This window comes from Rosa chinensis, chromosome 1, assembly GCF_002994745.2.
Source record: "Rosa chinensis cultivar Old Blush chromosome 1, RchiOBHm-V2, whole genome shotgun sequence".
Taxonomy (NCBI): Eukaryota; Viridiplantae; Streptophyta; class Magnoliopsida; order Rosales; family Rosaceae; genus Rosa; species Rosa chinensis.
Genome location: NC_037088.1, coordinates 57,819,476 through 57,891,356, shown reverse-complemented (window position 1 = coordinate 57,891,356; position 71,881 = coordinate 57,819,476). Strand labels below are relative to the sequence as shown.

The 71,881-nt window shown below is 43.2% G+C and overlaps 3 protein-coding genes and 2 pseudogenes across 4 annotated transcripts; 3 read left to right on the top strand and 2 right to left on the bottom strand.

The window, feature by feature from the left end:
* The window catches only part of LOC112170663, a 1,214-nt pseudogene extending 1,130 nt beyond the window's left edge, over positions 1-84 (top strand).
* Positions 85-17,097: 17,013 nt separating this feature from the next.
* LOC112170652 lies at positions 17,098-17,538 on the top strand. Its single transcript, XM_024307990.1, has one exon. The coding sequence runs from the start codon at positions 17,098-17,100 to the stop codon at positions 17,536-17,538; it is 441 nt and encodes a 146-aa protein (XP_024163758.1).
* A 15,324-nt stretch (positions 17,539-32,862) lies between these two features.
* Positions 32,863-33,896, bottom strand: LOC121049361. Its single transcript, XM_040506241.1, has 2 exons — positions 33,383-33,896; positions 32,863-33,205 (listed from the first exon to the last, which is right to left on the bottom strand). The coding sequence occupies exons 1-2, from the start codon at positions 33,747-33,749 to the stop codon at positions 32,928-32,930; spliced, it is 645 nt and encodes a 214-aa protein (XP_040362175.1). The 5' UTR covers positions 33,750-33,896; the 3' UTR covers positions 32,863-32,927.
* A 52-nt stretch (positions 33,897-33,948) lies between these two features.
* Positions 33,949-37,509, bottom strand: LOC112188426 (receptor-like protein 6). Of its 2 annotated transcripts, XM_040506193.1 has the most exons (3): positions 37,148-37,509; positions 34,985-36,992; positions 33,949-34,822 (listed from the first exon to the last, which is right to left on the bottom strand). In XM_040506193.1, the coding sequence occupies exons 1-3, from the start codon at positions 37,220-37,222 to the stop codon at positions 34,224-34,226; spliced, it is 2,682 nt and encodes an 893-aa protein (XP_040362127.1). In that variant the 5' UTR covers positions 37,223-37,509; the 3' UTR covers positions 33,949-34,223. The 2 variants fall into 2 exon arrangements, with proteins under 2 accessions (XP_040362127.1, XP_024183316.1); XM_024327548.2 differs by having other exon boundaries at positions 33,949-36,992.
* Positions 37,510-47,849: 10,340 nt separating this feature from the next.
* LOC112170642 lies at positions 47,850-50,945 on the top strand (annotated as a pseudogene).
* Positions 50,946-71,881: the final 20,936 nt, after the last annotated feature.

Below are 71,881 nucleotides of genomic sequence, written 5' to 3'. Positions count from 1 at the left end.
ATGGCAATAATATTTTGAGTGCAGAAATTTTGTGAATAAATGTTTTATTCTGAAAAAATTAAGGATTTATTCTGTAAATATTCTTATATTATGGGCTTTATCACATGCCCATTTAAAGTCCTTGCCATATTTACAAAATTAAATCCTGATTGCGAGAGAATCTCTACAAAAAAACATTTTGGGAGAATCTCTAAGAAATTAAATCAAGATTCCAAGGGAATCTCTACAAGTTTAGAGTTCTACAAGCTACCTCCGTTAAAGCAAAGCATTGCGACAAGCTAAAATGGAAAATCCGTCAAAGTCAAGGCGACCAGAAAAAGAGAAAAAAAAAAAATCAAACTTCAAGTCACACCTCCAACACATGATAATATGTTTACGGCGCACCTTGAAGTGGGGGCATTTGTAGACACCAAAAATTTAATGAAAATAAATCCATTAAATAAGTCGGTCACCACTTGAAATTATGACTGAACAGATTAAGTCAGCATGTGGGTCCCGCAAATTGTTCACGTGACTTGTGAGTCAGCAGAATCACGCAGACTCAGAGAATGACACTTGGCAACACATGAAAGGCCCGACGGCAATAAATGAATTTGCTCCGGCTAAATCAACTGATATTAAAGCGGATCAATCAAATTAAATCAATTGATTCCGAGTCAAATCAAGTATTAAATCTCGTCTGCTGATTAGATATCAATTTATTTAAATTGATCAAGACGACAATCAGTCATCCAATTAATTGGCTAAATTTCTTAATAATCATAATTAAATCGGTTAACCAAAACGGATTGATTTAATTGTGATATTAACGAAATACAATTAAAATCAGCCATCAAATTAATTGGTTAATTCCTTAATAGTCGTGATTAAATCAGTTAATTAAGACTGATTGATTTGATTACGTAATTAACGAAAATACAATTAATTACGTGTCATAAAGGCATTCCAAATTGAGAGAGACGCCGACACTATAAATACCCCTTCTCAAATCAAAAGGAAGACTTCGGCTGGAGAGAAAAATCACTCCCAAAGTTCTTAAGTCTTCAAGCGCGTGAAGAGCCTTCAAGCTGCCAAATAGCCGGTTCATCACCAACCTCAAGTCAAAGCACTCGTCACGTGTCAACCCTCGTGGCCATCATACGACTCAAGATCAAGCGTCAATCGCCCTTGAGCCAAGTACACCATCGAGGATGACGACAGACAGAGGGACGCAAGCAGACGGAAGAAACCTCTCCAAAGCTCAGAAGTCTCTCAAGCTCGTGAAGAACCATCAAGCTGCCAAATAGCCGGTCTCTTCACCTCGCCGACTTCAGACAAGCAAGGGAAATCACCCACAAGCTCGGAAGTCGTCAAACACGCGGAGGATCAACAAGCACCAAACACGTGTGCTGATTCATCCACCATCAAAAGCCATACTTGCCACGTGACACCGCTCGTGGTTCAAATCTGATCAAGTTCAAGCCTCTACAGCCCTTGATCATCCGTCGTCTTCAAGTCGTCAACAAAGCAAAACTTCTGCCAAAGTTCTTCATCAAGCTCGTGGAGAATCAACAAGCACCAAACACACGTGCTGGTTCATCCCCTACCAAAGCCGAAGAACGCTCACCACGTGACACCACTCGTGGCCCTAAATCTGATCAATATCAAGCTTCTACAGCCCTTGGTCAATTGTCTTCCTCAAATCATCAACATAGCAAGAAGCTCAAACTACAACCGCTCGATTCAAAATCAAGTGATCGCCACCCTTGGATCAAATCAACGTCAGAGATCGAATCAGAGGAGAATTTTGTGAAAGAGCATCTACAGAGATTGTAACCCGCATTTAAATTAATAAAATTATTATTTTGTACACGTGTCTGTATCTTGTTTGCTTTCAGATTTTCGTGTTTACAGTATCGTATTATTATTCGATGTCATGGACATGTTTTAATTCCGAACTTTATTATTTTTCAGTATGTTTCCTGGAGAGTTGGAATGCCTTGTTGATAGTGGTACCACTCATACTATATTGCGACATAGGCAACTATTTTTATGGCTGGTGCCTAGTCGATCTTCTGTGACTATGATGGCTGGACCATAACAGTTGATTCATGGTCGAGGACCAGCTCAATTTATGTTGCCAAATGACACAAGTATTAATGTTACCGAAGCTCTATATGCTCCTAGGGCTGGAATAACCCTATTGAGTTTTAAAGATATAAGAGCCAATGGTTTTCATGTGGAAACACATTGTGAGAATGGACAAGAATTCCTTTGCATCACCTCTAATGACTACGGACATAAACGAATATTAGAGAAACTTATGTGTCACTCTAGTGGGTTGTATGCAACCACTATTCGAATTATTGAATCCAACCATGTCATGAGAGATGACTTATGAGATTCTGACACATATAGGCTTTGGCATGACCGTTTGGGACATCCAGGTCGTGATATGATGATCCGTATATTAAAGACTTCACACGGACATCCATTTTTCAAAACGAAAAGAAGTCAGAACCGAAATTCAGTCCAAGGTAGGGCTAGCACCGCCTACCCCCTGCAGCCCAAAAGTGGTATTGACGCCACTAATGCCTTTTTTTGTCCATTTTTCTACTTCTAAAGTCAATTGTGACTTTGTGGCTCAACCAGATTCTTCCCTGGTTGCTTCTAAAGCCCATCTTTCGTTTTACAAAGCCTGCTCTTTAGCAAAATTAGGATCGAGACCATCCTATGCAAAGGACACTAAGGAAAATATTCCATTCTTGCAAAGAATCCAAGGTGATATTTGTGGACCTATTCAACCAACTTGCGGACCATTTAGATATTTTATGGTGTTGGTTAATGCATCGATACACTGGTCATGTTAATGCTCAAAGTCCGGCGGTAGCCGATCTTTCGTTTAACGCGGGTCCGGTGGGCGGACCGCTACTCTGAGGACTTGATGGCTTTCGCTAGCTGTCACACGAGAGACAGGGCGTCAGAGGGAGACCGCGTTGGGCGGCCTTCACTTCTCCGATGCCTAAGTCAGTCAATGCATATAGGCAGCATAACAATAAATGAGTAGTAAATGCGTAGTTAATGAGGAGAGAGGAGATAACCTTTTATAGGTGAGGAGAAGGTTGATCTTCTTCTTGTTTTCGATGTGGGACTGATGTGCTTCGATTCCCAGCGTCTGGAGCTTCTGATGCTATCTTGACGCTGCGCATGGCGGTGCATCAGCGGTGATTTGGGGGCGATCCGGGGCTTAGGCGGTAGCCCGCCTGGCTGTGTTTCCGTAGGTCACTCCTTTGGTGGGAGTTGGTACCTCTGGCGGTACAATGAGCGTGGCTTGTTATAGCTAATTATGCTTGCAAATGCACATGTAGGTACAAGTCCCCCAAGTCCCCAGTCAAGGAGGGAAATCTTGGTTGGGGAGTTGATCGGCGGTGTGAAACGTTACCTCCGCTAGACTTGCAAAAGCATAATTAGCGTCAGTGCGTTGTCAACCATGGATTTTCTGAGCGAACGCTTTATACCCTTTGGGGCGGGCCCCTGCTAGGCCCGCCAAGGAGTCCCCCACTCCCTAGCCAAGACGGACCTCCTGATGGTCGGCAAATTGTTTGTTGAGGGGGAGCTGCACGGACCAGATGGTGTTGGGTAGCGAGCCCAATCTTTAGTAACCAAGTGACGGGGGTCAACGTACCTGATCAGGGCTGTCGTAGACTGTTGACAAGTCCCCGTGTCCCGTAGGGACGATTTGAACGTAACGCCGCGTGGCGGTCGTTGTTAGAGTGAGGCGTAGCCTCAGGATTCGCCTCTGGCGGATATCCCCCCGCTGGTTGTAGCAGGAAGTAGCGTCGCGTAGATGTGCCTGGCGGTATTTTATTGAGCGGGGTTGCGCTCAGCAAAGTACGCGGTTTGTAAGATGGAAAGGGAGTTCTGCCAGCGGTGTTGCGTGTAGCGGAGGCTGCCTTTCTTGCAAGTTGACGAGTGGAAGTTCTGTTAGCGGAGACTTTGTCGCTTGGACAATGGCAAGGGAGAAGTTCCTCTAGTGGGGTCTCGCCCAGCGGAGACTTCGTCACTTGGAAGGTGACAAGTGGGAAGTTCCGCTAGCGAAGTTTTCGCTCAGCGAAGACTTCGTCACTTGGAAGGTGACAAGTGAGAAGTTCTGCTAGCGAAGTTTCGCTCAGCGGAGACTTCGTCACTTGGAAGGTGACAAGTGGGAAGTTCCGCTAGCGAAGTTTCGCTCAGCGGAGACTTCGTCACTTGGAAGGTGACAAGTGAGAAGTTCCGTTAGCGAAGTTTCGCTCAGCGGAGACTTCGTCACTTGGAAGGTGACAAGTGGGAAGTTCCGCTAGCGAAGTTTCGCTCAGCGGAGACTTCGTCACTTGGAAGGTGACAAGTGAGAAGTTCCGCTAGCGAAGACTTCGTCACTTGGAAGGTGACAAGGGAGAAGTTCCACTAGCGGGGTTTCGCTCAGCGGAGACTTCGTCACTTGGAAGGTGACAAGGGAGAAGTTCCGCTAGCGGGATTTCGCTTGGCGGAGACTTCTGACGATTGGCGATTTCTTCCCAAGTGGTTACTTCCATTAGACGCTTCGTCTGATGGTGGTCGACACGTGGCTAACTTATAGAGGGTTAGCGTGTGGAGTCGTGTCTCCTCAGCCTAGCCGTCTCCTTGCCATTAATGCGAGTAATTACGGATTTTGTAACCGAGGCGTCGCCTCGGTTAATCCGGAGAGTAAGTGGAGAAGAGGAACACGTGTACGGCTGGTACGTGATGTCGTTTTTCAGTGGACGGCTTAGAATTGTTTGACGTTGACATAAAAGGGGGGGAACTTAGCGAGATTTGACACTTTGCTAAAGCTTCAAACTCTACTCGTCGTCTTCAAGCTCTGTTCGTCTGAGATTCGAGAAGAAGGCTGCGGGGATTTCGTGGAGTTATCTCACCTGGAAGGACGATGATCTCCTGCATCGAAGACAAGTGTTCACGATCTCACCAGAGATTTCATCTTTGAGGTTGGTATCCTGAACCTCATCCCTGTTTAATTGGATCTTTGCTATGGCCAGTTTCTGGGTTTTGGGTTTCTTTTTTGTGTGATATGTTCTTCCCCGATGTGTTCTGAGGGTGTAAAGTGAGTCTTGGGGATGGGTTATGGTGTCTGACAGAGAGTTAGGGCTTAGGGATTTGCTAGATGGTCGAATTTGGGTTGAGTGTGTGTTTGTTCTTGTTTTGGCATTTTTTGGGTGACTCTTCTTGATGTTCTTTGGTATAACTGATATAGGGATAGGTTAGATCTTGTGTGAACTGATTGATTTGGGTTTTAGGGTTTGGGATGGCTAACGTCGTAGAGATTTCAAGCAGTGAGGACTCCGGGTCTGACATGTCGTTCAGCGCGGCGGATAGAATTTTTATTAACTCGTTGCGTCCGTCTGCCTGTACAGGAACCTCACTGCCAGAACCGCTAGAGGTTGAGCCGCTACAAACCATACCCTGGGAAGTAGCTATGGGTCGTGCTTCGCGTCCAGAGAGTTCTAGGGCAGGGGAGGCTGCCGCTGGCCAAAATATGCCTGATGAGCGGTTAGCAAGTAACAGTGCTGCCAATGGTTCCACTGACAGGGGACAGGTGGCAGGGGAGGATGCTGAGTCAGCGTGGGTCCTCCAGGACGGCACCCCTGTTGATGAGGCGGGAGGGCGGATGACTGTTGTCGCCGTCAACCGGGTGAAGCGGATGTTCCGGTTGCCAGGCGTGGTGAAGCTGCGTCCGCCGACAGTGGACGAGAAGGCCTCGATTATTCCAGCGGGGTTTGCCGCCGTGCACGAGGCGATATTCCGCCAGGGAGTGACATTCCCGCTGGTGCCAAACCTTCAAATCTTGGTGTGCGAGTTTGGCCTTGCTTTTGGGCAAATCTGCCCCAACATGTGGTGGTTGATGCTGGCGCTGAACTCGCTATGGCGGCTGTCCGGTTGCGAGGGACCAACTGTGGTGGAGGTGCTACACTTCTACGAACTGGTGTATGTGAAGCGCCAAGGTTGCAGAGGGAAGGTAAACTTGAGTTGCCGCCAGGGAGCGCCTAAGCTGATCGAGAACCTGAGAGATTCCATGTCTTACTGGCGGGGTACCTTCTGTGTTGCCACGGCGGGGTGGGAATACCAAGCGGGGTCCAACGAGGGGGAACAGACGTTTAGGATTAAGTCGGAGTTTCAGCCTATCCGAGGTTGTTTGTCGGTCTCCGCTGAACATAACTGGCAATTTTTTATATATATAGCCTTGTACTCTGTATTGACAATTACACTTTTTGTGCAGCGGGGTTGCGTTATAACCTGACTCGTTAAGAAGAGTGTCGCGTGGCACGTATCAGAGGTTGCTGGCGGAATCGCAACTTGATGGACTTTCGTCTCCTTACTGGCTGGGAGTTGTTGGTTGATCAACGACTGACTCGTGCCGTTGGTAAGCAATCTCCGCCACACCGTAACTTTGATCAGATTGTCTCAGGCTGACTGGTTTGTTGTTTTTTTGTAGAAACTCAGCCAGGTAACAAAGCGAGCCGTGACGCTTTTGCCAAAGCCAAGGACTATGCCGAGAACGATAATTTTTTGGAGACTATGTACGCTTCCGGGCAGGCGGCTCAGCAGACGGTTGTGAACCCGGAAACGTTGGCGCTAAGCCCGTCCGAGGTTCCTGTGGTGCTACCCATGCCGCACCACTCCCATCTTGGTGGTGACGGCCTGCCCGTCGTTCAGGCGGGGGATGGTGTGGGCGGAAATAAGGGTCCTGCTGCAACCTCACCACAGAAAGAGAAAATGGCTGCTGTTCGGCGTGGGCCACAGAAGGAGAAAATGGTGCAGCCGGCGGGGTATGCCACCGTCGCAGGGTTGGAGCAGCCGTCGAAGGGGTTAAGGCCTGCTCCTTCTGGGAACATAAGGGTGCTTCAGCGGAAGTGCCGACAAAATGACTCCGCTGATGAGGAAGAAGGGGACGATGTGGAGACCATCGAGGCCCGCCAGCAGAAGAAGGCTCGACAAGCTCCGCCCAAGGCGCCAGTGGCTGTTGAGGGAGAGGTGCCCGTGAGCGATCTGGATTCATTCGCCGCGTACGCAGAGTTTATGACTGACAATGAGAAGGAATTTCTTTACCATCTTTGCGAGCTGCTAGGGTTTGGCGGCTTAGCGGGGATTTCGCGCCCAACCGTCATTGACCAGTCGCCCTTCAGCTCGGCGTTCGTTCATCTGTCGGTTGGACTGTACGAAATGTTCGTGGCAGGGTCTAAGCAGCCTCGAGTTGAGCGGGAGCTCAGGGAGGAGATCGAGGGTCTCCAGAGAGAGCTGGGGGAGGCCAAGGGCAGGCTGGCAGACGTGGAACGGCGCCTGACCAAGGCGGATTGTGATGCCACGGATGCTCGCGGCAAGTTGGCAGTGGCCATCCAGCGGGACGTGGAGCGGAATGATCATGTCTCCAAGCTGGGATCGGGTGGCCGCCAGGGAGAAGAAGAATGAGATCCTGCAGCGGGCGTTTGCCGCTAGACTGGCCGAGGTGAAGTGGCTGGAGGGTGAAGTTGCTCGCCTGGGGGCCGAGGGAAACCTTGCGGGGGCTGCCGCAGTGGAGGCATTCAAGAAGTCGGCAGACTATAAGAAAGCGCTGACTGAGGCCGCGAAGGCCGGTGCAGTCGCCAATGTGGAGATGCTGACACAGAAAGGCACTATCGACTGGGTGAAGGCGTCCCAGCCTACCGTGCCGGCAGCTCAGAATGCCCGCCGGCGAAGGGTGCGGTCCTTGCCCAAACTGAAGGTGCTCGCTCGGGGAGCAGAGAGAGTGGCCCACGCCCGGCGGATGACTCCCAGCGGACTCCTCCTCCTACCCAGTCGGAGGTGTCCCGTGCTGGGTTCTTGGCGAACCATACTCGGGCGGATGGTACAATAGAGACTCCAAGTCCCACTGCCCGAGGGTCTGACCAAACAAGCCGCCTACATCCGCCGCCGCATGCTGAAGGTGGAGATGCTGATGGCAGCCGAGCCAACCCTTGAAAGATGAAGTTTTTTTTTGTTGCCGCTGAGGTGTAATTTTTTGATGTAATGAACTCTTTTGGGTGGGAAGTCCCAGCCCTATATATATGAAATTTCAAAATTTGGTGTTTGTCATGATATGTCTGTACCGCTAGAGTTTTGACTAAGAGTTTTACTTTTGCCAATCAATGAAACATTAAAGGAATTAAGATTGGCCCAAGTGCACAATGTAGTGGACGTGGTCCGCTGACTATTGCTGGTGTTGCCAGTTGCCCCCAGTGCTAGCCTTGGTAACAATGGTTTGAATAATTCCTCGTTTCATTGATAGCTGACTGATCAGCGTTTACAAAAGCGGGGTAGTACCTATTGGGTAGCTTCCCTTAGCTAAATATTGAACAAAAATTTAGCTAAGTCAAGATGCTCTTGGGTAGCGGTATGACTATTTGTAGTAATACCGAAGGTGTTCGGTATTCCAAGGGTGGGTCGTTGTGACCCCATCCTTGTCCATTAAGTAGAAGGTGCCTGGGCTAACGACTTCTACAATTTTGTATGGACCTTCCCAAGTTGGGCGGAGTTTTGTTGGCGGTGGAATGACTTCCTTCATTACCCAGTCGCCCAGTTGGAGGTTCCGGGCTTTGACCCTAGCGTTGTAGAAACGCGATACCCGCTGCTTGTTTTGTAGGTTGTGCAGATGGGCCTTGTGTCGTTTTTCCTCTAGGAGGTCCTTGTCAAGGTTGACGTCGTCGCTGTTGGTCTCTGGGCAGTAGCCTTCTACCCTAGCGGTAGGTTGAGTTACGTCCATAGGCAGGACGGTCTCAGTTCCGAACATCATACAAAAAGGAGTTTCACCAGTGGCGGAAGTTGGGGTCGTTCTGATGGCCCATAGAACTTCCGGGAGCTTCTCCACCCATAAACTCTTGGCTTTGTCGAGTTTCTTTTTTAGCAGCTTCTTGATTATCTTGTTTGCTGCTTCGACCTGGCCGTTGGTTTGGGGGTAAGCGACAGATGCAAAACGCATCTTGGTACCCAGGTTGGGGTGAAAGAGATGAGTTCCTTGTTATTGAACTGTGTGCCGTTGTCTGTGATGATTGTATGCGGGACACTATAGCGGCAGTAGATGTTCTTCCAGAGGAAGTGAATTACCTTGGCGGTAGTTATTGCAGTCAGGGGCTCCGCCTCTATCCACTTGCTGTTGTAGTCGATAGCAACAATGATGTATTTGAATTGGCCTTTGGCGGTTTGGAATTTTCCCATCAAGTCCAGGCCCCACGTTGAGTGAATCCATGGACCGATGATGACCGATAGTGGTTCTGCCGGTGCATGTGGGAGATTAGCATATTGTTGGCATTTGTGACAAGATCTCGATACCCGCCGGGTGTCATCACCGAGTGTAGGCCAAAAGTAGCCTCGTCGCATTGTGCGATTGGCCAAGGATCTAACGCCCGAGTGGTTTCCACATTCTCCGCCGTGTATCGTTGCTAGCACGACCTTTCCCTCCTCTGGGGTTAGACAGCGGAGGTTGGGGTGAGTGAATCCCTGGCGGTAAAGTTTACCGTTCTGGATGTTGTAGCGGGTTGCTCTCCGCTTGAGCTGTCGGGCCAAATCCTTTGGCAATGTCCCGTTGCGCTTGTACTCAATAATCTCGTCCATCCAGCTAGGATTGACCTTAATGTTGAAGATCTCCGCCAGGGTTTTTGTGATACTTGGCTTGTCGAGATACTCTACTCTTGTGTCTGCTGGACTTTGATGTGGCTGGGCGGTTGCCAGTCTTGCTAGTGAATCAGCCTTGGCGTTCTTTTCCCTGGGGATTTGTGTGATGGTGTGAAATTTGAATTTTTTTAGCAGTGTCTTGATGTACCCTGAGTATGCCGCCAACTGTTAGTCCTTGGCCTGAAAGTTTTCATTGACCTGGTTAATGACTAACTGAGAGTCGTTGAAGATGTTGACACTGTTAACCCCTGAATCGATGGCGAGGAGCAGGCCGGTAATGAGTGCTTCATACTCCGCCATATTGTTTGAGGCTTTGAAGTTGAATTTCAATGCGTATTCCACGCTCAGCCCCCTGGTCCTGTTAAGATGACTCCGGCGCCGCTGGCCTTGGCGCTAGTGGAGCCGTCCACATGCAGGTTCCAATCTGACCGCTGGGGAGCTAGCCCTTCAGCGGTCACCATTTCCGTTCCGGGCTCTGCTTCAATTTTAGATTCGAGCTGACGCTCGGTGAGTTCAGCAATGAAGTCTGCCACCGCCTGACCTTCATGGCGGTTCTTGGTTTGTAATCAATGTCAAACTCGCTGAGCTCAATGGCCCACTTGCTGAGGCGCCCCGAATGTTCAGGGTTCTGCATTACTTGTCTCAGCGGTTAATTGGTTAACACATGGATTGTGTGGGCTTGGAAGTACTGGCGGAGGCGTCTGGTGGCAACGATGAGTGCCAGAGCAAGTTGCTCTAAGGGAGGATACCTTGTTTCAGCTCCGTTCATGCCTCTGCCGGCATAGAACACTGGGAACTCATCCTGGTTCTCCCGCCGGACGATGGCGCAGCTCACCGCTGATTGTGATACCGCTAGGTATATGTATAGTGTTTCTCCTTGCACAGGAATGGAAAGGAGTGGAACTGCCGCCAAGTACTCTTTCAAGCCTTGGAACGTCGCCTGGCACTCTGGGTTCCAGTTGATGACTTTCTTGTGAGTCGTTTTAAGGACTTTGAAAAATGGGGCGCATCTGTCAGTGAGTCTGGAGATGAATCGAGACAGGGCGGTTAGCTTGCCCTGGAGGCTTTCGATGTGCACCTTCCATTCTGGGTCCTTCAAGTCGAGGATGGCTTGCACCTTGTCAGGGTTAGCTTCGATGCCTCGTTCACTGACTATATAACCCAGAAATTTGCTGGCGGTGACGCCAAAGAAACATTTTTCTGGGTTGAGGCGCATACCATAGGCTAAAAGGATGGTTACTATGATTTTGAGGTTTGCCACATGTCCGCTGACTTTTACGCTCTTGACCAACATGTCGTCCACGTAGACCTCAATTATCTTTCCTAGATGTTCCGCGAACATGGCGTTCATCAGTCGCTGATAAGTTGCGCCTGCGTTCTTCAAACCGAAAGGCATAACATTGTAGCAATATAGGCCTTTGTCGGTGGTGAAGGTGGTGCACTCCTGGTCGCCTGGATGCATCTTGATTTGATTATAGCCGGAGAAAGCGTCCACCATGCTGAGGAGCCCATGTCCAGCGGTTGCATCAACCAGTTGATCAATGCGGGGTAGTGGGAAACTATCTTTTGGGCATGCCTTGTTAAGATTTTTGAAGTCGACACACATCCGCCACTTGCCGCTAGGCTTTTTGACCATAACCAGGTTGGAAATCCACTGGGGATAGATGACTTGGCGTATGAACCCAATGCCCTGGAGCTTGGCAACTTCTTCTCCTATTGCATGGTATTTCTCTTCGTCGAAGGCTCTCCGCTTCTGTTTGATAGGATAGAAGGATGGTTTGATGCTCAACTTGTGCGTGATGATTTCAGGGGAGATACCTGGCATGTCTGCATATGACCAGGCAAAGACCGCAGCGTTGTCACGTAGGAATTGAGTGAGTTCCGCCGCCACCTCTGGGTCTAATTGAGCGCCTATGCGGACTGTCCACTCAGGGTGCTCGTCAAAGATGCTGACAACCTTTAATGACGTTTCTGGATTGATTGGCTCCTTCTTTACATACTTCTTCTCGTCATCCCTAAGATCCTCAAAGATATTTGGTGGCGGTGCCTGACTGCCCACCGCTAGGATCTCATGGCGGCGGGTTGATCGTGCTATAGTAGGCGAATAACATTCTCGTGCCAACTGCTGACTTCCCTTGACACAGCCTGTGCCATTGGGTGTGGGGAACTTCATGAGAAGCATGTATCCGGTGATGATGCACTTGAGCTTGTTGAGTGCTGGCTGGCCAATGATGGCGTTATATGAGCTGAAACAATCGATAATTATGAACTCTGTATGTACCTCCGCCATACATGGACTAGCGCCGATAGCTAGCCGCATATAGTCAGAACCCAGCGGTTGCGTGACGTCACCGGAGAAGCTAAGCAGTGGCTCATGATCTTGGAGTAGTTTTCTGTTCCGCTTAAGGTTGTTGTAACAACCGCTGAATATGACATTGACAGCGGACCCGCTATCCACCAGGATTCTTCCCACTGACCATTTGTCAAGAATGGCGTCAATCAAGAATGGGTCGTCATGGGGCAGATGTACTCTGCGTTCGTCCTCCTCTGAGAAGGTAATGGGCTCCCAACCAGACTTTGGGAGTTTGGCGGATCTTTCGTAGCGAATGTTGCAGACTTCCTTTGGGTGATTAGCTCATGCATAATGCTTTCTTGCCCTGTGAGACATGTTGGTGATTGGAGCACCGCCGTTGATGGTGTTGATGCGGCCCAAGGGCTCAATGTTGGGGATCATAGGTGGCGGTTGGCGCACCTTGAATTGCTCCATCTTGCCATCACTGTATAAGGTCTCAATGGCCGTTTTGAGAGCATTGCAGCTGTTGGTATTGTGACCGCTGTCCTCGTGGTATTTGCACCACTTGCCGGTGTTTCTTGGTTTGCCCGTTTTTGGGTATCTTCCTGGGGGTGGCGGTGGGATCTGATCCTTGCACTGATTGTATATTTCCTCATATGAGGCTGTGAGGACTGTAAATACTGCATACCGCTGAGAGGACTCCGTTTGTTTGTTGCGGTTGTCCCCATGGGATGGGCGGTTTCCCTTGTAGTGTTGGTCCTTCTGCCGCTTGTTTTGGTAATGGCCCTGTTGCCACTCCCTCTTTTTGTCAGTTGGCGGTGCAGCATGAGTTTTGCTAGCGGTCTCCTGATGACTGGAGGAGGGTTGTGTTGATTTTGTTGGTGTTGCTGGTGGAGGTGGGGTTTCTCCATATGTGATGAATTCTGCTTGGGCAAGAATGACCGCTTCACTCATGAGGTGGTCGTACACCGCATTTGGATGATTACAGTTAAGGTGATAGAGGAAGGGCCCCTTGAGGAGTCCCTGCTTGAAAGTCGCCGAAGCCATTGTTTTATCAAGATCGCGGCATTGAGATGCTGCCGCCCGCCACCTTGTGGCGAATGCCTTTAGTGTTTCTTTCGTACCCTGCTTGACATTGAACAGCTGGCTTGTATTGTGGTGTCCGGCAGACAGTAGGATGAACCGAGAAAGGAAAGCGTGTGATAACGCCTAGAATGAGTCAATGGATCCCAGCAAGAACTCGAAGAACCAATTCATTGCCTCATTGTCTAGCGTTTCACTGAACAAGTGGCACAGGGTGGCGTCATCGAATCCTTTGTTGTTGGTGACCTTCTTGAAGGTGTCTATATGGACGAAGGGATCAGTCTTACCGCTGTAATGTGACATTTTTGGAGTCTTTGCGTACGCCGGCCTGATAACCTGCAGTGTAAGACCCTGAAAATTTGTTATTAATTCCTAAATGTTTCCTAGGATTAATAAAGTGTTCATTTGTAAGATTTTGTGGTTCGAGGGTGGAGTGGAATTATTTTCGGACGAATAATTATTCGAAGTGCACGTTTTAGGGGGTTCACAAAGGTTGACTTTTTATACGTTTGGATTCTGTGGAAACTTTCTTCACAAAAATCGTAGAGCGCGTCGATACGAGTTCGTGGACATGTGGAACGCGGAAATCGGAGTTCGTACGATAAAGTTATGAGCGATTGAAATTTGGGGAAATTTCTATAAATAAGACAAAATTCCGGATATTTCATTAAATCCCAAAAGTTCCGAAAATCTCATTTTCTCCCCCAGAATTCTCTCTGTTCTCTCTCCTCCGTGTGACCTGACCCGAGACGAAACCCGGTTCCCGACCCGACTCATTCTCTCTCCTCCGGCCACCTCCGACGACGGGACAAGGCAAGGAACATTCAGACCAGCATCGTGAGCCTCCTTGTTGTAGTGGTTTGAGCAGTGGTTCGCCGGAAACTGCGGATCGGAGCGCCCAAAGTTGATGCTTTCGGGATCCGACCGGTTTTCAGTTCTCCCACGACTTCCCGGCCGATTTCTTCATGGTTTTGGAATGTCATTTTCCTGCTGATCATCCCCATATAGGCCTTGCATCACGATTTGGTGTGTGAAGTAAAAGATCAAGGTTGAAGCTTTAGACGGCTATGGTTGAATCTGGAAACGTGATCAGACGACCAAGATTGATCCAACTTCCAAGCTTGATCTAGGACGATATAAACCGAATCTCACTTAGCTCCAGGTATGAAAGTGGCTCATCTCTTCATTTTGAACAAGTTTGTAGTTGACGACTTTTGCATCGGAGGTGGTTGACTCGACGTTGACCGCCTGCTGACCCGTCTCTTGTGGCGGCGCGTGGTGGCGGGTTAGACCATATTTTTGGGTCCTGTTTTCAGTTTATGCATCTACGCATCCATACGATCGTTTTGATATATTATAAGGTTATTTTGGAGAAAGTTGATGCATGCTAGGGTTTCGGTTTTACGCATTATCTTCGGTTTGCAATCCGCGAAGATTTGACCGTTGGATCTTCGAATAATTTTGATAGGATGATCCCAAGGGAAATCCCTGAGAATCTGACCGTTGGATTGTCGTTTAAGTGTGTTATGAATCAATTGCTAAGTTAGGATCGTATTTTGATTAGGTGACTGACGGTTTTGGTTGGGCGGACGGTTGTGATTGTGATTTTGGGCTGTATTGAAGACGCAGCTGGATTGAGGTGAGTAAATCTCACGTGGTTCATTTACGAACGGATTTATTTATTACTCGGAAATACATGTTTAATTGTTAAATCATTTTCGAAACAAATTATTTGTTTTAAAATATATGAACTTGATCGACAACGGTTCATGGGTAAGTTAAAACAATGTTTTGCTATAAAATGATTTTTGAGAAGTATAATTTTTAAACTATAGTTGGTATTAGTGGTCATTCCTGCGTGAATGACTACGTATATATATATATATATATATTTTTTTTTTACGTGGAATATATATATTGGATGGTGTGACATTGGTGAAGTTGTGTTTGAGAGTGTGATTAAATATATTGTAATACCAAAGTGGTGACCAAAATGGCGATAGTTTATATTGTAATACCAAAGTGGTGACCAAAGTGGCGATAGTTTATACAGTAGTACCAAAGTGGTGACCAAAGTGGCGATAATTGATGTGTTGATTGTTAAGAAGAGGATAGGAATTAATGTTGAGTGATTGAGGTTTGAGATTGTTGATGGGTGATCATTGACTTTAGTGTGGGTTGTTTGACTTCTTCATTGATTTTCCTTTCCTTCTAACTGTTGAATTTTAAGTAATCTCCTGAACTAAGTTATATGCAGGGATTACTGCCTTTTGAATTGTTTGTTTTAATGTAATCTCCTGAACTAAGTTATATGCAGGGATTACCGCTTTTTGAATTGTTTGTTTAATGTAAATTCCTGAACTAAACTCTATGCAGGGATTTATATGATTTCTATTGTTGTTTTTAATGTGATCTCATGAACTATGTTTCCATGCAGGGATTACTGATTTTACTTAATTCAATTGTAAGTGCGGTTGTGGTTTGAGACTTGTAGTGAGTTGTGAATGAATTGTGAGGTCATCGTTTTGACAAATGCTTTATGTTGAGGGGAAGTGAGTGTGATTTGTCGTTGAGATGATATGATATGAACTTGATGTTTGGTTGTGTTTTGTGAAATTAAATAATGTTGCTTTAATTCATCTCATGAGTTGAGAAATTATAAGCATGAGTGACGTGAGTCACTTTAATTGAATTTACTCATACGGGCTGAAAAGCTTACCGGGTTTGTTTTGTTCATTCCTGGTGCACTATTCTATGGTGTAGGGGTTTTTGTGCAGGTTTGATTATCGAGTGATAATTATCAAAGCTGAGGTGTACATTCAATGGCGTGGACGTGGAAGAGTGCTCTTAGTTTTAAGTCTTCCGCTGTGTAGTGAGTTGTTGTGGGTGTGTTTACTTATTGAATTGTCATTCAGTTTAATTTGGAAACTATCTGTGATGTAATATGTGACTCTAAAGAACGAGTCGGTATTGACATTGAGAGCTCAGTTCGTTTAGTTGCTTAATTTAAATGAAAATTTTTCTATGTGTTTTCTTGTGCTTGTTAAGTTATCGCGTTTCGAATTTGAATTTATTTATTCAAAATCCAGGGTGTGACAGTTTGGTATCGGAGCGTAAGGTACATATTTGGTGATTGTCAGTACTACCCGAGTGATGGCCCATCTGCAGCGGATCCCCATCTGATGCTCTTCAGTACTGATATAATCATTGGGTATGTCGTAGTGTAAGGTGTCAGTCAGGGCATAAGTCTTTGAAACTTTAAGTTTGCCCTTTAGGTGAAGGGGTGGAGCATTGTGTAGCTTCTTGAGTTTTAGTCTTTTGAGGATTGAGAACCTCTAGATTGAAACTCTTGTTAGACTTGGAAGATTTCGATTCTGGATGTGTATCCTCCATGTATTAGTGTCTTGGTTAATACGGCCCTTGTGTTTGACTTATGCTTGTGTTTAAGTTTTATACATGTATTAATCAAGAGTGCTATGCTCCTTAGGTGATGGATCCTCCGAGAGGCAGAGCTAGAGGCCAAGGTTGGCCCCGAGGAAGGGGCAGAGCTAGGGGTCGAGGCAGGGTTCCTCCTGTGGAGGAGTTCTATGAGGAGGAGCAGGAGGTACTGTATGTTGTGCCTGTTTCCCCTTTTCCGCCTGTTATTGAGGTTGGAGATGCTGTTCGCCTAGCTAGGTTGGCTAAAGAGATTACTAGACTGGGAGCGGTCCCATTCCAGGGAGGTACGGACTACATGTTGGCTGATCAGTGGATCAGGAACATGGAGAATTACTTTTGGTTGGTCATCTGCACCGACTTTGAGAAGAGGGAGATAGTTACCTTTCTGTTCCAGGACGAAGCACGAGTATGGTGGGAGAGCATAGAGAGGGTTGAGGATGTGTCCACCATGACTTGGGGTGAGTTTTGTGAGACGCTTCAGGGAGAGGTACTTCCCGGCTTCAGTGTTGGAGCAGCTAGAGGTGGAGTTCCTCGCTCTAGTTTAGGGAGATATGAGTGCTAGAGATTATGAGGCGAGGTTCTCGCAGTTGTATCGCTTCGTGGGACCGATGGATGCTCTGAGCTTGGCGAAGAAGTTTCAGCCGGGGCTGAATGCTTCTCTCAAGCATGATATAGTACCCCTGGAGTTGGCTACTGTGGCACTTATCGTGGCTAAGGCCATGGCACTTGAGCAGGATACCCAGCTTCACCAGGGTGAGTTGGCGGCTTCGAGAGATTCCCAGGGAAGGGGGAAGGCGTTGGCGGAGAGTAGTGGTTCGATGGGTCATCGAGGTGGGTTCTGGAAAAGGCATAGGACTTTTCAGCAGGCTTTTGCTGGGGTAGCCGCTGAACCTATTAGGGCTATACCTATTAGGAAGGTTGCACCCTTAACCTGTCATAAGTGCAGGGAGGTGGGCCATTTGGCAAAGCAGTGTGTGAGGCCGAAGACTAGGTCATGTTATAATTGCGGGCAGGCAGGACATTTGGCCAATGAGTGTACCCGGCCTTAGGTTTTGAGATAGAGAGATCAGTACAGACAGCAGCCTCAGGGGTAGCCCAGGGTCCTTGCTTTTTTTGTCAGCGAAATGCTGGAGTACAAGACACCTTATCAACTTTAAAATTTTCTTACTAGGCCGAAGTGTGATAGTAGAGTACCTCAATTCTTTATGATTGTGTGGTGATGGGATTTTCCCTGATGTCTACAGTTAGACTTGTGCATGTGGCTTCCTTTTGTGGAGTGGTGCATCTCTATTATTGTACAATGGTGATTTTCTATGATTTAGATTTGCGTTGTGGAATGCCCTGTGGTAATGGTGTGTAGTGTTGTAGCATGCAGAATTGTTGCTATGGAGATTCACTGTAATGTTGTTTGCATAGTGAAATGCTTTTGTAGTAGTGCATGTGTGACAGACAGCTTGTGTAGCAGTGATTGTGTGGCAGCCTTTGTGGCAGTGCCTTTTGTAGCAGCTTTTGTAGCAGTGCTTGTGTGGCAGCCTTTGTGGCAGAGCCTTTTGTAGCAGTGCTTGTGTGGCAGCCTTTGTGGCAGTGCCTTTTGTAGCAGCCTTTGTGACAGTGCTTGTAGTACTTTTATGGTAGTACTGGGTGGTAGTCTGTGCGACGATAATTATGAGTGCAATGCCATGTGATGATTTGTGTGTAGGTTAGCTGAGGCTAAACCTTACTATGATTTTGGTTATGAGATGGTAGGAATTGATGAGTGATTGTGCATGCCTCATTTTGATGGTGATTGAGACCTTGGTGTAGTTTTGATTGGTGAAACAAATCCCTTGTGAGTTGGAATGGTTTCACTATAATGTTGTTTTGGTAGTGAAATGTTTTTGGGGCAGCCTTTGTGGCAGTGCCTTTTGTAGCAGTACTTGTGTGACAGGCAGCTTGTGTAGCAGTGCTTGTGTGGCAGCCTTTGTGGCAGTGCCAGTAGTGCTTTTGTAGCAGCTTTTATGGCAATACTTGTAGTGCTTGTGTGGCAGTACTGGGTGGTGGTCTATGTGATAATGATTATGTGTATAATGTTATGTGTTGATTTATGTGTGAGTTGGTTGAAGCTAGACCTTAGTGTGATTTGTGTTCTAAGGTGGTAGAACACTTATTAAGTTATGATGTATGCACTATTGTCTTTATGATTTAATTTTCGGGGTGGTATGTTGTGTGATGCATCCTTCATTGTTGAGGTAGTTGAGGATCTATATCACTTTGATTGTGATTACAATGACAGGTAATGATTTATGTGCGGGTTAGGCGGGGCCAGACCTTAGCTTGATTTTGTGTCCCAGGATGGGTAGATACTTATCGAGTTGTGATTTGGTGAAACAAATTCCTTGTGTTTTGAAATGGTTTCACTGTGGCAAATTTATGTGTTGATTGAGTGATTGAAATGATGTTGTTGTTTTCAATTCTTGTAATGCTGGAGTTACATTATTGAGGTAGTGATGCAGATACTGTTGTGATAACAGGATTCTGGATTCTTGTGTAGCCTGTGTCCAGTGCTATTGTTAGCACAGTTGTTGTGGTGTTGTGTACAAGGATGAAATTCATCAGATGTTTTTAGTTGCTACCAAGTGGAGTGGTAGAGTGCATTAGCCATTAGGGTGTGATGCTAGGTATTGTACCTGTAACTGTTGTTGATCTAGACATGTCTTACTTCAAGAATTTAAGACTGTTCTAGAAAGCTATGGAGAATTACTCGAAGTGCGAGTGCAACGTGTTATCTGCAGATTGTTGGATGGAGGTTAGGTTAATGGGATGTGTTTTTAACTTCAGCGTGAAGTTAAGACCGAGGTCTGTTGGACCGATTGCGTGGTGGTGAAGGGTGGAGATTCGACGATTAGGTTTGTCTTATCTCCTAGTGTTCTGGTTATGCGGAACACATGAGGTGATTATGATGAAGATGATGACTACAATGGATCCAGTGTGTTGATCGTGGTACTGTTGGAAAGCGTGTCGATGCGACTATTGTGGATGATTGGCTTGTTTTTCCAGACTGGACTACAAAACAACTTAGGTCGAGGGATATTGACTTGCTCAATATCGGGTGGAGAGCATTACTTACAGGAGAGCGTGGACTGGATTTGAGAACGAGTTAGCCTTACCTGATTTTTGGGTAGTGTCCCGAAATTTCTTTAAGGAGGGTAGAATGTAAGACCCCAGAAATTTGTTATTAATTCCTAAATGTTTCCTGGGATTAATAAAGTGTTCGTTTGTACGATTTCGTGGTTCGAGGGTTGAGTGGAATTATTTTTGGACGAATAATTATTCGAAGTGCATGTTTTAGGGGGTTCACAAAGGTTGACTTTTTATACGTTAGGATTCTGTGGAAACTTCCTTCACGGAAATCGTAGAGCGCGTCGATACGAGTTCGTGGACATGTGGAATGCGGAAATCGGAGTTCGTATGAGGAAGTTATGAGCGATTGAAATTTGAGGAAATTTCTATAAATAAGACAAAATTCCGGATTTTTCATTAAATCCCAAAAGTTCCGAAAATCTCATTTTGTCCCCCAGAATTCTCTCTGTTCTCTCTCCTCTGTGCGACCCGACCCGAGACGAAACCCGGTTCCCGACCCGACTCATTCTCTCTCCTCCGGCCACCTTCGACGACGGGACAAGGCAAGGAACATTCAGACCAGCATCGTGAGTCGCCTTGTGGTGGTGGTTTGCGCCGTGGTTCGCCGGAAACAGCGGATCGGAGCGCCCAAAGTTTATGCTTTCAGGATCTGACCGGTTTTCAGATCTCCGACGACTTCCCGGCCTATTTCTTCATGGTTTTGGAATGTCCTTTTCCTGCTGATCATCCCCATATAGGCCTTGCATCACGATTTGGTGTGTGAAGTAAAAGATCAAGGTTGAAGCTTTAGACGGCTCTGGTTGAATCTGGAAACGTGATCAGAAGACCAAGATTGATCCAACTTCCAAGCTTGATCTAGGACGATCTAGACCGAATCTCACTTAGCTCCAGGTATGAAAGTGGCTCATCTCTTCATTTTGAACAAGTTTGTAGTTGATAAATTTTGCATCGGAGGTGGTTAACTCGGCATTGACTGCCGCCGTTGACCGCCTGCTGACTCGTCGCTTGTGGCGGCGCGTCAGACCATATTTTGGGGTCCTGTTTTCAGTTTATGCATCTACGCATCCATACGATCGTTTTGATATATTATAAGGTTATTTTGGAGAAAGTTGATGCATGCTAGGGTTTCGGTTTTACGCATTATCTTCGGTTTGCAATCCGCGAAGATCTGACCGTTGGATCTTCGAATAATTTTGATAGGATGATCCCAAGGGCAATCCGTGAGAATCTGATCGTTGGATTGTCGTTTAATTGTGTTATGAAACAATTGCTAAGTTAGGATCATATTTTGATTAGGTGACTGACGGTTTTGGTTGGGCGAACGGTTGTGATTGTGATTTTGGGCTGTATTGAAGACGCAACTGGATTGAGGTGAGTAAATCTCACGTGGTTCATTTACGAACGGATTTATTTATTACTCGGAAATACATGTTTAATTATTAAATCATTTTTGAAACAAATTATTTGTTTTAAAATATATGAACTTGATCGACAACGGTTCATGGGTAAGTTAAAACAATGCTTTGCTATAAAATGATTTTTGAGAAGTATAATTTTTGAACTATAGTTGGTATTAGTGGTCATTCCTGAGTGAATGACTACGTATATATATATATATATATATTTTTTTTTTACGTGGAATATATATATTGGATGGTGTGACATTGGTGAAGTTGTGTTTGAGAGTGTGATTAAATATATTGTAATACCAAAGTGGCGATAGTTTATATTGTAATACCAAAGTGGTGACCAAAGTGGCGATAGTTTATGCAGTAGTACCAAAGTGGTGACCAAAGTGGCGATAATTGATGTGTTGATTGTTATGAAGAGGATAGGAATTAATGTTGAGTGATTGAGGTTTGAGATTGTTGATGGGTGATCATTGACTTTAGTGTGGGTTGTTTGACTTCTTCATTGATTTTCCTTTCCTTATAATTGTTGAATTTTAAGTAATCTCCTGAACTAAGTTATATGCAGGGATTACTGCCTTTTGAATTGTTTGTTTTAATGTAATCTCCTGAACTAAGTTATATGCAGGGATTACCGCTTTTTGAATTGTTTGTTTAATGTAAATTCCTGAACTAAACTCTATGCAGGGATTTATATGATTTCTATTGTTGTTTTTAATGTGATCTCCTGAACTATGTTTCCATGCAGGGATTACTGATTTTACTTAATCCAATTGTAAGTGCGGTTGTGGTTTGAGACTTGTAGTGAGTTGTGAATGAGTTGTGAGGTCATCGTTTTGACAAATGCTTTATGTTGAGGGGAAGTGAGTGTGATTTGTCGTTGAGATGATATGATATGATATGAACTTGATGTTTGGTTGTGTTTTGTGAAATTAAATAATGTTGCTTTAATTCATCTCATGAGTTGAGAAATTATAAGCATGAGTGACGTGAGTCACTTTAATTGAGTTTACTCATACGGGCTGAAAAGCTTACCGGGTTTGTTTTGTTCATTCTCGATGCACTATTCTATGGTGTAGGGGTTTTTGTGCAGGTTTGATTATCGAGTGATAATTATCAAAGCTGAGGTGTACATTCAATGGCGTGGACGTGGAAGAGTGCTCTTAGTTTTAAGTCTTCCGCTGTGTAGTGAGTTGTGGTGGGTGTGTTTACTTATTGAATTGTCATTCAGTTTAATTTGGAAACTATCTGTGATGTAATATGTGACTCTAAAGAACGAGTCAGTATTGACATTGTGAGCTCAGTTCGTTTAGTTGCTTAATTTAAATGAAAAATTTTCTATGTGTTTTCTTGTGCTTGTTAAGTTATCGCGTTTCGGATTTGAATTTATTTATTCAAAATTCGGGGCGTGACATGCAGTATCACAGCGGTGAATGGTCCTGGCCTGGACGCGAAAAGCGGATTTGAAATTGGCGCTGGGGCGCCTGATTCCGCCCGGATTAACCTTTATTCCAACTACTGCATCCTTTCCAATATTTGAGCAGTTGCGTCGCCAGCGGGGCCTGGCCGGGCATTCCGCTGGACTGATCCTCGCCTGGGGGCAGGTGGGTTTCCCTCGATTCTTGCCCTAGCCCTTGAGCGGTGGGTGTGCAGTGATGATTCTGCATCCTGCTCCAACATTAGCTGGGGCACGGGGGGCGGCCCCATTCCCAATAGCTCTGGTGGGTTCAACGGGACCTGCATATGCACGACTGGTGCTGGTACCAATACGCCGGTGATAGGCCGGCTATGCCTGGTGCTCCGTGATTGTTCGCTCCGTGCCGGGTTGGCGGTTGCCTCCAGCGTTCTTTTTAGTTCATCAAAACGTGACACCAGCGTGGCCACCTGCTTTTGGGCCTCGGCTTTTTCTTTGTGCTCTTGTTCACACTCTCTGTTTGCCTTGTGAAGATCCGCCAGTGCCAGCTTATATAGAGAGGTGAGGTCTTGGCCTGGTGGGTGGCTGCTACTTGGGTTTGTCTCACCGCCGGGGTTTACCGGGGTGCTGAATAGTGCGCGGTTGATGCTTACCGCTGGGTTGGTGGGTTGGGGAATGACGGACTGGTCTGCCCCTTTTCAGCGTTTCCCCCGCTACCGTTAGTCATGGTGATTGTGGTAGGATGACCTTTTGTTCCAGGGTTCCCACAGACGGCGCCAATGTTAATGCTCAAAGTCTGGCGACAGCCGATCTTTGGTTTAACGCCGGTCCGGTGGGCGGACTGCTACTCTGAGGACTTGGTGGCCTTCGCTAGCTGTCACACGAGAGACAGGGCGTCAGAGGGAGACCGCGTTGGGCGGTCTTCACTTCTCCGATGCCTAAGTCAGTCAATGCATATAGGCAACATAACAATAAATGAGTAGTAAATGCGTAGTTAATGAGGAGAGAGGAGAGAACCTTTTATAGGTGAGGAGAAGGTTGATCTTCTTCTTGTTTTCCATGTTGGACTGATGTGCTTCGATTCCCAGCGTCTGGAGCTTCTGATGCTATCTTGGCGCGACGCGTGGCGGCCCGTCAGCGGTGATCTAGGGGTGATCCGAGGACCTGGCTGTGTTTCCGTAGGTCACTCCTTTGGTGGGAGTTGGTACCTCTGGCGGTATAATGAGCATGGCTCATTATAGCTAATTATGCTTGCAAATGCACATGTAGGTATAGGTCACATGTCATGCTCTTGCCAACAAGAAATGCTGCATTTGCTAAACTCCTAGCACAAATCATTAAATTAAGGGCTCACCAACCTGATCATCCCATTAAGTCAATTCGTCTTGACAATGCTGGAGAGTTTACATAAAAAATATTTGATGACTATTGCATGTCCATTGGGATTGAGGTTGAACACCATGTTCTTCATGTTCACACCCAAAATGGTCTCACAGAAACTGCCATTAAAAGACTTCAAATGGTCACTAGAGCATTAGTTATGCGCCTTAATCTCCTTATTTCTGCTTGGGGCTATGTAATTAATATTGCATGCAGCTGTGCTCATTCGTCTGAGGCCTACTGCCACTCAACCCTTTTCTGCGTCCCAGATAGTTACTAGCTATAAGACTGATGTCTCACACTTACGCATATTTGGGTGTGCAGTTTATGTGCCAATTGCACCACCACAGTGCACCAAAATGGGTCCTCAAAGACGATTAGGCATTTATGTTGGATATGACTCTCCAACCATTATCTGCTATTTAAAACCCTTGACAGGCGATCTATTTACCACTAGATTTGCGGATTCTCACTTTGATAAGACAGTCTTCCCGTCGTTAGGGGGAGATAAGAACAATAATGTTCAACAGAAACGACAGAAATTGTCGTGGTCTGTCCCCACTTTGTCTCATCTTGATCCCCGAACCGCACAATCTGAGATTAAAGTGCGGAGAATTCTCGATCTTTAGAACGTAGCAGACTCTATGCCTGATGCGTTTTCTGATATCGCTAAAGTGACAAGATCACATATACCTGTTGCAAATGTGTCTGCAAGGATAGATGTCCCTAAAAATCATGGACATGGCGCCACCCCTACAGGTATTGGGCATGGCTCCGCCACCACTAACGGTGATGGCAATGTGGCTCAGGCAGGACTCCCAGCAAGGAAACGTGGGAGACCCAAAGGTTCGATGGATTCTTGCCCAAGAAAGAAAGCGAGTTTAGCACAAAAAGATCCATTAATCATCGACATAAATAACCCGTCTCATAAAGATATTCCGGATTATGGTTATGTCCAAGAGACATCATTGAGGGACGCTCCAATGTTAGAACCAATTCTAGAGAATAGGGAGATCTCCATGAATTACACTAGTGTACATGAGACGTTGAATCGAGATTCTATTATCCTTGATGATGTGTTTGCATATTCTATTGCTCAAGGAATTATAGAACACAATGATATCGAACCTCGCTCCATTGAAGAATGTCAATGAAGAGCAAATTGGCCTAAATGGAAAAATGCGATCCAGCTGGTTGAATTGGATTCACTAACAAAGAGACAGGTATTTGGGCCTATAACGCTGACACCCCCAAATATAAAGCCTGTTGGCTATAAATGGGTCTTTGTTAGAAAGCGTAATGAGAAAAATGAGGTTGTTAGATATAAAGCCCGCCTTGTGGTGCAAGGTTTCTTACAACGCCCTGGAATCGACTGCGATGAGACATATTCTCCCGTAATAGACGTTATAACGTTATGCTACCTTGTCAGTTTGGTAGTTTCCTAAAAACTTGACATGCAGCTTATGGATGTAGTTACAGCATATCTCTACGGGGATCTAGATTCAGAGATATATATGAAGGTTCCAGATGGACTTCAATTACCCAAGTCAAGTGGCTCTAAACCACGGAGCGCGTTTTCAATAAGATTGAGACGCTCACTATATGGATTGAAACAATCCGGAAGGAAGTGGTATAACCGTCTAAGTGACTATTTGATTGGGAAATGATATGTCAACAATGAAATATGCCCATGCGTGTTTATAAAAAGGACAAGTTCCGGATTTGCAATTGTAGCAGTTTATGTCGATGACATGAACCTAATTGGAACTCTAGATGAGTTAAAGGAAACTACTAAATACTTGAAATCCGAATTTGAGATGAAGGATCTTGGGAAAACACGGTTTTGTCTCGGATTAGAACTCGAGCACCGTGGTGATGGGATTATGATCCATCAGTCAGCATATACTCAAAAATTACTAAGGCGCTTTAATGAAGATAAAGCAAAGCCTGTGAGTACTCCCATGATCGGCGGTAGTCTTGAGCCTGGAAAATATCCGTTTTGTCCAAGGGATGAGGATGAAGACTTATTAGAGGCTGAAGTGCCTTATCTAAGTGCAATAGGCACATTATTGTACTTAGCTCAATGCACAAGACCGGATATCTCATTTGCAGTGAACTTGTTAGCTCGACACAGTTCTGCGCCAACACGCCGCCATTGGATTGGTGTAAAGACAATCTTTCGATACTTGAGAGGTAGGATTGATATGGGCTTGTTTTATCCCTATAGAGAGAAAGGAAATAACGGAAGTGTGGGATTGGACTCCACAAGGAAAAACACCACTCTCCGTGCCCCTCATCCCCTCCATCAAAATGACAACGATGTCTTGATGGGTTTTGCTGATGCAGGGTACCTCTCTAACCCTCACAAAGGTCGCTTCCAAATGGGTTATGTCTTTACCATGAGAAGCACTGCAATATCTTGAAGGTCTACAAAGCAGACCTTTGTTGCTACTTCCTCAAATCATGCAGAGATTATTGCTCTATATGAAGCTGTGCGAGAATGCATATGGCTAAGGTCTATAGTTAGACACATTAGAGGAACTTGTGGTTTGAAGTCTACCACAGATGAACCTACATGCATTTATGAAGATAATGTAGCTTGTATTGAGCAAATGAAATTAGGTAATTTCATCAAGGGCGACAATACCAAGCATATATCGCCTAAGTTCTTTTACAATTAGCAACAACAGACACTTCTAAATATTGAAGTGAACCAAATCCGATCTGAGGATAATGTAGCAGACTTATTTACTAAGTCGTTACCTAAATCCACCTTCAAGAAACATGTGAAGAGCATCGGATTAAGAAAGTTATCCGAACTCCCATGATTGTAGCAATCAGGGGGAGATATTGACATCAGGGGGAGGTATGATGTCTACATGTTCGATCTGGAAGAGTGAAGGACGTGTTGTGCTCTTTTTGTCCTTCGACCAGGGTTATTTTTGTCCCACAGGGTTTTTGTTATCTGGCAAGGTTTTTAGTGAGGCAACGATCAAAGCGTCATCACCAAGTTTGAGCGGCACAAGGGGGAGTGTTGAAGGATGTCGACATAATGTGTGCCTCTACAAACTAGGGTTTAGAGTTGTAATAGGAGAAGGTTCTAGGTATTCAATGTATTCGGATTCTATTACCTTTTATGTACTTTGTAACTCCCTATATAAGGGCTCCTATTATCAATAATAAACACACGATTACAATTCTCTACAAAAAAAAAAAAAGACAAAACAAAAACAAAAAGAAACAAAATCCATTGTTTTGTTAACAAAGAAGTTTTAGTTTGATTGTCTTTAATGGAACACTCTGGGTTGTGAATTTGAATTTGGACACCATGAATCCTTGATCTCTTGACAAGTGATTGGCAAGAAAATAATATGTCTAGTTTTGAGTTAATATCATGTAGAAAATTGAAGTTGTCTTTGATATTCCAATATATCGATCAATGTGAAAAGCAAAGGCTTTGGTAACTCTAATCAACTTGAGAATCCGTTTCCAAATTAAGTATCAACTGATATAAATAATTGGATTGATTGTCAGACTCCAGTTATGTACGCAGGGTATGAAAGGTGATGGTGTTGTCTTAGAAAAGCAAATGTAGTTAAAGCTGCAATATTTCAGGTATCAGACTCTGGACTTGCCTCAGACCCTCAGTTATGATTTTATTTATGTGTTATTAAAGTATGAGAAGTTTTAAATACACACCCCTAATTACTTAATACACACTCTTTACTCAATACACCTACCATTTAATTTCTCATTCTAATATTTTACTAAATACACAACCCAAATTACCTAAAATATCCTTAAACTAAAAAAATCATGAAATACTCTATTATTTAACTAAATTAAGACTACTATTTAAGTTGATTAGTATATATAATTGACCATATTAATTACTTGTGTTAGTTATTGGGAAATCCATAAAGATTTATTATTGTTCCCTTCAAATAGATGCTTAGAATTAGGTTTTGTATTATTTGATTTCTCATTCACCAAACACAGAAACACCCTATTGATTAAGTATAAAATTTTGAGTTGAACATTCAACTAAAATTGTATCAGTAGTTTCTCCACAATGGCAAAACTACGAAGTTGTCATTGGATGGTCAAACAAATTAACAATTACAAAGTTTTATACATGTGATGTTTTATATTAGATAATAAATTGACTAATCGTAACTTTTAGGAAAAAAAAATCAACTAAAAAGTGGAAATAAAGTGATATATGTTTTTAAAACAATGGCATTAAGTGATTTTGAAATTCTAAATTATATGGTCTCTCACCCCATTTAATTACAATTTATTTAAGGAAAATTTAAATTAGATGGTTTGTAACTTTATTCTTGTTTTAAATGAGGATGCCATTTATAGAAGTTCATTGTGTTTATAATTATAGAATAATATAAGGAACATATGATTATTCTTATTTTTCTTCTAATATATAAATGTTTATTTTGGTCATTTAATCTACCTATGAAATCTGATTTGAAATATAAAATAGGGGAAATGATCATTTACCCAATTTCTGCTTAAAAATTGCCCACTTGCTCCACTAACTGTTTTTTAACCCCGTTTATCCAAAACACTCTAAGGGATTATTTCCCCTTTACCCAATTAATTCTTTTTTTATTAATTTTTGGGACTTTTTGCCCTCTCCTTCTTTCTCACTTAGAGAGAAAAGTCATCCTCCACCTTGCTGTGCTCCGGTGACCAGCGCCCGGCCCAGGGCTCCGGTGACAGGTGACCGGAATCCGGCAAACGATGACCGGAATCCGGAATTCGCCCACCAGACTGTTAACCGGATTCCGGCTTCTGAATTTATTCCCCCCTTATAATACCCAGTAACCATATTATTACCCCCAGTAATCATATTATTGCCCCCCAGTAACCATATTACTGCCCCCCAATACTCATAATATTGCCTCCCAATAATCATATTATTGCCCTCCAGTGAATTGCATAAACTCCCAAAACCAAAATGAATACTCTACAGGCACAATTGATCAATTTATATGCATATTACTGCCTCCCAATAATCTTATTATTGCCCTGCAATAGACTTGTATAACTACTGAATATTCATTCTTCTGCCAAATTTACCAAAAAAAAAAAAAAAAAAAAAACAGAACGACTTCGTCCTCCACAATCAACAAATTGCTCGGCTTCAAATCCAGATGCATGATCATATTCCAATGACACGCGTCGATCCCAGACAGCATCTGCAGCATCCACCTTTTGACCCCGCCGCAGCCAATCCCTCCCTCCTTCTTCTTCGCCGCTTTGATCATTCTCCATGTCACTGCCCAGAAACTCGAGCACGAGCACGAGCACGGCGTCCTCGTCGTCAAGCCGGAAGCACTAGTACAAAACGACGACGTTGGGGTAACCGTGGAGCGTCTGGAGGGCCTCGATTTCGCGGAAGGCCTACCGGTAGTCGTGGACCTCCTTGAGAGCGACGCTAAGGTTGTCGGCAAGACGGCGGGCGCGGTAGACGTAGAGAAGGCGCCGGATCCAACCCGCTCGAGGATCTGGTACTTGGCGATTATCTCGGGTCGGGTGTGGATGCTCCAGCTCTTCGCCGGTGGAGATCGATCAATTTCAGTTTAGAGAGAGAGAGAGAGAGAGAGAGAGATTGAGCAGTTTCAATTTAATTAATATGGGTAAAATTGTCAGTAGATGTTAGATTGGGTAAATGGGGTTAAAAAACTCTTAGTGGAGCAAGTGAGCAATTTTCAGCCTAAAATCGGGTAAGTGGTCACGGCCCCTATAAAATAATAGAGATGTGTATTAAGTAGTTTAGGGTGTGTATTTAAAATTTCTCTTAAAGTAGACATTTGATACATGAGAAAAGTTAGAGGATAATTTGGCTATTTTGCCAAATATTAATGCATTGGAAAGTTTCAGTTTCGAGCAAATGAAATTCAATGTGTTTATCCCATTATATGTGTGCTTAACTTTTTTTTTTTTTTGAATAAGGGCTGGTGCGGCTGCCCTCAAGCCTTGATTAATGAAATTGCAGAATATAAGGGAGGGACATAAAGCCTGAACCCCATATTACAATAAGCATAAAGAGAACATCCTGAAACAATATCAGGACTCTCTACAAAATCTATGTATTCTAACAAGCACCAATTAGCAAAGAGTGCACGAATGTGTTGAATAAGGAAAAAAGTCACATTCAAATTTTAAAGGAAAAGATAAAGCTTTACTGCAATCAAAACGTGTGGCATTCAAATTGGAGATTGATGAGGTTTGTTACAAACTTAGTCAAAGAAAGAGGAAGTACCAGACTTGCCAAAGCAAAATTGGGTCAAAAGTGTATATATATATATATATATATATATATTTCAAGATAGAAGAAGAAGATAGAGTCAAATTGCAGGTGTCTCACGTTTTGTTTGAAATACAAGTCCAAGAGATAGTGTAGTCAAACCTTCTCATTCAAATCTACTTAGTTATCAGCAAAACAAGTGGATAATTGTTGGAAAAAGGAGGCCTGCATGCAAATTAACGTTCAAGATGTTCTCAGTCATGATAAGATCAAAGCCAAGTAGTTATTATCAATTCAAATCTCAGCAGTTTTATGGGGATGCACCGAACACCTACAAACTTGGTCAAACTGATTTGAATATCAAATCATTCCAAATTCAAACTAGAGTCATCCCCAACTCTGCCTCATCCATTACTCTCCTATAAAAAGAGGCAGTAGAGAGGCAACGGGGAGAGGGACTGGAGAGCAGCAAAACAAAAAGAAAGGGCAGAGGCAACGAAAGCAAAAAAAAAAGAGAGAGAGAGCAGAGGAAAAAAAAAAACGCAGGAGCAGAGAAAGAAGAGGAAGAGAAGAATAATTCGAAGCTAAGAAGAGACCACGAGAAGCTACAAACATAGAGCAGTGGGTATAATTTCTTCTGTATGCTGTCAATTATCATTTTCACTCAAGTGTTCTTTTTGTTTTGCATTATATGATTACAGAAAGCTAATAGGTGATCATGTAAGACTACGAGCACTCCAAACAAGAAGTTGATGCTCTATCCTCTCTTCAAGAGTCCCTCGTTGCTTTCATCCTCACAAATCTCACCAACGTCTTCCGGGCAAGACACAAAGTCGACATCAAGCTCTCGTTCATAGCCGTGGTGTCACTCCATGCTGCACTTGCTTTCGACGCCTATACTGCGGTGCGTCCTTCTTATAGGTGGCGGAAGCAAGCTTCAAGTTCAAGGGGGTTCACCATACTTGTTTTTGATGCCTGTATCGCGGTGCGTCCTGCATATGGGTGGCAAAAATGAGTACGTCAGGTGAATGCTTGGTGGCTGCCAGTTCACGTCAAGTATGGTTCTGCTGCTCCATAGAGATCCCCGTGCAGTGTTTCAACGCCAAGCTACGGCTCCACCTGCATCAAAGTAGTCACTAGAGTCATGTTAGGGAAAACAAAGTGGCTCACAAGTTAGACTGCAGCAACCAAGAAAAGATACAGGGAAGATGAGAAGTATAGTACCTGCACAAGATGGCTGCAAAGGTGTTTGAACGGTGGAGACAACTAATGCCGAAGCTCACCCTCGACATTTTTCTTGAAACACTATATAATCTGCAAGTAAAGTAAAAATGAAGTCAGAAAATTGAGACAAGCTTGAGGAACAGGAGCTTATTCACTTCTCAAGACAATTGAGTACTCAATTCATGCTCACAAGCTCTACGTACGTTCCAGAAAAAATAAGAACAATTAATCATTGTAATAAACTCAATTGATTATTGTTCTTGGATTAAAAGAGAAGAAGACGTTGAAGGCACATAAAAAGGACAAGTGCTTTGAAATTATATGTGATTGAAGCATAATTGTCAAAGTGGTGGGCTACTGCTTTGCTTTTTTTCTTTTAATGGGAACAAAGTGACAAGAAACAAGGCCAAGTCCAGGTGCTTGGAAGAATAAAAAAAATACAATTAAGCTTTTGCTCTCTCACTTTGTCCATGAAACGGTGAAGCGGTGATATGCTCAGAGCCTCAGACAAATTCTCTCTAAAGGTCGAACTGGCAAATGTCTTTTGGGTATTTTATATGGGCTTCAAATTGGGTGCAGAAATAAAATTGAAAATTCATGGGTCTCCAGATCAATCTATGCACCGCAATGTTTTTGGGCTCTGTTAAATCACTAGTCAACAAGTTTCGAAGCTCTACAAGGCCCACTCCAAGTCAGAAATTTGGGCCCGGCTGAAATATTCATCAACTAGTAAAAAGTGGCATAAAGCCCATTGCAAAATCCAGGACCCATTACGAAGCTCGGCACATCCGGGTGCCCAATTCAAATCAGTGGACACTCTACTAAAATCGGGTGTCCACCAAAATATGTTTTCTCGCCGAGTTCAAAATACATACCCGTTGAAGAAAAATTGGTACAAAACCAAAAATCCCGATGAACTACAGTGGTTTGATCCCTTCACAGGGTATGTAGGCAGTCTAGCGACCCACTAGATGCAACCGCAACTCCAAACAGAATCCCTGACTCCACCAGTCAAATTCAACCAATCCCAAATGAATCACTGACTCTAGTCAAATTCTCCCAACACCACAAAAATCAAATCCATTCCAAATCACACAAATAAAGTCCAAACCAAATTCAAGGGCTTTAAACCCTTCCCCAAATACAAATTCAAAATAAATGGGTCATCTACCCATTTAAATCTCAAAAGCCGGAACTACATGTGGTTTGATCCCGCAAAGGGTATGTAGGCAATCTAAAACCAAATTTATCTAGATGCAACCGCGTCCTAAACACAAAATCGAATCCCTGGTTCACTTACACCAAATTCATCCCAAACACTACTCTCATTCCAAAATCAAAAGCCTCCAATGAGTCATCCACTCATTGGAACTCTTGAACTACGAGTGGCTTGATCCCTCTCCAAGGGTACGTAGGCAACCCATTCAAATATCCGGGTGCAGCCGCAAAAACAAACAAACGCACATCCCATCAATTGGTTTCTTCATAAATGGAATCAAAGGGTGTTTCCCTGTAACAAGGGATTGTAATTAAGAGACACATTCTGTCTTGAATGGGTCGAACCCGAAATAATAAAAACTCTATTCACTAAATGAATACGAGTGAAATTATGTTGGGTGACATTTACGCTCGCTGTGTGCGATTTTCTCTCAACAGAATGACTACTACATTTGCTTTGACAGAGCGGTGACATACCGGAAAGATAACTCTATAATGAAGAAGCATCATTACAAATAATACAGCTTTCCCACTATGTTGCCGCACAGAAATAAATCCGGTGGCACTCAATTTCATCCTGCCACTAGGAGATTGCGTCCATTTGATCAAGCAAATAACTCGCCGCCTCGCTAGGCTAGACAAGGCACACTGAGTGTGCATACCGAGACAACGTCCACGTCGCCCTACCATAAAGAGATAGGGACTTAGTGCCGGCATAAAGCCACATCGTACTAAAATTAATAAACAATAAAACATAATATAATAAAAGTATGGGCCCAGAACCAAAGCCCAGGCCCAAGAACCATTAGACCCAGCAAGGAGGAAGCACGGGTCCAGCCCAATCAAGCACCACCACAGACCTATCAACGCTGCCACCCGCACTGCGCCACCAGCCCTGCGCCTCCGCCTAGCCCAGAATTCCCTCCAAATCCCAGCCACCGGAACAGTCAGCCCAATCTCCGACCTGAGCCCAAGCAGCCAACTCATTGGCAAAGAAAACAAGGCCGCAGAACCACGGATCAATGACGCAGCAAACACAGCGACTCCATCCCTCCATCTCAACCCTCTAATCAGCCTGTCCCTAGCCAACCCTTGCCAAGCCTTGCTACCTATCCCACGATCCAACACACCCAATCTCAACGCAGATCGGATCCGAGCCGGATTGAATGGATCAGTCGAAACACCGGCCAAAACTCGGCCAAAACATTCCTTGCCGTCTGAAAACATCAGGAGAGAGAGTCCGTCCGGCTGCACGCGCCGCCCGCCGACGAGCCCGGAGGCCCACGCCGACAAGGGTGCGCCGCCAGACGAGAGAACTTGTCGAGAGGGGAAAACCTAGCTGCCTAGAGAGAAAACGAGAACTGTGTGCTTAACTTCTTTAATTTAGAGGTTTTGGTTTTTAATAAAGCAATATGAGTAAGATATGTACGATCCTAGCTACTCAGAACTGTGCAATGCAATCACCAAATCCGTGAAAATTTCCACAAAATACAAACTGATTACCTAATAAACGGGCTAATTAATCAGATGAGCAAAAGATAAAACACAATCACCTCACATTCACCTTTAAACCATAGCGCAGACACACGTTAAGACATATAGATACCAATCAGCTAGCAGATAGGAGTAACTAGCTAGGAAACAAATATAGAAAGACAATAAAACACAACATAACAATGGCGTATCTCTATAACAAACTCATCAATCTCTGCGTCCAAACCTCTTCAAGTTTGTGATCCTTTCCATTAGTCTGATCAACATTCCAACTATCTCAAGAAACAACTCACGCCTCCGTGTGATGACCAGGTCCGCAAGCACAACTCCCACCACGAACCCACTTCCGCATCCAGCGAGCACAAAAGTCCATTCAAATTCAATTCCAGAATCATTTTCTTCTGTGCTTGAAGGTGGCAGTTGCGGCGGGGAGTTAGAGCTCTGACATCTCTTCGGCAAAGGATCTCCACACAATTCGGGATTTCCCTCATATGAACTGATAGAGAAGGTATTTAGTTGAGGTCCACGCGGTATTGGACCTGTGAGATTGTTGTGAGAGACATTGAATTCTGCAAGGAATGTCAGCTGTGCCAATTGTTTGGGAATCTCTCCCCAGAGCTTGTTATTGGAAAGGTCTAGTGCTTCAAGATTCGTCAAGTTCCCAAACGATGACGGGATACGACCGCTGAGAAGATTATTGGAAAAATTAAGTGACCAAAGCCCTTCTAGACTCCCAATGGATTCATCAATCTTCCCTTCAAATTTGTTGCTTGAGATATCAATGACTGCAAAAGCTTCTTGAACCCCTGCATAGTATCTATCCACACGTTTAATGGTTATTGTAATCTTGGAACCATAATCGAGCACACCATAACCAGAGATGTAATCGATGTCAACCGTCATATAGGTCGACTGGTTGACTGATCTCATGGCATACTTGGAGAAGATGTATTCAGCTACAAACTTGCCTGTGAAGTTATTGTGAGAAATATCCAAGACACGCAACTTTGGGAACTGCTGATTGTTTTCAGGCTTTCCTATCAATCCTTGGAACTCATTATGCCGCATTGCCAAAAGTTTCAACTCAGGTAGAGTAACCATCCAAAAGGGAAAGACATCATTGAAGTAATTGTTTGACAGGATCAAAGTCTCAAGCATCAGACAATTCGCCAATGACCTTGGTAGTTGCCCTTGCAATTGATTTTGACTCACATCAAGTATCCACAATTTGCTTTTGTTGGTGTATGTTTGCGGCAGTGTGCCATGAAACGAGTTATTTCCAAGAATTAAAACTATCAATGGATCACTAAAGTTTCCGAAACACTGCGGAATCATGCCACCCAAGTTGTTATTGGACAAATCAAGGGCCATAAGAGAACTCATATTGCAGATCACTGGTGAAACATTTCCAGTAAATTTGTTGTCATAAGCTTGATAGACTAAAGTGGACGATGGAGGTATCGGCAGTGGCCCATGGAACATGTTGGAAGCAAGACTCAAGTATTGTTGGTTGACCCAAGGTATGAAAACAGGAAGTTGACCTGAAAGGAAATTTTCAGAAATGTCTAGCTGAATCAATGATTCTGTGCTCATGTTCCACATCCATTTTGGTACTTGCCCATGAATTTTGTTTCTATTAAGGTGCAAATACTGCAAACGTTTTTGATGTCTCAGGAAATATGGGAACTCTCTCAGGTTGCATGAAGTTAACCTTAGTTGGGTGAACTGTGGAACAGTACTTGCATTCACAGCTGTGGATTCAGAGATAAATTCCAGAGAATTAGATCTTATATCGAGTTGGTTGAAATTTTGGAGGTTTTGAAATGTTCGAAACTCCACTATGCCGGTCAAGTTATTGTACTGAAGATAAAGAATCTGGAGATTTGTGAGATTGGAAAAAAAGGTAGGAACTGAACCACTCAATCTGTTATAACCAAAGTCTAGGTATGTTAGTTCGCTAAAATTACCCAGCCAGGATGGGATTGGACCAGTTAGTTGACTCGAAGAACTCCTAAAAACAGACAATTTTGTAAGGTTTGCAAAAGAATCTGGAACAGGACCTCCAAATTGGTTTAATGAAATGTCTAGATAAGTCAGTTCCCTGAGATTACCTAGCGAAGATGGAACCAACCCTCCTGAAAAATTGCACGCACCCACATCCAACTGTTTCAAAGAACCAAGGTTTTTAATCGAAAAGGCTAAGTTCCCTGAAAATCTAGTTCCATGAACATCGAGAGTTATGAGAGGACTACTTTTATTAAATTCAGGCAAATAACCAATGAGATCTTGGTTGTCTCTGAGATAGAGATTTTGCAAGTTTTGTAACTGGAAAATTCTAGCTGGGAAGTCTCCAAATAAGTGACACTGATGTAAGTCAAGGGTTGTCAAAAATGATAAATTGGCCATGGAATCAGGTATTGGCGAAGATATGTTGATGAAACGGAGACGAAGACGTTGAAGATTAGTTAAGTTTTGAACTAGACTTCTGAAATCGGATCCATCAAGTGTCAACAATCCTACACCCGAAGAATCGGTATTGTGAGAAAGATTAAGAAGCGACAACTTGACGAGCTGTGAAACCTCTGATGGGACTCGACCAGAAAATACAGAGAAAGAGAGGTCGAGATGGGTGAGCCTTGGAAAATTCCTAATGCTAGTAGGAATTTGAGAGTAATTGAAGTGATTATCGGCAAGGTTCAGCCTCTGAAGGTGAACAAGACGGAAGAGGGAGCTGTTGGAGTGAATAGAGCCGTAGAGACAACTGCTTCTGAGATCAAGCCCGATCACATGACCCGTGTGTTCGTCACACTCGACCCCATCCCATGTGCAGCAGCTGGTGTTGTTTCCTCCTTGAGCTTGTTTCCAGGACAACACTTTCGGATAAGCACCCTCTAAACCCGAAGCAAATGCATCGATAGTAAAGCTTTGCTTGAATTGTAGCAAGGCAGAGCTCTCCTCATCATGACAATAAGATAGCTGCCGCAAAGTGTACGTACGTAGTATCAAGATCAATTAGCAACCGAAACATGAAAGAACAACGACAACAACAGTTAGGAATCGAAATATGAAAGAACATTAACAACAAAAACAAGAAGAGGCATATTGATTATATGAGCGGTACTGCTGGGTACCTCATGGGAAGTACTGGTATTGCACCCCTTGAGAAAGATGAAAAATAGAAACAAGCAATGGGATAACCCCATCATATAATGTTGTGATATGCTGTAGTTCTCTCTCAGGTATTGGTAGAAGTGTAGTGTGAATAAGTGGCAGAGACCGAGAGCTATTTATAGACCAGCCAGCTTAATTTCCATTCAATGTCCTACGTCAAAAAGTCATTAGAGCAACCAAAATATTCATCACTTCAATGTCTTCCACAAACTTAAAAAAAGAAAATAAAGAAAAGTCTCCCAGATGCATTATTGCACTTTACTTTTTGTTCCTAACTTTCTAGTCAAGGACTAAATAGTGAGAAACTTAACCAAGAATTTTTTTCTTTTCAGTAGAAATATATGTTGATGAGCAAACTGATTTGCAAATGAGAATGTATAACAATTAGTCAGTAAGTTGTATAAAAAGTCATTAGAGCAACCAGCTTAATTTATAGACCAGCCAGCTTAATTTCCATTCAATGTCCTACGTCAAAAAGTCATTAGAGCAACCAAAATATTCATCACTTCAATGTCTTCCACAAACTTAAAAAAAGAAAATAAAGAAAAGTCTCCCAGATGCATTATTGCACTTTACTTTTTGTTCCTAACTTTCTAGTTAAGGACTAAATATTGAGAAACTTAACCAAGAATTTTTTTCTTTTCAGTAGAAATGTTGATAAGCAAACTGATTTGCAAATGAGAATGTATAACAATTAGTCAGTAAGTTGTATAAAAAAAAATTAGTCCATAAGTCGAACTCAAGACTTTTCACTTACAAAGTAAACGCTGATGTTATTAGATATCAAATAATATTTGACAATTTGACCTCGATATTGAAACATAATCTAAATTATTATATAAATAAAAAACAGTTGATGTAAAAGTAAAATGACAATTGGAATTGGTCTACTCATTTCATTTCATAGTCCCTTTATATAGGGATAGAATTACAACGGAAATATCGATTACATTAATAATACTAAATACTGATTGATCCGTAATTGCGCTGATTGATGGTAATCACTGATTCCTTGATTCCCTCTCATTCAGTTGCTTTGACGAAGGCACACAATATGTTTTTCCTTTAACACTCCCCCTTGTGCCAAGTCAAAGATGAAATGGTGCATGAGTTGTTGCCTCACTAAAAACCTTGCCAAGTAACAATAAAAACCCTGTGGGACAAAAAATACACCTTGGTCGAAGGAAAAGAGCACAATGCACCTTGTACATTTGAGGCTGACATGTGTGTGTTAGACTCTCCCTGACGTCTACACCTCCCCCTGATACTTGCATTAATCAAGGGAGTTTGGAAAGACTTCACATTCCTATGTTTTTCACATGTTTCTCAAATGTGGCATTGGGCAATGATTTGGTGAACAAATCTGCCACATTCTCCTCAGACCTTACTTGATTCACTTGAATATTGAGGAGAGCCTGTTGTTGCTGATTGTAGAACAACTTTGGCGATATGTGTTTTGTATTATCACCCTTGATATATCCTAGCTTCATCTGTTCGATGCAAGCTGCATTATCTTCATAAATACAAGTAGGCTCTTCAGTGGTAGAACTTAAACCACTAGTCCCTCGAATATGTGTGATGATAGCTCTTAACCATACACACTCACGAACTTCCTCATGTAGAGCAATGATCTCTGAGTGGCTCGAGGAGGTAGCCACAAGGGTTTGCTTGGTTGATCTCCAAGATATCGCTGTGTTCCCAATGGTAAATACATAACCAGTTTGGGAACGACTTTTATGTGGGTCAGAGAGGTACCCAGCATCAGTAAAACCAACCAAAACGTCATTTGGCATTTCGGGGTAGTGAGTGGCGCTTTCGCCATCAACATTTCCTTTAGGGATTGTAGTTCCATCTGCGGTCCCTCTTGTCTCTCTGTAGGGAAAGAACAGTCACAAGTCAAAAGTTCCTTTTAGGTATCGAAAATGTTCTTGATACAATTCCAGTGACGCTGCGTTAGTGCTGAGCTAAATCTAGCTAACAAGTTCACTGAGAATGCAATGTCTGGTCGAGTACATTGGGCTAAGTACAATAATGCGCCTATTGCACTTAGATAGGGAATTTCAGTTCCCAACACCTCTTCGTCATCTTCCTTTGGACGAAATGGATATTTCTTCGCATCCAAGTTTCGACCGATCATGGGAGTGCTAGCAGGATGCGCTTTGTCCATGTTAAATTGCCTGACTTTTGGACATACGCAGACTGGTGGATTAGTATTCCACAAACTCGGTGTTCTAGTTCAAGGCCTAGATAGAATCGAGTTTTCCCAAGATTCTTCATCTCAAATTCGGATTTCAAGTAGCTTGCGGTTTCTCTTATTTCATCAAGAGTACTTGTTATATATGTTCATATCATCGACATATACAGCTACAATTGCAAATCCGGAACTTGTTTTCTTTATGAATACGCAGGGGCACATACTTCATCGTTCTTATATCCCTTCTTAATCAAGTAGTCACTTAGACGGGTATACCACATCCGCCCGGATTGTTTCAATCCGTAAAGTGAGCGTTTCAACCTAATTTGAAACGCACTCCATGGTTTAGAGTCACTTGACTTGGGTAATGTAAGATCATCAGGCACTTTCATATATATCTCTGAATCTAGATCCCCATAGAGATATGTAGTAACCACATCCATGAGCTGTATTTCTAGTCATTCGGAAACTACTAAGCTAACTAAGTAGCGGAATGTTATAACGTCCATTACAGGAGAGTATGTCTCCTCGTAGTCAATTCCAGGGCGTTGTGAGAAACCTTGTGCCACAAGGCAAGCCTTGTACCTCAGGACTTCATTCTTCTCATTACGCTTTTTGACAAAGACTCATTTATGTCCTACAGGCTTTACACTTGGTGGGGTTAGTGGGGTTAGCACTACCTGACCAAATACCTGTCTCTTTGTCAGAGAATCTAATTCTGCCTGGATTGATTCTTTCCATTTAGACCAATCTGCTCTTTGTTGACATTTTGCAACAGAGTGTCGTTCGATATCATCGTGCTCTATGATTCCTTGAGCAACAGTATATATCATCAATGTGTATGGAAGATATTTTTATCAACTCATACACACTCTCATAATCCTTTGAGATTTCTTTGTTCCCTGGAATAATTTCAAACATCGGATCGTCCTCCAGTATTGATTCATGGACATAACTCTAATTAGAGACAATCTCATGAGAGGGATTCTTTACATTGATGATTAATGGATCGGTTTGTGCCTTACTCACCCTCTTCTTCCTTGGGTGAGTGTCAATCGAACCAAGTGGCCTCCCCCTCTTCCTTTGGGGAGCCACGGCCTCAACCACACCTCCACTAAGTGTGGTTGCAGTGCCTCTATCTGCGACACCGTGCCCCTTGTTGGGGACTTCTAACCTTGCAGGCACATTTGCAGCTGGTATATGTGATCTCATCACTTTTACGATATCAGTAAACATATCAGGCATCTAATCTGCTATGTTTTGAAGATCGATTATTCTTTTCACTTCACTTTCACTTTCACTTTGTGAAGTGCGGGGATCAAAATGAGACAGAGTGGGGACAAACCACGACAATTCCTGTCGTTCCCTTGGAAAATCCTTTTTCCTATCTCCCCCTAACGACGGGAAGACTGTCTCATCAAAGTGACAATCCGCAAATCTAGCGGTAAAGAGATCGCCTGTCAAGGGTTCCAAATAGCGGATAATTGTTGGGGATTCGTATCCAACATAAATACGTAATCGTCTCTGAGGACCCATTTTGGTGAGTTGTGGGGGCGCAATAGGCACAAATACTGCGCAACCAAATATGCGTAAGTGTGAAATGTCAGGCTCATATCCAGTTACCAACTGGTACGCAGAAAATGGTTGGCTAGCAGTGGGTCTGAAACAAATAAGTAAAGCTGAGTGAAATATTGCATAACCCCATGCAGATATAGGCAGGTTAGTGCGCATAACTAATGCCCTAGCCACCATCTGTAGTTTTTTTATGGTGGCTTCTACGAGACCATTTTGTGTATGCACATGGGGTACAGGATGCTCTACATCGATTTTGATAGACATGCAATAATCATCAAATGCTTTTGATGTAAACTCTCCAGCGTTATCAAGCCTTATAGACTTGATAGGGTGATCAGGGTGGTGAGCCCTTAAACGTATAATCTGTGCTAGGAGTTTTGCAGCAATTCTTGTGGACAATAAAGCGACATGTGACCAAATTGTCGAAGCATCCACCAGAACCATAAAGTACTTAAATGGTCTGTATCCTGGATGGATAGGTCCACAAATATCTCCTTGTATCCTTTGTAAGAATGGAATGTTTTGTTTTGTATCTTTAGCATAGGAAGGTCTCGATCCTGTTTTTGCTAAAGAGCAGGCTTTGCAAAACGAGTTATGTGCTTTTGAAATAGTCAATGAGGCATAATGGGATGTAGTGCTTCTGGTACTTCAGAAAGCAATTACTACATTTGAGCAGTACTAGGACCGACACCTTACAGTGTGACGGATTTTTCTCCCACTTTATTTTTCACTCGAAATAAGGGATGTCCATATGAGGTTATTAAAATACGGGTCATCATGTCACGACCGGGGTGCCCTAGGCGGTCATGCCAAAGCCTGTATGAGTCAGTGTCCCACATTTCATTATGGGTGACAATCTAGGATTCAATGATCCGAATCGTAGTGAGGTACAGTCCACTAGATTGACTCATGAGTTTCTCTAAAATGCATTTCCTTCCACATTCATTAGAGGTAATATAAAAGTATTCAGTTGCATTCTCATAGTGTGTTTTGACATGATAACAGTTGGCACGAATATCTTTGATACTTAACAAGGTTCGATTAGCTCTTGGTGCATACAGAGCGTATCTCATATTCTTTAGAGTATTTGTATTTATGTATAATGATAATCTTTTCATCCAAATAATTTTTTCTTTTTCTAGATGTATTGCTTTACATCTTTATAGTGCAATTTCGAACCATGTAAATATGTGTAGTAAATAAATTTGAATAAATTCAGTGCTTCAGAATAAAATTTAAAATTTATTAATAAGCCAACGATAATCAAATCAAGGTCTTTGTTCATAAATCTAATTCATCAAATCATTATTGAAATAAACTTTAAGACCAAATAATAGTCTAATTAAAAATGAGGCATTATGCCTTCACATCTGTCTTTGGAAAATAAATAGATAAAGCAGGTCAGTCAAAATATAGTGCATCCATTGACTGAGCAAGTTCCTTGTTGCCATTGAGGTCTGCAATTGTGAGGTTGACATCTGGGTCATGGCCTCCTTCCTTCCATATAGTGAGTTTCTTGTTCTTTAGACTCCCTATATCTCTTGTAAGTGGCTGCAACTATGTTGCTTTCTTGGCAGTTCTTGTAATGCCCAATGATTCCACACCTATAGCATGGTTCATTGCCAACTCTATCCTGTTTGACTGAAGGGTTCTTAGGTGCCTTTTGCACCTTGTTTCCATCACCTCCACGTCCCTTTCCACGTGGTGCATTGTTGCCACGTGGGTAGGGATCAGCACGTCTAAACCCCCTTGCATTAGAGTTATTTCCACCTTTCTTTTTCCATAATTAGCCCCGGGAATTTTCTTTGTCCCAGTAGGCTTGGCATTGTTGTTCAAGAGAACCTCATTATGTCTTTCAGCCACTTGCAGTAGGCTGATCAGTTTATTGAAGGTTGTGATTCTTTTGTTGTTATACTCCAGCCTATACTGGTGTTGGAAATTATGGAGATGGATGATGCTTAAGAGTAGATGTCCGCCCTTCGGAGATTATATCTCGGTGTAGCAAGCGTTGACTGCCTACCCTCCAGGGTACAGTAACTTCGATCCTTGTAGGTGTACACTCACAATACTTGGATCGTATCGAACAACTTGAAAACTTTCTTTTGGTAGAGTAGAATAATTAAAGGAAACACATGAGAAATTTTAGCTCGGAAAAGAAACAAAGGATTGAGTTTTCTTGTATGTTTCAATCTGGAAAGCTAGGGATTATATATATGGCAGGAATGATCAATGCAATGACAATTTAATAATAGCAATTAAGCTATGTAACTCATGTAACCGAAAGGCATATTGTGACACTGATTAGGAAGAATCAAAATGTCTAATTAGGAATGACATTTATACCCTGTAACTTATGTAACAGAAAGGCAATATATATCTTGACATTGATGAGTAAATCAAAACGGAATAAAGTAAATAAGGAATGAACCACCATAATTACAGATTTTGACCAAATAATGGAATATGAGTAAACTGATGAAATCTTGGTGTCAATCACAATCAAAGAGAGTTAATGACTATTACCATCTGCAATTAAAGGTCCAATGGAGGTTTCAAATATAGCTGGTATTTTGAAATCTTCTAATTAAATTCCAACAATCCCCCACTATTTCAAAATACCAAAGTTTTAAAGGAAAGTGTAAATCTATAAGATAAGGAATACCAAAAGAAAGTGAGAATCAATGCATCAGAACTGGTGTCTTTTGGACTATGAACCAGCCATAGGACAAATTAGTCGTGACCCACGAAACCTTGGTGAAAATAAAATTTTCTATGAACCAAAATTTCTAATTGTGAATCAGTCAACTAACCATCCACATTAACTCTCAGATCAAGTTGTTCGAAGCGGGTTGGCGCGAATAGGCCATGCGCCCTACCTGGATATTCATGAATGCTCTAGAGAGTATGTCTTACTCTCATAGGAAGCGGCCCCACTTCCACATCCATATAGGTGAATCCATCAAGTGTGTACTGCAAATAAACACACCACCCAAATGTTTGGGCTTTGGAACTCATTAAGAATATTTGTTCAACCTTACACATTGCAGTTCAAGCACTATCTATTTACACCATAGGGAGGGACTATCAATAGTTCATTTGATAGTGCACCACTGACCAATAAGTGACTTGTTATTACCCATATGAACCTACTTCATGGGATCTCCAATCACATAGGTTGGGTTACCATCACTCTTGATCTTTGTCTATAGGCATAAGCCCCATCCCCCTCGATGTATCACTCACTAGTTTTCGGCCTAGTGGTTTTGTTAGAGGATCCGCTAAATTCAACTCTGATTTTACATAGTCAATAGATATGTCTCCATTCTCAAGCAATTGCTTCACAATATTATGTCTTAGGCGTATATACCTATTTTTCCCATTATATGTTTTATTTTTAGCTCTAGCTATAGCAGCTTGGCTATCACAATGCATAGACACAGACGAAGTTGGTCTCTTCCATAATGGGATATCTGCCAAGAGGTTTCTAAGCCACTCAGCCTCTGAACTTGCCTTCTCTAAGGCTACAAACTCAGATTCCATAGTGGACCGAGTTATCACTGTTTGCTTGGAGGATTTCCAAGACACCGCACCTCCACCAAGAGTAAATACATACCCACTAGTGGATTTTGTTTCATCTGAATCTGAGATCCAGTTGGCATCACAGTACCCCTCTAGTACAGCAGGAAATCCACCATATTTTAATTCATAATTAATAGTACCTTTTAAATATTTTAGTACTCTTGAGAGAGCATTCCAGTGGTCCTTGTTTGGACTTTGAGTGTATCTGCTCAATCTTCCAACTGCATAAGATATATCTGGTCTTGTGCAATTTGTTAGATACATTAAACTACCAATGATTTGTGCATATTCAGATTGAGAAAAACACTCACCTCTATTTTTCTTTAATTGAATACTAGCATCATAAGGTGTTGCAACAGAATTATAATCAAAATGACCAAATTTTCTCAATACCTTTTCCACGTAGTGTTCTTGAGAAAGTGAAATGCCACCTTTGGTTCTACTAATTTTAATTCCAAGAATCATGTCAGCAACACCCATATCTTCCATATCAAAGCTAGATGCTAGAAAAGATTTAGTTTCATTAACTATCTCAAGGTTAGTTCAAAAAATAAGCATGTCATCAACATACAAGCATATAATCACATGTGAATCACCATCAGACTTGCAATATAAACATTTATCAGCATTGTTAATGACAAAACCATTTGAAAGCATAACTTTATCAAATTTATCATGCCATTGCTTAGGAGCTTGTTTCAAACCATACAAAGATCTAACAAGCTTACAAACTTTATGTTCTTTCCCTTTGACAACATAACCCTCAGGTTGATCCATGTATATTTCCTCATCTAATTCACCATTCAAAAAAGTGGTTTTAACATCCATTTGATGAATAACAAGATTATGAATAGATGCTAATGCAACCAAGACTCCAATAGAAGAAATTCTAGTCACAGGTGGAAAAGTATCAAAATAATCCACATCCTTCTTTTGTTTGTAACCCTTAGCAACTAAGCGTGCCTTAAACTTATCAATTGACCCATCTGATTTGAGTTTCTTCTTAAAAACCCATTTACACCCTAAACTTTTAGCCCCTGGAGGTAAATCTACAAGTTCCCAAACATGATTAGAGAGAATTGACTCTAATTCATTATTGATGGCTTCCTTCCAGAAAGGTGCATCAATTGACGTAATGGCTTCACTATAGGTTTGTGGGTCATTTTCAACTAAGAAGGTGTAAAAGTCATCTCCAAAGCTAGTTTCTTTTCTAACTCGTTTGCTCCTTCTTGGTTCTATTTCAAGATTATCTCTAGGTTCTAGTGTAGAACTAGACGGAACAACAGATTTGTCTCTACCATGTTTCATAGGAAAAACATTTTCAAAGAATGTTGCATTCTTAGTTTCAACTATGGTATTGACCTCCATTAAATTATGGTCACTACTGATAACTAAGAACCTATAGGCTGCACTATGTTGAGCATATCCTATGAACATTGCATCAAAAGTTTTTTGTCCTAATTTTCTATTTTTCAGCTCAGGTAAAAGGACTTCTGCTAAGCACCCCCACACTTTAAGGTATTTCGGTGCATGACCTCTCCATAACTCATAAGGAGTTATTCCCATTTTCTTGTAGGGTATTCTATTTTGTAAGTGACATGCCGATAAAATAGCTTCCCCCCACAAATTCAGTGACGCTCCCGAACTTACTAACATGGCATTCATCATTTCTTTTAGTGTTCTATTTTTTCTTTCGGCTACTCCGTTTGATTCTGGAGAATACGGCGGAGTAACCTCATGAATTATGCCATGTTCTTCACAAAAAGAGATAAAAGGATTTGAAACGTACTCCCCACCTCTATCGGTTCCCAATCATTTTATTTTCTTGTTGAGTTGGTTTTCTACTTCAGCTTTGTACTTTAGAAACATTTCTCCAGCCTCATCTTTATTACTAAGTAGATAAACCTTAGTGTACCTAGAGTAATCATCTATAAAAGTAATGTAGTACCTTTTGCTTCCTCTAGTCATGGTTTGTTTCAAGTCCCCAAGGTCATTGTGAATTAAACTAAGTAATTCAGTTTCTCTTTCTACAGAATTGCAAACCTTTTTGGTTGACTTAGATTCTACACAAACATCACATTTACCATTTGAGTACGTAGAGAAAGAAAGCATGCCAATATCTTTCATTTTCTTAATATAAGAGGAATTCACACTACTAGAAATCTGTTCATTTACATCACATCATTTAAATCGGTCAGACTTGCACACGATGTAAAAAAGTAAGCTAACGTCGCTTTTGAAAAATACCGATTTAAATGTATATCATTAACATCAGTTCTTAAAATGACAGATGTTAAAATTTTTGTTTCAAAATTTGCGGGAACCTCAAATTCGTGAACGCGCTAAGTGTTTAATGAATTGAATAGAAGCGGGTTCTAAAACTTAAAATTTTCACACTTAAAAAAAAAAGCACCCAACCCCAAAACTGAAATAGAAACCCTAAAGTTCGAGCTCCTCCCTCCTCCCAAACTCGAGCTCCTCTCTCCTCACTCGAACTCGCTGCCATTGTTAAACAGATCGCCTCCTGCATCTACCTTATTGGCTTCTTCGGCATCGAGTTGGTCCAGTCCTTCATCTCTTCGGCATCGACGACGCCTGGGAAGACGACAACGAAGACGTCCTCATCGACTCCCGCTGCTGCCCTCCCCCTGCCAAACCCAAATTCGTGGACGCCGACCCCGTATTGTGCTCTGAGGAGGACGAGGACATCACCCAGGCCGTTCTAGACGGCGCCGTTCCGTTTTACTCTCTCGAATCGAAGCTCGGGGACAAGAGAGCGGTGGCGATTCGGCGCGAGTGGCTTCAGAGAATGACCGGAGGATTCTATTATGTCAGCTTCAATGAAAGAGTTTGATTCAACTCGGTGGGTGCTCGACTCTAACCAGCTCGGTAAGCTTCTCTCTATCCTCAATCTGTTTGAACTCTTAACTCCGTATTCACATAAAGCCCTTGTGATTATCATTTTTTTTTTCTCTTTCCTTCTTGATTCTGGGTTGGGGCAGATGGGTTTTGCTCTGCTGGGTTTGCAGCTAGTGCTCCTTATGTGTTTTTAATCTTTCGCAATCAATTTCTCACACTTCAGAATTGCTTTTATATTACGTATGAATTTCTGGATTTTTAACAACATTGAAGCTATTTTTGTAAGATTATAGGGATGGTTCTGAGGGTGAAACATGTAAGATACTGTTTGTAGGCATTATATCGGACTACAAGCAGAGTTGAGAGAAAAAAAAGCAGGGATTAAGTTTTGTTTGGTTTGTTACTTTTGCTCTTGTTTTTGCGATTTGCTGTTGTATGTGATATTCTATATCCTTATGGGGTGCTTGCTATGTCTATGTTTGAAATTGATAACATGTGGCATCCTTGTTTGCATTTTGCTTATAAGTCGAAATTCTGAATTCAGGTTTCCTAACACCTATTTGCTCGTTGGTGTTTGCAATGATGCTACCACTCACAAGTTTAAAGGGAAAATTGTTATGACGGAGTCCGAACGGTATGAATCTCTTTGCCATTGCAAGTATGATGATTTCTCTGTTACTTTCTTCTCCCTCCTCCCCCCTCTTAAATTTCACGTCCTTTTTCCAGAAAATGTATTTTTGGTTTTGTGGATATTCTTGGAACTATAGTTTAATACATGTATACACACATACATATGTATCTGTGTGTGTGTGTGTGTCAATGAAATTTTCATACCATAGAGTTGTGTAGTCAAGACCATAAACAGTGAGTTTTACTTGTGTAGGTGGGTGGATGAAGTCATTCCTGATGCACCCTGGGTAGTCAACGAAGAATTTCTTGACAAGCATAATATTGACTATATAGCCCATGACTCTCTCCCGTAAGGACAATTTTTTAAATTTCTCACTTTTCAGCACGAATGTTATGCTGCTTCTTGGTGACTTTAAGTACTGAAATCATGGATTAACTTAATATTTGTTTCTTTGTTTACTCTTTGCTTCTTTATAAGATATGGTATAACTTAGATCTTATAGATATCGATAGTAGTTGCATATGTTTCACACTTTTTATTATTATTAGTGACACACTGACCATGCAATTGTTTATACTCTTTGATGAGTCTTGTACAGTTATGCTGATGCTAGTAGGGCTAGAAAGGATGTATATGAATTTGTAAGTTTCACATAATAGTTGCGTTTCTTTTGTTTCCATGTCACCTTATACTGTAGCATTTAATTTGTTATTAGGTGCTTCTTTTCTTATAGGTCAAAGCCGTTGGCAGGTTTAAGGAGACAAAAAGAACTGAGGGGATATCGACATCGAACATTATAATGAGGATTGTAAAACATTATAACCAGTATGTGTTGCGTAACTTGGATCGTGGTATACTAGAAAAGAGCAAACAGTGAGTTTTGTGAAGGCAAGAATTTTGGTTATGTGCTTTATCATTATAGTGAATATCTGACTGTATAATCTCAAATGATTTTGTCTTTTTGTTTTTAATCCACTAAGGAGACGGTAGTTTTTCCATGTCGAAGGAACTTAGCTCTTTGCTTGAATGTGATATCAACAGGAAGAACGATTGAGGGTGAACATGAGGTTGAAAAAGTTAGGGTAGAAAGTGAAGGAATGTCAAGAAAAAGTAGGAGAAAAGGTATGTCCATGTTGTTATTAGTTTTTAAAAAAAAAACAAATGGTTTCTTTGTTACTAGTTTTTAAAACCAAAGATTAATTGGTTCTTTTACATGGGAAACAGGAACTTAACTCGACCTCCTACCCTCATTTTCGTTGTTGCAGCTTGGTTCTCCATACAAAGTCCCAGTTTTCTATTGCTCTCTCTCTTCACAAGTTTCTCTCAGAGAATAGGGTATGAATCTTTGCGTCTCTTAACTGAAATAAACCTATGAAAATTAGCTTCTTTCTCGATTGGGGATTAATTTGTCAGGTCATGAAATTGGAGGTGAGGGTTCTGCTTTTCAATTTGACATTTTTCTTGTATGTTTAATCATAGTTTACATGTATGATTGAAACCATTAGAGCAGGACGGAGGCTCAGTACATCACCGCGAAAACGTCAGAGTGGTGGGACATAGAACTTCCTGATCCCTTTGGCGACAGCCACGCCATTGCCCAGAACATGAAGCCAGTCATCGTCAAATTGAACTACAACGACCTATTCTCAACCTCCCGCTACAGCGACACCTAAATCGCATCGCCCTCAATCACATTCTAGCAGGTACTTCTCTTTTTTTAATAAGATTTAATTTGGCACTTATGAAACTTAACTTTTGATTTACATCTCAATCGAAACCCAAAATTGAAAACCCAGTTAACTATGATTGGTTTAATTTATTTAGTAGTGATTGATATGTTTGGTTCTTATCATGTTGTGCCACTTTGGATTTCTTGTAATGCATTCAGTTCTACACTTCAAAGAGCACCAGATTAGAATAAAAAAAATGAGAAGAATTTATTATGGAAGTTAGTTCCATTTTAATTGGTATCGGACAGTATCACCAAGTTGTTGGAAGGTTCAAGGATAACTACATTTTGCATTCCTTTGATAGTTGGTGACATTTTCATTCCTTATATTTGTGTTTGTTGTTTTTGCTTTTCATACATCCCTAGATAAGTGTTATATCCATGTGTGTTGTTTACCCGAAGATATTGAGGAGCTTATATTTTCATGTTTCATGATAGGAACATGTCTTTTATACGTTTGTACTATTTTCATGGTTTAGAAGAAATGGACAGATTAGTTTTGGTGGATTTTAATATTGGTATATACTTTAACCCTATGAAATTAATTGCATCATTCTTCTTTGCCAACTGGTTTTCATTATTTAGATGTCCCTATTTGGACTTGTTCCTTGCATTGGGTGTTCTTAACAATTAGTTATTGCTGCGATTGTGGTGGCTAGTTCAGAGGATGCACTTTTGTCTTGCTCCCTTATGCCACTTTTATCTTCTGTAACTGAGATTGACCGAGTATGCAAGTGATGTGGGATTCTGCAGTCGCATATTTGGATACCTTCCTAGTCCTTAGTTATGAGTGTAGAAGTCCTTTATGTTCTACTTTCTGTATCTACTATGTCAATATAATCCACTGATATCTTAGAGTTGCAGGTCTATCCAGAAGCGACACACCTAATAATTCCATGGTTTTGAGAGGCCAATCATCTATGATGTCCGTGCACAACCCCATTTCGTGGACAGCACTGTTGGAAGCCGTGACCTCTAGATGGTATGAATAAACCTTTTCCATCTTTGTACATTGTCTGAAGGATAAGTTGAAGATTGGACAACGTCTGTGATTGTCGATTCGTTTATTCTTTCAATTTCAGACTGTTAGTAGGGAAATTCAGAAGATTTTGACAAAGAGGGCAGCCAAGTTCAATATTGCAATGGATAATGTAGTTGGTTGCTAATATGTTTATGGACTAGCCTTTGTAGGTTTTGTTATTTTGTGAATTATGTAGAATCATGAATGAATATGAGAAAATTAATGGAAAGCCCCAATTTTTGGATGATGAGAAATGTATTTCTTTTCACACCAGCAGCTAGATGATTATTTTGCACATCATGCTTGTCAAAATGAACTGATGTATATAAATGCATAACAAAACAGTAATGTCAAAGAGAACGATGTCAATTCAGAGATTAGAAATCAGTACCAAAATAAAAATCGATGTCTCATGATTATCAACGTATTGAAATGTCACCTCAAAATCGATGTACACAAAACCAATGCACATCGATATCTAAACACCAAACTGTTATCTATTGTCAACGTACAAATCAGTTACTATAAAGTAAACCGATTTACCATGAAATACAGGACATCGGTTTTGAAAAACAGAAGTGATGTCTACAACGAAATAACACATCATTCTTAATAGGTTAACCGATGTTGCCTAAAGGCACATACATCGTTCTCAAGAAAATAAGGTGGCAAGATGCACTTAAAAATGGACACGAACAAACAAAATTTTTTGGAGACTGATGTCTACAAGAGTATTAGACATCATTTCTGAAATTGTAATCGATTTAAGCAAGAGTATTGTTCAAGCTATACTTTATTAAGCATAAAATGTGAAAATATGAAGAATTAAATGTAGTTAACATACAAAATTATGATGATTATAATGATTATACATCGATTTATTTTTTAGAATCGATGTTGGTTGTTGTCTGGGACATCGGTTAAAAACGCGCTTATACTGATGTCCATATCTTTTACATCAGCCACAAAGACATCGGTCAAAATTTAGTTTTACATCGGTTTTGGACTGATGTAAATGAACAGAATTCTAGTAGTGTCACATGACCAAGCCTACCATGCCATATATCAAAAGAATCAACCATATAAGCAGAAGAAGTAGATGCATTTCCATTAATAGTCTCAAAGACATTCAATACAAACAAACCCTGATTGCAATACCCTTTCCCCACAAATTGACCATTTTTAGTTAAAACAATCTTGTCAGATTCAAAAACTACCCTCACCCCCACTTTTCCAAGTAAAGCAACAGACACAAGATTATGGCGAATCTCTGGAACATAAAGCACATCACTAAGTGAAAGGGTTTTACCAGAGGTTAGTTTAAGGAGCACTTTTCCTTTACCCATAACTGCAGAGGGCCTTGAATCACCCATAAGGACAAAGTCTTCACCTTCTTTTATTGGAGTAAATGAAATGAACGCACTCCTATTTGCACAGATGTGCCTTGTAGCACCAGAGTCTACCACCCAATCTTTGGTGTTGGTCACCACATTGATTTCAGAAATGACCACAACAATGATATCATCTGTTTATGCAAGGTTAGCACGAGCAGGAAGGTTGTTTCCCTTCCTTCTATTGCACTCATTTGCATGGTGCCCAAGTTTTCCACAAACAAAGCAACTTGCTTTCTTTTTAAAATTTGTGTTGAAAGGCTTCAGATTCTTAGCAAGCTTGTGGTGAGGTTTGTTCTGCTTGGTGTGAGGTTTGTGACCAAAATTGAAATTTTTACCTTTGAGAGACTTACCTTCCTCGATGACATTAGCTTTGACTTCCATTTCCTTGGTTTGATCGGCTTCGTCTCGTAGGCGGTTTGTTTCCTCAATTCAGATATGGACAACCACATCTTCAAGACTCATTTGTTTCTTTTTGTGCTTCATGTTGTTCTTGTAGTCCTTCCATGATTCAGGCAGCTTTTCAATGAGACTTCCAGATAGAAATGCTTCAGGTAATTCAATGCCTTCAGTCTTCAAATCATTGAAGACCTTGTGAAACTCATGAATTTGAAGAGAAACATTCTTGTCCTCCGTCATTTGAAATTTAAGAAAATTCCCAATTGCATATTTTTGGGTCCCAGCATCTTCAGTCACGTACTTTTTGGTGAGAATCTCTCAAATTTCAGCAGCAGTCTTGTAGGCACAATATATATCAAAAAGCTCATTTGAAAGTGTGCTCAGAATAGTATGCCTACAAATTTTGTTACCTTTCTCCCATTCAGCCAACTCTTTGTTATAATTCTCGCTACCTTACTTGGGCTTGGGCTTGGCCTTCGTGAGATAATCTGCCAGGTTCATGACATCAAGAGCAGAGAAGACTCTTTCTTGCCATCTTTTGAAGAACGAGCCATTGAAAACATCGATCTTGGAAACATCTGGGATCTTGGTGTTGGTCATAGCAGCATCCATGTGTTCTACTCTTAAGATTGTTGGAAATTATTGAGATGGATGATGCTTTGAGTAAGATTTGTAGGTTGAGGCGTGTGGTACACTGCCCTTAGGAGTAGATGTCCGCCCTTCGGAGATTATATCTCGGTGTAGCAAGCGTTGACTGCCTACCCTCCAGGGTACAACAACTTCGATCCTTGTAGGTGTACACTCACAATACTTGGATCGTATCGAACAACTTGAAAACTTTCTTTTGGTGGAGTAGAATAATTAAAGGAAACATATGAGAAATTTTAGCTCGGAAAAGAAACAAAGGATTGAGTTTTCTTGCATGTTTCAATCTGGAAAGCTAGGGATTATATATATGGCAGGAATGATCAATGCAATGACAATTTAATAATAGCAATTAAGCTATGTAACTCATGTAACCGAAAGGAATATTGTGACACTGATTAGGAAGAATCAAAACATCTAATTAGGAATGACATTTATACTTTGTAACTTATGTAACAGAAAGGCAATATATATCTTGACATTGATGACTAAATCAAAACGGAATAAAGTAAATAAGGAATGAACCACCATAATTACAGATTTTGACCAAATAATGGAATATGAGTAAACTGATGAAATCTTGGTGTCAATCACAATCAAAGAGAGTTAATGACTATTACCATCTGCAATTAAAGGTCCAATGGAGGTTTCAAATATAGCTGGTATTTTGAAATCTTCTAATTAAATTCCAACAACTAGTCCGCTAGTATAAGCGCTGAAGTAGGAAAGGTGGAAAGAGTCTTGTAGATCATATCATCTTCTATGATTTCCCTTCCACAGAAATTGAGACGTGTCTTTAGGCGCAACATGTCCTTGTTGAAGTCAATGACCCTTTTGTAGTCAAGCAAGTGGATTCCATTCCATTGAACGGTCAGTTCTGGGAGCAAAGTGTTATGAATGTTCCCAAAACGTCCCTTAAGGGCATTCCACAGTTCTTTGGGTGTCTTCAACTGAAGGTACTCCTAGCGTAGGCTAGGATTAATATGTCGTCTTAGAAACATTAAGGCATTTGCTTTCACCATATTAGATAGTTCATCATCTTTGGGGTCGGTAATGATGGCAGTAGTCTTTTGCTACAAAGGTAGTTTCCACATCGGAAATCCAACGATGGTACTCAAGTCCTTCTGAGTCCAAGATGTCAAATTCAAGTCGAGTTGGATTAGCAATCTACATAAAAAAGAGAGAAGATATAAATTACGCAGTCGTAAAGACATCCACGTAAATTATTTTCCAAAAATGTGAATTCGATTTCAAGACCAAGATTCAATAATGGTCACATTTTTCGATGCTATGTGAAAATGTTTTATCACGGTAAGTGTGTGGGCATGAATTTTCTTTATCATGGAAAAATGGAGTTTATATGTTGTATAGCATTCTAAACAAGTAATAATTATAGCACGTAATAAATAATAAAAACATATCATATATTAAAATAAATTACATGGCATGCTCAAATTTCACAAATATATACCAAAATATATGTTACACATAATAATAGCAATAATATATCATGCGTAAAATAAAATATAAACAATAGCATAATATAAAGGCATGCTTAGGAATAATTATATAAGAGTAAATAAAATTCACAAAACATGCTCACAATTGCATAAATAATATATAACAAGATATATATGGCATGTTCAAAAATAAAGTATAAACTATAGCATAATTAAAACATGCTTAAACATAATTACATAAATAACAAAAGATGCTTAAAAAGATCAAAATTATCTAACTAAACATGCTCAAAAGTTCTAATTATAAATAATGAAAATATACCATAGTATGAAAATAAATAAAAGAGAACATACTTGGTTGCGAGAAAATAAAACAATCCTAGCGCGCGCGTGTGTTGATGCAGGCGTGCGTAGCGATGTTTTTTGGGTTTGAGAAAACGGGCCTTGTTCTTTTTTTCATTTTATTCTTTTTTTTTTTTGTGTTTGGGCCGTAGGGCCTCTATTTTTTTTTCTTTGGACCAGCTATTACTTTGGGTCGGATCACCTCTTTTTGTTTTTCTCTCTTTGTTTCTTCTTTTCTCTCTTCTTCTTCGCATCTTCTTTCTGGGTATATTGCGCAGGGGACCGCACTGTTGAGTTGGGCAGCGGGTGGGCTGAGGCTGGCAGCGTGCTAGGAGCCGCGCGAAGGCTGGCAGCTTGCTAGGCGGGCTGGGTTGTGTGTTTTGAGGCACGGGGATCTGTGCGAGGAGGCGCCGGAATCCGTGGTGCTGTAGGGCAGAGGAGCGGCGCTGGGCTGCTGCAGAGGCGTGACTGGATCTTCTGTATGGGCGCGCTGGGAGGCGAGGAAGCGGCTAGGCTAGGCAGCTGCAAGGCCGGTTGACTATTCAAGGAGGGCGCAGAGGCTGTTTGGTGGCCTCTGTGCAGCTACAGGTGATCGGTGATTGGAGGGATCGGTGCTCGGTGCGTGGGGCTGCTGGGATCGGTGAGGTAAGGCCGGTCAGTGTTTGGGGAGGAGGCCAGAAGAAGGCCGGAAGGAGGATCTGCGCCGGCTGGAGGCTGCTGCTGGCCGGGTTCTACTGCAAGGCCGGGTCGGGGGTCGGAGGCGTTGGGTGGGGCCTCACGGGGATGGGGGCCGGTGGAGGAGAAATGGGGATTTGGAGGATGGGAGCTGATGGTGTTGACGACAGAGGAAAAGAAATTTTTTTTTTCACGGGATCGAGGCAAGGGCTGGTTCACAAGATTTTTTTTTTTTTTTTTTTTTTTTTTTGCGACTGGAGGAAGAAAGAAACTAGAGAACTAGTGTTTATTTTTTTGGCTATTTGCTCTGAGCGTGCTGATAACGTGTAAAAGTAAAATGACAATTGGAATTGGTCTACTCATTTCATTTCATTGTCCCTTTATATAGGGATAGAATTACAACGGAAATATCGATTACATTAATAATACTAAATGCTGATTGATCCGTAATTGCGCTGATTGATGGTAATCACTGATTCCTTGATTCCCTCTCCGTCAGTTGCTTTGACGAAGACACACAATATGTTTTTCTTTTAACAGTTGAAACATTTTTGTCAACCATCCCTACGATATAATTTTTTTTTTTTTTTGAAGGAAGATAATAGTTTCATTTATAGGAAGGTCAGGCCAAAATGACACGATATATAGTTCTCACCAGGGGTGATAGGTGTCATTACACTTAAAGAAATTCATCTCCTTTTCCGGAGCCTAGCAAAACAACATAATTCTATACTAAAAAAAATAGCAGACAAAGTTCCCGGTGCCAATGCGCTCAATTGCGGTACACCACAGACCTTTACACCTAGATGTGTAGAATCACCGATCATTCTGTAGGCTGAGTACAAAGCATTGGTCCCTAAACGGTGACGGCTGTGTTATTATTGTAGGAATTGAGGTTTTATTCAATTTTTAGGGTTACACACTTACACTCTTTTGCCCTATCCATGTGGATTATGGTTGAGTTGTAATTTTCCTTGTTGGGTTTATTTGTAATAGGGTCTTGTTTTGGGCTCCTCCATTAGGTTTTCTCCCTTTGATAATTATTAATGAAGTTTTCATTAATTTCCAATATATAGCGAAGTGCTCCACATTCCATATATTAATTCGTGTGTTAAGGTCAAGCGCTTATGCAGGTCCAACCCTGAGAATTTGGGGGTTCGAGGTGAAAATTAAAAATAAGCAATGTCTACTTAAGGACCATAACATTTTATTTTTTATTTTTTATTGTATGGTCAACAACTCATAAAATAAAAATAATTAATTACATCATAATTGACTTAAAAATTTGCTTAATTCTGATTTTTAGATATAATTACATCTATAAAAATGCAGACAATCCGTATTATTGTGTATTCTATGCTGTCTTGTGACAAAACGATCTAAATAAATTAGATGTAAACTCAAATATCTAAGCCTACATTAGGCAAAACCCAAGCGTATATTCTTACGAAGGGACCCAACATCAATAATGTAGTCTTATCCAACTTTCGAAGCGGGGTGAGATCTCAAAGGTTAAAGGATGAGGCATATGATCAGCCACGTCACTAGAAGAAAAGATGTCATCACAATTTGCCAGATGTCTACACTGATTGAGGACTGCTGAATTTTACGTACAGCAGCTTTCACTTGATATGGGGTTCAACTCTCTCGTTTTGGTCTACTTCGGTCAATCTGTCCTGTGATAGTTTGTTCAATTAATAGTTTGAAACATGGTATGTCACGGTCTACCGGTAAGCTGTCACGCTCTGACCATGCATACTCATTTATTTTGTAAATAGAGAATTCTCTCTTTGTTGACTTTTAAGTCCCTAAAAAAAAACTCTTAGCCCACCCCACCCTTACATATGTCAGTGAGAGTCGAACTCATGACCTTTACAATGTTGGAATTATAACTTAACAATAAGTCACAGCTCACCGAACAGTAAACACTTGATGCTTCACCGCTCTTTCATAAACAACTGCAGAATAATAGGAACTGCAGTACAATCTTTCATATAATTTTTCTACAATCTTGGATTGAATCATCACAACTCCGGTGGTGTGTCCCAAACATCAAATTGTTGGCCTTAAAACTCGCAAATCCTGCAAATACCCGAAAGAAGAATTTTTCTTTCTCACCGACACAAGCTTCTTCAAGCAATGAATTCGATCAAGGTCTTCATCTTGAAGAATAACCAGATATGAAATTCAAACACTTTATCTATTGTTTGCCTTCATCTGGAGAACGATGTCAATCTTTGAAAAAAATTCATATCCGGGGATTCATTAACTAACGATCTATGCATGAGAAAGGGACAGATAAAAAAAACAAAAAAAAATTCAAACACTCCCAGCTATTAAAGGATTTGATCAATTAGTCTGCATAATCCTGAAAATGATAAGGATGTTATCAATTCTAAATAGCCTATGTAATCATGCTCAATCTAATTGTTTGGCTCAAAAACCAGTTGGCTTGCAAACTGTCTCTTTTGAGCGTGTGATTGCGCGGGTGTGCCAGCACCGTGGGGTGCAGTCGTCGGGGGAGTCCCTTGACCTAACTTCTTCTTCAAGCGCTGTGGACGAGGAGAGCACCAACCTCACCACAAGGTTCTTCTCTAGCCTTCCGAGAAAGGACTTCTTGCCTTACGGATAAGGACTTTGGATGTGATCTCTTCGCGTCACCGAATCAATACTCAACGTTGTAGGTTGAGCAGAGCAATCACTGGGAAGTTTGGAGAAAGCACGGGTTTTGCTAAAGCATGACTTTAGCTTCGCTGGGTGGCGAGGGCGTTACCCTTGCTTCGCTGGTTGAGAGAGTCTCAGTGGCAGTGGTACTGGCAGTCGGCTAGCGGAGAGACTAGGACTGGAAGTACGGTCGCCGGGTTGATCTGATGATGCTGACAGTCGGCTCTTGGAGAGACTAGGACTGGAGCGCGGTCACTGGGTTTCAACAAGGTTGAAGGTTTGCTCTGGGGAGGCTTTGTAATCGCTAGGATTGATTGATTTTTTGAGAGAGAGGTCCCTTCTTCTGTCCTTGAAACGTAGTATTTATAACTAGGGTTTCGACTGTTCCTTGCTATAGAAGGATTATTGATTGAAGTTTCCTATTCAATCTCTGCTACTTGACTCCAATAAGGTTTCGTTTTCCTCATGGATTATGGAATGGGCGAAGCTGTAGCCCAAACTCAAGTAGGCTTATTTTTGGGCCGCAGGTACCGGCCTGCTATGCTAAATCCATTAAAGGATCCTGCCAAAATTACTTTTGGGCTCAAACATTGCCCCCCAGGCCCCGAAAGCAGGCTCGCGAAGATGTAACTGATTGAAGGGGGCTAAAACGACACGCCGATTGCTTGAAACGATATCATTAATGAGGGTCGCGTCCTTTCGCTTGCGAAAACGCCTTTCTGTCTTATCGTTTCCCTCACAAAATTTCTTATTTAAAACCCGCATCCACTTCAGACCTGTCACATCAGAAACTCTTTTAGTTCCTAAACCCAGAAACCCTCTTACTGCCAACATCTTCCTCGCAGAAACCCAGAAATGGCTCCCCCAAAGAAGATAGTCATCGATCAAGAAGAAGAACTGAATGTACATGCTGCCCACTATTAGGGAACCAACATCGGTGCCTGCATTCGCCTCCACACCAATATCCAAAGGCCCCTACTCCTCCGGTTCCCAAACCACCATGTCGGACTGGGCCCAGCACCGCGAGACTCTATCCCGGTCGACGCCATCACCTTCTATGGCCTGTCGATTGGTCATCCCAGTCCTCCGAAGGACTCCTGGGGATTTCACCAGTTGGGGTACCCAGAATCATCGAGCAAAGATAGGGCACTGGCCATCCCCCATCAGCGTGGCGGAGCTTACCTGGTATCGCGAAGCACGAACACGAGATCTGGCTCGCTGGAACGCGGCAGGTATCACTCACACTATTGATCTCTGTTTTCGTCTTCCGTGCGGTGGCAATCGTTCACCGCTCGCTGCCTTTCTGTGTTTTTGGAACACTGCCACAAACACCTTTGATTTTCGATTTGGCCAAATGGGTATTACTTTACTGGATATTCTCACCATCACTGGCCTACCCATTGATGGCGAGCCTTATCTGTATGGCCAATTCGACTATGTCACTTTCACTTCAGCCATGGCCCAAAACGGTCGCAGCGCCCACAGCGGCTCCTATCCGCAGTGGCTGTCTTATTATAGCCGGGAACATAATGCGACCGGCGGAATTGCTTTCTTAGAATACTGGCTCTTCATCTTCTATACCTCCTCCTGTAAGCCCACTGGCGCTTGGACTCTTCTGGCAATGGCCCTATACAACGGCCGCTGTGTCGGGCTCGGACAGCCCGTGTTGGGGCCCTTTATCGCACTCTGTATCAGGCCACTATGCATCCTTTCAAGACCAGTGTCTCTGGCCCTTTTTGGATCCTTGAGTTCTGGATCCAAACTTATTTCCCATATTTTCGTCGCGATGACATCCCGCTGCTTTCACCGGCTGACCAACTCCTGGGTCAATGGTTCAGCCGCGAGGAAAAGTACTCATCTCCTCCTTACTCTGAGTGCTTTACATACCTGTACATTCTTCATGAGATGCCCTACTGCGACTTAGTACTGGGCAGGAGATTCCCAACTCCGCTTGAAAACGGATTCCTCCCTGGCGCTCCTCGCTACAGCGATCGCGCTCGCTTGGCTTTTCTCCGCGCGATCTCCTGTTCAGACATCAGGATTGCTGCCGAGGAACTTAGTTATGAGCTTTACGCTCCTAACCATTTCGCTCACCAATTCGGTCTCGTCCAATTAGTGCCATTCCCGCTGTATGATGCCTGGAATTACAACACCTCTTGGCGTAGATTTGGGCCCCCTTCTGGGCCTTTGCCGGTACAAAGCATGCTCGCACTGGTTGATCTTCCCAATTGGGCTAAAGACATCGACGCTGTAGATGGGACTGAGGAAGGATATGAGGAATGGTGGGCAGAAGTTTTTGTCAATTGCTGGAGCCAACGGGATGACGAACTCTTCTCAACCATCTTTGGGGAACTGAGATGTCCCTATGCTGCTGACATTGAGCTACTTGATCGCTTCTCGGAAGATGCTGCACAATCTCCTCCTCCTCCTCCTGAGCAGGCTCCGCAACCGGCGCGGGGCTCGAGCCGTGCCCAGGCTGGTATCGTGATCCACGAGCCCCCTCCAGAGGTAAGTATCTTTAGTTTATATTTTATTCCTTCCCCCACTCTTCCCTTTTTACTCAACCTTTGCTGCACCAGGGAAATGTGCCACCTTCTGGCAGTCGCGCAGTTGATGTTTCCCAAGCCACTGGCCAATCTGGGAAGCAAAAGACAGTAATAACGGAGCCTGACGTAGAAGGTTCCTCTTCCGAGGAGGATGACCCGCAAACGGTAAGAACTTTTTTGACTAAACAATGCTTTCTTTCCAAGTCAAGTCTAATCCTTTCCTTTGAACCCGGCAGATCGCTGCCATCTTGGCCCGCAAACGCAGTCACTCTGACCCTCGAACTGATCCGTGGGCGGAAGATGAACCAATCGCTGACCGACTGGTAAGAAACTAAAAGTGCACATTGGAATCTTCTTTTCCTTCCGTGCGACCATATAACAATCCTCGCTTGTAGGTTCGTCGTAGATCCTTAAGATAGACTGGGGAAGGTTCTTTAGCTGTCGGTGAAGGCACATCTGCTTCACAGGCCCAAGCGCCCACTGGTTCCAATAATCCTCCACCTCCTACCAGCGTTGCGAGCAATATACAATTGGCCCAGATCCCAGTGCAGGTCATAGATGAGAGCTCGCCTAAAGTGGAAGAGAGAATGCCTCCTTCAGATGCAACCTGTGAAGAGCCAAACATCACACCTGTCCTGGCAGAGATAGCGCCTGATCCAATTCCTGACGAGGTGGTCCAAGAACCCGTGCCGATAGCAATCCTCCGCGAGCCTCCGGTTGCAGAGGTACGTTTCTCTTTAACAAGCATGATGTCCTGATTCTTTGGGCGTTCTCATGATTCCTCCTTAAACCCAGAATCTTGGTCCTGTTGAGGAAGTAGCTATCGCTGTGGAAGTGCTTGGCGCTAATCCCACTGACCCAGCTGGTGAAGATGTGGTCCAAGAGCCTGCCCCCTGCTGCTCCTGAAGAAGAAGAAGGGGTGAACGTCGAACCGGTGCTGGAAGCGGTTCCTGTTGTGGAGCCTCTTGAGGCTCTAGCTGTTGCTGCCCCAAATCCAGTGCCTGTGCCTCCCTCCAGATTAGACAGACTGGCTCGTGTACTTGAGGTGACTCCTCCCGGAGTTATAGATGAAGCCAGGGATGGACTTCACCGTCTTTTGAGTCCGGATATCCTGCTGCCTGGCGCATCCGTGCGGGCTCTAGAGTATTTGAGGGTTCTTCATCGCGAGCACGCCATCACTGAGGACGAATTCATTGAGATAGACGAACTGCTACAGAATCTCCCCCAGCGGCTTAATGAAAGAGCGGCCGCGACTGCACAAGCCAGACAGGCTCAGGCCCACTATCAGGGCCTCGCTCAACAAATGGACTCTACTCGTGACTTTCTAGGGGATAGGGCTACCCTTGTTAGAGACTTGCGGATCACGCAAAATCATCTCCGGTCCCAAATCCAAGATCTTCAGGCCCAATTGACTGCCGTGACGGCCCGGCTTGAGCACGAGGAACCCTTGCTGGAACAACCCCTAGCGGCTTCGGAAATACTATCTCAAGCTCGCGAGGCGGTCCGACAAGCGGAGCGAGCCACTGCAGATGCCAGTTTTCGCTTGGACCAACAACTACTTCGTTTAACTCATGCAGGCCGAAAACTTTAGGCCTCTATTGTTAGGCCTATTTTGTATGAACAATATTATTATTCATAATTTAAATATTTAGCCCACTTTGCTTGGCCCAAATATATGCTCAAATTTTTAAGCAGTTCAACGTTTTAATTTGCCTTTATTGCTATTGAAGTTGGAAAAGATAATACCAATGGAGCTAGGGCTGGGCTCGGGTCTGCCCGGCTCGATTTTGGGCCGAACCCGACTCCGGAGTCCTCGGTTGGGCCTAAATTTGGACCGACAACTGTATCTAAATGGGCTGGGCCGAAATATTCGGAGACCCGAATTTTCGGTGCGGCCCGGTTTGGGTTCGGTTCTAAATGGGCTTTTATTTATTTATTCAGTATCCAGGGCCCAATTACAAATCCATTATTAATACACAAATATTAAGTTAAAACAAACATAATATTTAGGGCCCAATTGGCCCAAATAATTTGCAGCAAGCATAAACAAGCAAAACACAACCTGCCCATGAAATGCTCAATACAACAAGCATAAAGAGGAAAAAATGCAGTTCAATACACAGTTTCATAAAGTCCGAAAAGGAAAAAAGGTAGGAAAATCCTACAAACTTAAAAGTCATAAACCATAGAGCCAAGTTCATAACAACCAGTTAACCACAATTCCAGAAACAGATAGCTAGTCCATTAGTTATTACATACCCAAATTTATTACAGCCGAAGCTGGTGTAGTTCCGATGCTAGACTGAGTTGGAGTCTGTGATGTCCCATCACCAATCTACAAAATAAAAACACACAGATAGACAAAGTCCAATAAACAAGTTAACAATAAACTCCAAGTTAAAAACAGACTCCCATGAACAAGTTAACAACAGACTCCAAGCTAACAACAAGTTAATGAGAAAGTATCTGAAAGTTTAAATCAAATCAAGAACAATGAAGATTTTAACCCGAACCCTAAAATCCAAAGTTTCACAAGTTCAATCTGAATCCTCACAAGTTTTACAGAAATACTATCACAATAGAGAGTCCATGAAGATCGAAGTGAAAACAGAGAAGTGAATTACCGAGTCCATGTCAGAGAGGCGACAAAACTACAAATCGATGTGAAGATCGGCATGGTCGGACTCGGCGTAAAGATCGGCGAGCAGCAAGCAACATTCTGTAGCTAGATCGGGCTCGACGTGAAGATCGACGGGCAGCCAACAGCGTTCTGCAGCTAGATCGGGCTCGACGTGAAGATCGACTGGCAGCCAACAGTGTTCTGCAGCAAGATCGGGCTCAGCGTGAAGATCGGCGGGCAGCCAGCAGCGTTCTGCAACAAGATTGAGGCGGTCGTTGCGGCGGTGTGCAGTCGGGCTCGGTGTGAAGTCGAGAGAGAGAGAATGAGATGGGAGGCCGAGTGTAAGAGTGGAGACTGAATGAGATCGTACTTGGTTAGGGTTACTTAGGTTTAGGCATGATCGGGTGCGAGTGTTCTACGTGCAACCAAATGTCCACCAGTCATAAATTGACACATAAGAAAATTAATAAAAATATAATAAATAGGCCGGTTCGGTTTTTTTGCGGTCGGTTCAGAATATTAAACCGGTTCCGACCCGGTTCAACCCGGTCCGGTTCGAAAGCTGAAGATTTTTGCACTGCATTTTCCGGTTCGGTAACCGCCACCATATTTTCAGCCCGGTTCGGCCGGTTTTGCCCTCCCGGTTCGGTTTCTGCCCTCCCCTAAATGGAGCGGTTACCTCCTTGAAGACTGCCCCGCTTCCCACGCGTTTTCAATTACCTTCATTTCCGAGATCCTAGCATTCAATTCCATTGATACTCTCATTGATGGCGTTGAAAATGCTTCAACTGTCCATCGCACGGTTGAGGCCACTGAGATTGGCCCTATAAATACGTATACTTTGGAGAAGTGATAAGCACAAGCAAATATGGCTTTCCCAGTGATAGTTTCGCAAGCCTTACTTCTCTTCCTTCAGTTTCTGAAAGCTTTTCCTCATGATCTCAGCCTTAGCCTCAAATTCCTAGGCCTTATGGCTTAATCTCAAAACCTGGGTAGGTCTTATGGCCTAATCTCAGGTCCAGTTGCATGTCTTTGGTCTCTATAAATCCGGATGGGATTCACCGGTTTCAGTTAGACCGAAGAGCATGTGGCGCTCCTAACGCGGCAGAACTAGATTCTGAGGGATCCCTTTCCTCAGACTTCTCGCGTGGAGCAGGAGGGAGAAGGGCGGAAGGCCACTTTGAGGCCGACTGTTCTTCTTCCGCGGCCTACCTCCGGGGTCTGACTATCAGGCTTCCATTTTTCCCCTGGAGGTAGATGTGGTTGTGAGTCGTGCTCTCTCTGAAGACCATCTCTATCCCGGAGGATAACCACCTGGAAGGGTTGCGATAGATTATTTCCTTCCCTCTTCCTCCGGTATAGACAATAGCAGCTGCGACTCAGATCAGAGGAGGGGTGTGGGTGAAGAGAGGAAGAGCATGAGCGATCATATTACATCCCCTTGTCGCCACAAGATCCAGAAACTCATAGAAGATCTGTAATCCTTATGATTTTTTAAGCCAATTTTGGCCTTATAATTGTGAATGTAACCGTTTCAATTTGTACGGCTTTTGGCCGCAAAGCCACTCTATGAATGAATGTTTATGAGTATAGCTAAAAATATTGTTATAAGATAAGGCCTCATGTACAGGCCATCATGTATATTCTTAACACGCATTGTCAAGGAAAAAAGTTACAACAAAAGCAAAAGCGGAAGTTGAAAATAAGGCCTCAACTAATGCCTGGATATAAAAGCAAAACCGAAAGCGGAAGTTGAAAATAAGGCCTCAACTAAGGCCTGGATGTATAGAGTGTTGCCCCCCTAGTGTTCATAGGTGAAGCAAATACATGAGACTAAGGCCACAGGAAAAGGCCTGAATATATGGATGATGCGAGCCGATGAAGACTATGGTTGCCCCCCAGTCTGGGGAGAAGGTTGATCCGGTGGATCCTCGAACTCCCAAACACTAGGGTAATATTTCTTCAGGAATTGCCCGTTGATAGGATTGTGATGGATGTCACCATCCAAATCCTTGAGGTGAAAAGCCCCGCGTTCCAAAATGCGGTGAACAACAAAGGGTCCTTCCCATCATGGAGTCCATTTACCGCGACCTGTCAATTTCTCGCCAAAGGGCAAAACAGCTTTCCAAACAAGGTCCCCCTCTTTGTAACTACGACCACGGTCCGCTTATCATAGGCGCGGGCGATACGCTGTTTTTCCATCACTAAATTATCCAAAGCTGCTAAGCGCTGCTCGCTCAGGTCTTCGTGTTCTTGCCACATCGCCTGGACATAATCTTCACCGATCAAGTAATGCTGATCTTGCATGCATAAGGATTGAACGTTGATTTCCAAGGGTAAAACTGCATCATGGCCAAACATTAGTGCAAAAGGAGTTGTAGCGGTGGGAGTCCGTTTGGAGGTGCGATAAGCCCATAGTGTCTCATACAACGTGTCGTGCCACTGGTGAGGGTTTTCAACTAGCATCTTCTTTAGCAGGGTACTAATAATCTTGCTACTGACTTCTGCTTGACCGTTGGACTGAGCATAATATAGAGTGTTGTGGATGAACTGGATGCCCAAGTCGTTGACAAGTGTCTCCACCTCACCGCCCATGAATGCTGCTCCCCTGTCTGAAACAAGCACTTTAGGGATACCAAACCTGCAGATGATGTTATGAAATATGAATTGGCGAATGGTGGCACCTGAAGCCTCTTTCAAAGGCTCAGCTTCGACCCACTTGGTGAAGAAATCAGTAGCGACGATGATAAACTTGTGTTAGAGATAAGAGTGGGGGTGAATCATCCCAATCAAGTCCAGTGCCCAACCTCGTGCAGGCCAAGGTTTAATAATAGGTTGCATGGGAATATTGGGAATGTGCTGGACTGGACCGTGTGCCTGACAGTCTTGGCATCCTTTGGCGAAAACGATACAGTCCTTCAAAATGCTAGGCCAATAATACCCATGTCTCCTAATGAGCCAACGCATCTTAGGTCCCGCTTGATGGGCTCCACATATCCCTGTGTGTGCTTCGCGCATTAATCGTTTCGCTTTGCGGCCATAAACATATCGGAAGTTTATGCCATCTTCCCCACGCCGTCGCAGTTCGTCACCCCTGAGGAAGTAATTTAAGGCAAGAAAATGAGTCTTCCTGTCTGCTGTATGGTCTGGTTGTTTGAGGTAATCGATCAACGGAATGCGCTAATCGACGTCAATAGGCGCTAGGACAGCGACGACCGGATCATCAGGCGGGTCAGGCCCCGCGAGCCATGAACGCAATGTGCGGCGCTCAACTTTCAGAATGCGCTCGCGAACCTCATACTTCAATGTAATGCCGGTAGCTAATTGAGCGAGTTCGTTGGCTGCGAAATTGCGCTCGCGAGGGATGTACTCCAAATCTGCGTCATCAAATTGATCCAGAAGCTCAATGGCGCGATTCAAATATGGTACGAGCAAACAGCTTGCACATCTGTATTTCTCTTGAAGCTGATTGATCACGAGCAAAGAATCGCCACGTACCTGAACATCTCTTACTCCCATTTCTAGTAAGACTTCTAAGCCAATAATAAGGGCCTCATACTCTGCTTGGTTGTTTGTACACTTAAACTCCAGTTGGAAAGAGTAAGAGAAACGATCGCCCGCTGGGTTCTCCAGAACAATTCATGCCCCTGCTAATGTTTCAATTCTTGAGCCATAAAAAAACAATACCCAGGGATGCAAGGAGACTGTGGCTTGATACCATTTGGCGTACTCTGGAATGCGCGCCAAATCTGGTCAAGTGGTAGTTACGGTCTCAATCTCTAACTCCTTCACTGTGGGGATATCCAACATAGGGTGATGTGCCAGAAAGTCTGTGATGGCCTGTCCTTTTACTGCTTTCTGGGGAACGTATTGCAGCGAGAATTTAGATAAGGCCAATACCCACTTGCCAATGCGGCCTCTCAGAATAGGTCGCGACAGCATGTACTTGATCAGGTCATTCTGAGCGATGATGCAAGTAGTAAAAGACAACATGCAGTGCCACAACTTGCATGCTGAGAAGTACAATGTAAGACATAGCTTTTCCATTGCAGTATACCTGGTTTCGCAATCTGTAAGTGTCCTACTGAGGTAGAAAATGGCGTGCTCGACACCTTCCTCATCATCCTGGGCGAGCAGGCTGCCAATGGAAGCCTCAGCTGCTGAAATATATAACTTCAATGGAAATCCAGTTCTCGGAGGAACAAGCACTGGCGGACTCGCAAGGTAGGCCTTGATTCTGTCGAAAGCCTCTTGATGTTTAGGCTCCCATACAAACTCATTCTGACCTTGCAGCTTCAACAATGGAGAGAATGGCTGGATTTTACCTGTAGAGTTAGAGATGAAACGTCTCAGAAAGTTGATCTTACCCAGCAAACGTGCAATTCCTTTTTCGTTCGTGGAGCGGTTGCATTGATGACTGTGCTTGCCTTGTCTTCAGGGACCTCAATCCCTCGCTGATAGACAATGAATCCCAGAAAATCTCCTGCTTGAACTCCAAAAACGCATTTAGCGGGATTCATTCTGAGCTTGTGTTGCCGCATGCGCTCGAATACCTTTCTGAGATCAGTGATGTGGTCTCCTCTCTTTTGAGACTTCACAACTACGTCATCGATGTAGACCTCTAAAATCTTCCCCAAGATGTCATGGAAGATCAGGTTCATGGTTCTCTGATACGTTGCTCCGGCATTCTTCAGTCCAAAAGGCATAACCACATATTCAAAAACGCCCGCGAAGCCAGGACACCGGAACGCGGTTTTATGTCTGTCTTCTTCTGCAACAGGAATCTGGTGATATCCTGCAGTGTCGTCCATGAAGGACAATAATTCATGTCCTGCTACGGCGTCTACTAACATATCCGCGACCGGCATGGGGTAGACATCTTTAGGTGTAGCGATATTAAGGTCTCTGTAGTCTACGCAGACCCTCATCTTGCCATTCTTCTTGTGAACAGGTACTATATTAGATAGCCACTGATTGTATTTGGCTACCCTGATAATGCCCGATTTATGCATTTTTTCGACTTCCTCCTTGACGAGGACTTGGGTCTCTGAATTCATTCTTCGTGGCTCTTGTTTCACATGCCTCTTGTCAGGGAGTGTTGGTAGTTGATGGTAAACCAAGTCCGGTGATAGGCCGGGCATGTCTTCATATTTCTCCACAAAGCAGTCTTTGAATTCATGTAATAAGTCAATGAGCCTCTGTTTCTCGCTAGGCTCTAAGTAAGCGCTGATGACCACTTCCATAGGTTCATTTGCTGTTCCGAGATTGACCTTCTCGGTAGGATCTCTGACCTTAGGAGGTGTGTCGTCCAGCGCTGCCGGAGCGAGCTGAATATCTACCTCATCTTCTTGTTCCTGATCAGAGAGTGTTTCATTAACGACCTCTAAGGTCGCGACTCGATCAGCGAGTGGAAGGCCTCTATCCCTTCCTCTGGAAGGTCGTAATCCATTAATCGTTTAAGGGATTGGGCACAGCGTGGCCAGGCCTTTCCAAGCTTTCTTTTGCTAGCGTAAGCCCCCACTGTGCCAATTTAGAGGCTGTCACCCCTGTGGGGCGGCCTTTGTCATCGATGCCACTGACCTGTAATGGAGTGATAGGCTCCAAATAGTACCTGGCATCTACATAATTCGCGGAAACTGGGAATGGACGAGGATCCGCTTTAATCACCTCCACTTTATCTGTCTCCCTATTCCACATAACTAGTTCCTGATGGAGAGTTGACGGAACACAGTAACTCCGATGGATCCAGTCTCTGCCCAGAATATCACTGTAGGCCACATAACAATTTGTCACAAAGAAAGCATAAACTCCCTCAGCAGGGCCAACCTTGATGCGCAAGAAAAGTAATCCCAGGGTTTTTGTTACTGTCCCCGCGAAGTTTTTGAGCGTGAGGGACGTAGACTGGATTTTCTCCTTCTTGATTCCGAGCAAGTGCATGGTTCTGGTAGTGATGACATTAACGGCAGCTCCGGTATCAACCATGATCTTGCTAACTTTGGTGCCGCCAACCTCTGCTGTTATATATAGAGGTCTCATGTGTTGGACCATAGCAAGTGTTGGCTTGGTGAAGCTCATGAAGAATTCTTTGCTGTGAGCATCCTCCGTTTCAAGAAACACAGCTTCTTCCACAGGTGTCGTGACTGCCGATGTGATCTGCAAGGGCTGCAAACTACTTTCCTCAGCTTCGACGTAGTCCTGAGCGGCGACCGGTAGCGCATACCGCGCGGGGAGTACGTAAACCATGTTGCAAGACGTGTCAGTCATATCTGTCTCCTCCATGTCATCTTCCAGATTAAGCTTGGGTTCGTTGACAGGGGCGTCAGTGTTGAATTGCTTAGCCAACCAATCTACTAACGACTCCTCTATAAGGCCTTTTACCTCACACTGCTTATGTTCTTGTATCACAGGAGCCTGCTTGGGCGGGTCTGACTTTGGTTCCCTTGCTGTGCTTACCTCTAGGGGAGCGACCACTACACTTTGGACTCTTTTTGGTCTCCATTGTAAAGTATCGGTAGTCTTGTCCTTGCCCCCCAGTCTCTCAAAAACTGAAGATTTAGCTTCTGGTTCTTCGCGAAACAACCTGCGCTTGACATGTGGTCGTCGAGTTGGCGAACTCTCCTTTCGAGCTGGCGGAGGTGTTCTCTCTTCAGTGATCCCGCAAAAAACACTAGGCTTAGATGCCCCTGTTGCTTATTTCTGAAGGCTGCGGGGAGCTACTAATGGCTTAGCAGCTAGTGCCTCCATTTCCTTCTGATACTGCTCAGGTGATTTGACCAATTGCGAAGGCTTGATCAGGCCCTGGTCAAGAGCCTCTAACGCGCGCTTGGCTTCCCCAAACCTGCACTGCAGTTTACTCTTCCTGGAACGGCTTATTTCCACTGCCTTCCCCTTTTCCCTGGTGTACCATTTTCCTTCCTTGATGGTGGTGGCTGGAGCAGGTGGGATATAGGGCTTGGTCAGAATGTCCTTGCGCTCGTTTGTGGCCTTCTCCTCTTGTTTCTGATCAACCGCGGCCGCTCTCAGTTTCTTGAATAAATTAGAGTCCTTTGGGGATGGTGGTGACTCCATTTGTCTTTTCCTCTTGGGCTAGAAGGTTGATAGTTCCACGATGGCGAGGCCCACTTAATGGGCGGGAGAGAGCCAAAACGAAATGTCTGCTCGACCTCTTCATGTGACACTTGGATGCCACACTCTTCTTTGCATCGCGAGTATAGGACCACGGGTGAAGCTTTTCCGACTGGTCTAGCTTTCTTCTTTGCGGGGTTTTCATTCTCAGCAGACTCTCCTTCTCGTTCCCTTGTACTCGACTCCAAGGTTGGTTTCCTCTGGTTCTGCTTGGCCCAATTCGCATCGACCATATTGATCCCAGTGTCAGGAAAAGGGTTCAAGTCTACGAGCGCTGCCGCCGTTACTGGAGCTTCCACCTGCAAACTGTCGTTATTAAGCCATACCTGAATCTGGTCTTTGAGCTTCACACAGTCCGCGGTATGGTGATTCCACAGGTTATGGAATTTGCAGTACTTCTTCCCTTTCAGCTGGTCTGGTCGAGGAAAAGGTCCAAAGTCGGTCTTCACCATCTTCGCGGCGATCATCTCATCCAGAATCTCATGTGCCTTATTGGCATCATAAGTATACATCGCAAACTCAGGTTTGGTGAAGGTCATCGATTTGAGCTTGACAGGCTCCTTGGAAATTCTCAGTTGCTTCAGCGCTGGATTCTTCCTCCTGGTTAGTTCATAAGCAGCGATGTCATTCTCCTCTTCCTCATCGTCATCTTGAACCACTTCTTCAATGTGATGATGGTAGTAAGGGTCATAAGTAGCCGGCTGGTAGCTCAGGGCCGCTACAGTACGATGATGTTTTCCTGGTACATATGTCCCTTTGGACGCATTCTTCCTTGCGTCAGTTTCTCTGAGGAGATGTTCGAAGCTGCGTACCTCTGTGATGAGCTCTCCCATTGACTGGATCATACTGCCATGTTGCTTCTTTCGCTGACGAGGTTCCAAACCCTTGACCGCCAGCTTGACTAACTCCTTCTCGGGCAAGATGACATTCAACTTGGCCTTCTGAATCTGGAAGCGCTGAAAATAGGCCACAGCGGACTCTGTAGGCTGCTGGGCCATCTGCGTGAGAGAAGCCAAATCAACCTCAGGCTCAATGGCTCCGAAGGTTTCTCTGAAAAGTATTTCCATTGCGGGCCAATCCGCCACTGTTCCCGGTCGAAGTTTGGAAAACCATCTAAAGGCAGCCCCCGAAAGAGAAGTGCCAAAGATCCTGCATTTGAGGATATCATCATTATGGTACTGGCCGCATTGCACCCTAAACCTGGCCAAATGGGTTGCCGCATCCTCAGTGTCTTCCCCT

Excerpts from the sequence above, each read along its gene's own strand:
- LOC112170652 (XM_024307990.1), top strand. The coding sequence starts at position 17,098 with ATGGATGCTCTGAGCTTGGCGAAGAAGTTTCAGCCGGGGCTGAATGCT.
- LOC121049361 (XM_040506241.1), bottom strand. The coding sequence starts at position 33,749 with ATGTTTTCAGACGGCAAGGAATGTTTTGGCCGAGTTTTGGCCGGTGTT. Across the intron at positions 33,206-33,382 it reads GCGGGTGGCAGCGTTGATAG|GGCGACGTGGACGTTGTCTC; the intron begins GTCTGTGGTGGT and ends TCTTTATGGTAG.
- LOC112188426 (XM_024327548.2), bottom strand. The coding sequence starts at position 37,222 with ATGATGGGGTTATCCCATTGCTTGTTTCTATTTTTCATCTTTCTCAAG. Across the intron at positions 36,993-37,147 it reads ATACCAGTACTTCCCATGAG|CTATCTTATTGTCATGATGA; the intron begins GTACCCAGCAGT and ends ACTTTGCGGCAG.